Raw genomic sequence first — 64,674 nt, forward strand, 5'->3', positions numbered from 1 at the left:
TGCCCGCCCTGTCTTTTGCTTCTGTTCTTCGTATTAACCAATGCAAATTCCCCGAATTTGATACTTGGACTTCATTTACATCTCCCCGAGTTACCGTCGTGGCCCTTGCATCGTCATTTTTGCAAGTCCGTCGTCTGACTCGAACCCCGCCTTCGTCACAATATTATCGTCCTTTACTGTGCTTGTCACGTTATTTCCTTACTATTCCCATCTTTTCAGACGCGTCATCGTATTATCAAACCGCCGTCTTCATCTCATAGAAACGCTTTCTTTGCCATTCGATCGTGATCATACTATTAATCAGCAGTTATGGCACCATTATCACGTCATCGTTGTTATTGGGTTGTCGTCGCTGTCACTGCCAAGCATTCGTTGTCATACCGTCGTGGGGTGGCCGTTCCATCATCTACAATCCAGCTTCGTCATACGATTCTTGTCATACCTTCGTCATCACACAGTCAGTTGTCGTCCCGCCATACTATCGTCATACCATCGGCATTATCTCGTAAAGTCATCATACCGTCATACCGTCGGTGTAACCGAGTCGCTGTCGTGCAGTAACCATCGTGCCGTTATGGCCATGACCCATTCGTGCATGCGAATGTCAAATTAAACTCGGTCGATTCTTGAGTCGCCGCATATAGCCGAAGCAATGGAAATCATTAAAAAAAAATATGGCCGATCCCATTTTCTATAGGAATCGTAGAGCACGAAAGTGAAACATGTCTTCACAGAAGCTGTTACATATTATTTGTATACTTGAAGAATTAAGCTGTAAGTAGCGACCAGCGGCACCCTACCCCTGCACAGGCATCCTCAACAATTGCCACACAAGCGAAAGTTATCGAGCAATTCGCGACCGGGAGGTGGTGGTGGCAACAACTTTATTGACATTCTGCTCAGTTATGTTCTGGCAGGCCCGAGTGCTAGGATGGCCCCTCACGAGGAGCGACCCTTTCGGCCCAGGCAACGAGGGCTTTTTGTACTTTTTCATCCGGCGTTCTGAGCAGCTCTTCCCACGTCCGTTGTGAGGGAGCTGGCAGGAGCAGACATCCCCCGGACACACTGAGTTGCACGCGCTGGAGCACTGCGAAAATCCGCCATAAACCACAGGCGTTCGCAAACCGTAGAAGCGAAACTGAGCGCGTCCTTAGTAAACCGCTTCGTGAATTTACGGAGAGCTGCAGCGAAAGGCGCACGATTTGTGGGTCGCAACGATGTTGCAGGTTTGCTTAGAGCGGGGCGTCCTGTTCGCGAACGGCGTCCTGCTGCCGGGTCGCTTCGGGCGGAGGCACGAGCACTTTGTTCCGTTTCCGCGGTGTCTTGGCCAGCCAGTTCGATTGCGACGCGCTCAGCTTCAGGTGTTCGAGCGGAAGAGTTCGCGGCGTACGCCACGAACGCGCGAAGAAGTTCTGCTTGACGCTGGCGTGTCTCTCGCCGGACCAAAGCGAGATTCGCCCGTCCTAATCGTTGCCTTTCTGCGCCGCCTAGCGCCGAAGTTTTCTAAGTTGGTGCCATCGGCAGCGAAGCCGTAGGTGGCGTTTCAGCACTGATGATGAATGTTCAAGCTGCACTCAGTAGCCGACAAGCTGTCACAGGCTAATCGGACGCGGAAGACAAACCATACATGCAATCTGCGTCGTCACTTAAGGTGAAGTTCTCCACCGCCTACACCAGGCTACAACATGCGTTGGAGCCTCTGCTGCGCTGAGACTACCGAAGCGCTGACTGTAGGCGCTGATTAGTGTTCTGATGCAGTTACAGGAAGTTGACTGTGGACACCGGCACAAAACACTTTCATGTTAAAAAAGGTTTACCAAGCGGTATGGTGTGGCACTGTATTTCTCCAATGCTAATCGCATCGACCTCGACAGCCATCGTGAGTTAGGTTCTGTTGGAATTCTCTTGGCTTCCGATTGAGACAAGAATGTTCTGGTAAAGTTTATTTCCTTCTCCCACTACAGATGATCTCTACACAAAGAAAAATTACATTCTTATTTGCTAAATATTTCTATTGGAGAAGGCCTATATAACGGTGGCTCTTGTTTCAAGTTACATGTCCTGGAACTTAGAGCATTTTTTTCTTCAAAGTACAACGACACTTTCCCAGTGACACATACCTAGTTATCAAGATAGCGTAATAGATGTTCATTGATTAACGGCAAATTCCTACTGGCACATACCCCGCCATCCAAGTTGGCATCAAAATTGTTTATGCAGCACCGCCACAGGCCGATATGCACAGATTAAGTGCTCCAACTCAGCCTCACGAATTTTCTTCGAACAGTGATACCTATCAGGTCCTGTATCTACTGTAACTAATGTCGGCAAGAAACTGGTTCTTTGAAGAGCGGCACGTATCTAGGGTGTCCCAGCTATCTTTAGTCAAGCAGTTCAACAATAACAAAAACATTTAGGAAACATTGTGCAAGATACGATATTAAGATCGGCAGTATTCAGCACACATAGATAGAAGCATGCATAGAAGCCTACGTAGATGCTTGGCCCCCGGAACTTGCGCGAAGCATCCTAAAAATTCTAACGCGATAAACGTTTCAATGACAGCTAACCTATAACGAAATGGCACCAATTGTTTTGAGACTCTGTAAGGTCACACATATTTGACACGACCAATCGCTTGAATATACTGATATTTCGATGAAACAATGGGCTTAGAGTTTCAGTCACACATGCCTTTCTTCCATTAGCTATGTTGTCCTATTCAAAAGAACATATCAAGTGGCGCGTATTTTTTGTGGAGGACCATCAAGTATCGGATGGTATGCAGATTCTAAATAAAGTTTTTCTTCGTAGTCGTTCAGAGCATATCATAGGACGTTTAAAAACATAGGATGTTTACAACATAGTATGTTGTAAACATGTGTAAGAGTAAATAGTGATCAAAGAATATTGCTGGCAATTTTTAAAGTACGTTAGTTTAACACAAAACTATTGTCTTCGTCAAAAAAATAGTTCTTTTGCAAAGAATCCTTTAATTGGAGCAGAGATCCGTATCTCCATATGAAACGAGTGTTGTAAATGTCAAGTTCAAGTTAAGCTTTCGAAGGATATCCTGTAGAAATAGCTTCCTAGAACTTGAAAAATAAAAACATTTTCCAAAGAAAGGTTTTCGCGATTCACAGGCATTGCAAAAAGTTTTATGCACATGTCGAATCCTATGGAAGTGGCAAATTTGACAACAAATGGATGAAAAATTAATTGAATTTTCTTATTTTGTGGAGGAGAAAGAAATTACGAGCGAAATGGGGGAGAGGGATTGAAAAAGAGTAAAATTACGTGGTAACCTTTGTTCTCATCAGTGCGATCAGCGCGAACATTGTCACGAATTTCTTTTCTGTACTTTTCTGTACATCACTTACAGCTTCATCCTATTCACCAGCTATAAAGGCGTTTTTAATATTAGTTTTTCGACAGTTGAATGTTCTAAAACTATGATGGGTACCTGGTCATTGTGGATTACATTTAAAGGATAAAGTAGATTCATTAGCGAGAACATCCCTGACTGGACCGATAATATTGACTCTTCCGGTTATGGTGCCCATAACAGCAATTATATAGCAAAATAATAAATCAGTAGAGACTCACTGACCTATAATTTCCGTAGAAAATCCAGTGGTGTCCATCAAGACAATCAGAAACTGCGATCACCAGACTACGCTGCTGTGTACCCGCCCCATGTCCCCCTCCACAATAAAGTTTTCCACACCATTTCGGTGCGTCAGTCCTAGAATCTTAGCCACATGGACGCATTTGAGGCCGTTTGTGGAATAATACAATCAATTAACGGAATAAGTTTTTTTAATGTCTGTACATTTTTTTTATAATTACGATTTCTTTCATCGATTAAGTAATACTTCGAAGCATAAAGTAGAAGTTCACGTACACAAATCTTGGCCAATCCTCCAGTGTGGGTACGAGCCACAGTGTGAGGCCATCATCATCACATGACGGCTGAAGAGGAAGGTCAAGGACCTTCGATCCTCTTCCAGTAAATAGCATGCCCCTTACTATTACCAATTATAAGTCATTGTTTCGTTCCCCCCACCAAAGAATGGAAACTTGGCACCAAAATTTGAGAGTCTGTTTAACGTCTATTTCACATAAACACTTATTCCTTAATACTGTCGTGAAGCACTTTGTGCAGTAAGCGTTCGCGACTAGAACGATAGACCAGCGAGAGGTAGTACAGCCGATCGAGCACCGATACAAGGTTTGTCTCTCTCGTCGTCGTTCTCTCTCTGATAGCCACAGCCCCACTGCTCCTTAGTTTACAGTACATCAGTTTCATTTCTGTGCCAGGTGTTCCTTTGCTTTACTTATTTTCCTTTCCTTTAACTTTTGAATCTTCTTGTTCTCGTAATACGCACTGATCTCGACAATTGGAGGATATCAGTGGTAGTAACGTCCAATTCAAAGCTTAGTACCGATATGAGATCAGCAGCATCTTTAACTGCAATCATCAGTGTAAAGGAAGATGAGGTGAGGCGTCTCGTGGAGGGGCCGGCACGCGCATTCGGCCGTTGTTCCGGCTCCGTGAAGCCACGTAAGTCCAGTGCTCCTCATTTTGCACCACCTTGTTTGTAGGCAGCGGGCCCATTTATGCCTTCTGTCATAGTGACGGTAGAGCACAGAAGGTGCTAGGGATAACGTATGGCTGACGCAGAGAAGGCTTACGTAGGTTTCGCGATTGTCTGGCGCGTCGAGTCCCCATTAATGAGAACAAAGTGACTCCGAGGGAAGACATTAACTGTTCTTAATGTCATAGATTGCTGCCAAGTACCACTGACGCCTCAGTTTTATGGAGAGAATGGAATGCAGTTGTCAAAGAATACTGCATATTATCGGAACAGAATTGGAACCGCGATTGGGAAAGCCCTGAACTGGATCCGAACGTTGTTGTGCACTTAATTTGTAAGTGCTAAATGTAGTAGGGCGTCACCGAAACGCGTCCGGCGTCCGGCGAAGCGCTAAAGAAAATAACTATTTCTTTCACTGACGACCAACCAAGAACAGACGCTTTGAACTGAGCAGGCATCGGTTCTAATCGCTTTTCAATTATGTCAGTGCGTCGGGATACGAAATCGGCAAACGCGTTGAGGAAAACATTCAGGTGCTGTTGAGCAGCGACGACACGTTTTCTAGTGTCTGTTCCATAAAGCCTGTGAAATATAAAGATCCCAATAAAAAAGAATTCTGGCGCGCCCAATCTTACGATAATTGTTGACCTTAATGTGATTAGCATTGAAGCAATGTAGGCACAAACAGTATCACCACCGATGGAACGCGTCACATAGGAGCCGCGTATTCAGCTAAGCTCTTCTGTCTCGCGCGTTCCTCTGGACACGGTGCTCCCTTTAACGGTGCTACCCCGATGGCTGCTCTAGCCGCGTGTCCGAATTGGTATTCAGCGAAAATTGTCCTGACATCTATGGCACCGGTTCGACTCGACCCGGCACCGAAACGAATTTAAATGAGTTTTTATTTTTAAAAATGTATATATCAGTGAGGAGCGATGCCCACACAGTGGCATTTAGCCAGTGGCTTATGTAACTGGCCCATAAGGAGGTTCACTGAAGAGAGACACATACCCTATGCTACCTATACGGTGACACAAGTTGGCCCGACTGTTGATTTAGAATACTGACCGTAGCCCATATGATTCCTCGGTGAGCGTGTATACAGACGGATCGGTCTCGCCGTATGCGTCTGGTGCGGCTTTCGTCGTGCCTGCGCATCAATTCATTCGACGGTTTCGTCTGCATAACAAGACGACTACAACATCTACGGAACTAGTGGCAATCAGAGAGGCCGTTCAATATATTTCGCGACAGCTTCCTCAAATATGGACAGTCTTCAGTGACGTAAAATCGGCTCTTCAACTACTTAGACTGGTGTTGAAAGAAAGCGCTTATAGAGTGTTGGCTCTTCAAACTGCCGAGTCCAAGAAAACGGCCACCACATCACATTTCAGTGGATTCCCAGTCACTGTGGTATACAGGGAAACGAACTGGCCGACGCCGAAGCGAAGAAAGCACTCGAAGAACGAGAGTCACTGCTTTCAATTCCTTTTTTCAAGAGCGGACGCCAACTGTCTCCTTTCCAGTGTCATCCGAAAATTGACAGCAAAGCACTGGGAAAATCCGGATAATCGCCACAGACGACTCCAGAGATTGGACCCTACCATGAATTTTAGGCTACCACCGAAAATTCAACGAAACTGTGCCAGTCTTCTGCACAGACTAAGGCTGGGGGTAGCGTTTACGCGTGGATACGTGCACCTCATGCGACGCACCGAGTCTCTACACTGTGAGGTGTGCAATGTGACTGAAACTATAGGTCATGTGCTTTTGACTGCCCTAAGTACGTGGAAGAGCGTGAAAGGTTGGACCTTACGCGTCTCGACAGCACACCATTGTCGGAGGACATTATTTTAGGCCCTTGGCCAGATGCTCAATCGAGTTTCAAGGCCATCCAGGCATTACTGAACTTTTAAAAAATTACGGGCCTGGATTGCAGACTTTGAGCATGCCAAATTGCTTGCCCTATGTTCTACATCTTCCTTCTATCGTCATCGTCACCCATCATGCACCTCTTTCTTCCCTCTTTCTTTCCCTCTTCCCCTTCCCCCAATGCCGAGTAGCTGGCTAGAGGAATATACCTCAGGCCGACATCTCAGCATTTCGTATCATTAAACTTCTCTCTCTCTGACCGCAGCCCGATGCTCTGCTTATTTCACCATCCACTACCATGACCCAAGTTGGCGGGAAAGGATAGGCATGGACACATTCACACACAGATAGAGAGATACCACAAACTGAGTGAAGCTCTCCAAAAAATATTCTAAAGACATCAAAACTGTCTAGCTTATTTTTCCGCTTGTGAGCAACTTTCTTGGCCACACGTTTCGGGCGTGCCTATTTTCCGGGCAAGGTATTTTCTGTTGTGAGAACAGTGATGGCCGCACGCTCTCACCTATAGCAAACTAGGTATAAAGATCGGCTTAAGCCCGGTAACAAAGGGACGCTGTCTTCGCCTCGTCTTCGTGGTTTGGTGTTCCCCACTCTTTCTACGCCGGATATGTTTGTGGATATAAAGAATGGATTCACCATCCCGACCCTGCGAAAGTGGATGTCCAGCGAAGCTGTCACCACTGCTAAGGCGGGTACGCAATGGATCATTGCATTAGAGTAATCGTACTAATGGTAACTAACCCCCGTATGCAGAAATGCAACTTAAGTTGAAGCCCATGCTTGACTTGATCAGAGTGACGCCTATCGGGAACGCGCCGAAGGAAATGCAGTGAGCGTCTTTGGGCACGTTAACGCCAGGCGTCATCTAAATCAAGTCAAGCATGTGCTTCGACTTAAGTTGCATTTTTGCATACGGGGGTTAGAGTCATTGGAATGATGGTAACATTGAAAACACACTGCCGCTGGTCGTTGTGGCGTTGCCTCGAACGCAGCAAGCACTCCGATGAACGCACACCGGAACGCATGAAAATGCTTCGGCGTTCCATTGAGCGACGCCCGCGTTGCAAGAGTGCGGAGGCGTCCTTCCCCGCTGGTGACGTCACTGCCCGCCAGGATTTATAAAGGGGTGCGCTGACGATAAACGGGGGTGGGGGCTTGGTTTGCTGGTTGGACTGTTGGCTGTTGTGTTCTTCCGACAGTGCGTCTGCCCCGACGCATTGCCTGCAACGCTACATGGTGTCAGAAGTTTCTGACTAATGTCAGGAAGGTAGCTTCACGCTGTGCTTCTTCGCTGTGGATCTCGCTACAAAGCGTCACGATAACACCACCATGCCTAGTGACGACCCAAGACCGTTTTCCTCCGGAGTGATCACCATCCAGCCACCATCACACTTCAACTTCGAAAGAACGTCCGAATGGCCAACATGGTCGCAAGAATTCGACGACTATCGGGTTGCGTCAGGATTGAACGAGCTCAGCGAGGAAGCTCGAGTGCGGTCTCTGCTTTACGCAATGGACAGACAGGCAAGTACATTTCAAGTGCCCAGTGGAGTTTGCCTCCAGGTCATTATAGCTGGCAGAATCTCGATGCGCAGAGATCGAGAAGGAAGCTCTAGTCCTAACATGGGCAGCGGAGAGCTTTGATGGGTATCTCAGAGGACTCGAGGTAATGTTCCAGACTGATCACAAACTGCTTGTAACGCTGCTGGGCAAGGCACAGCTAGATTTCCTTCCTCCGCGTATTCAGCTCTTCCGGATGAGGCTAATGCGCTACGTGTTCAAAGTTAAGCACGTGCCCGGTAAAAAGCTTGTCTTGGCAGATAACTTTGTCAAGGTCTCCGCTTCGATCGAGCCAGATTGATTATCAAGCAATGTCTGTATCTGAAGTCGATTGTTTTGCCCGACGTTGCGTTGATACCGTGGCTGAAGTTAGCGGATTTGAGAAGGCGAAGCAGGGTCAGGCAGAAGATACCGTCTGCCAAACGTTGGTTCGCTGCTGTCGAAACAGGTAGCCATGATATTGGTCCCTTCAAGTCTATATGCAACCATAGTGGCAATATAGGCCGGAAATCCCAGTTTGTAATGGGATTCTGATGAAAGACATGCGCCTCGTCATACCGCAGTGCCAAAGAGTCCAAGTCTTGAGTCACCTACATGATGGTCTCTAGGGCATCACTAAATGCCAAGGGCGTGCGCGTGACACTGTGCGGTGGCCGGGACTAAGCTCGGAACTAGCAAAGTTAGTAAACAAACTGGAGAGTGCTGTATGTCGCGCGAACAGGTCGCACAACCAATGATCTCGTCAAAAACCCGATGCTTCCTTGGCAGAAAGTCGGCATTCATCTTTGACAAATTAATCTGGGCCTTGTTGATTACCTGTCACGATATCCAGAAGTTGCTCGTCTCGCAGCGGCTACCAGTGACCGCGTAGTAAACCAGCTTAAGAGCATCTTTGCCCGGCATGGTATTCCTGAAATGGTGTTCGCAGATAATAAAACCCACTTTATCTCGTCAGCATTTTACTAATTTTCTCAAGACTATGGGTTCCGACGTGACGTCCAGCCCAAGATATTTACAAGCCAACGGAGAGGTCGAGAGTATAGTTAAGACGATAAAAGGGCTTATTCAGAAATCCTGCGACCAACACCTGGCCTTACCAGCCGAAAGCTGATACAACTTCCCACAGGCCGTAAGCTCGCCAAACACTGATATAAGTTTGCTCCAGCTGGCAAGTGAGCAGACTGCCGGGTCAGATGATGGTAAAGAAAGACAGCTTGTTCCGTTGCCTGCGGATCAACCGAGTGCTTACGTGACACGCTCGGGAAGAAGAGTGATTGTACCGGAAAGATATGGATGCGAGCAGTAAAAAATTTTGTGGCATGGTTAAAGTGTGTTTGTTGCGCGTCCAATGTCGGAAGTGCTCTATTGTGTGACCAATGTGACTGTTCTTTTCTTGGGCCAGTGCACTGATATTGCCGAAGGGCTCCTTAAAAGAAGCGAATATGTGGCATTGCCTCGAACGCAACCAGCGCTCGATGAACGCGCACTGGAACGCGTCAGAGTACTCCGGCGTTCCACTGAGCGACGCCCGCGTTGCAAGACTGCTGCAGCGTCCGAGCTCACTGGTGACGTCAGTGCCCACCAGGATGTATAGCGGCGCACTGACACTAAAAGGGGTGGGGGGGGCAGTTCTTGGTTTGAGGCTTGGACTATTGTCTGTTATGTTATTCCAACACTGCGTCTGCCCCGACACAGTAGCAGCAACGCTACATTCGTATTGCCGTTTCTTTTTCATTTTCCCGCTCGTATTTCCGCACGTATTCACGACCATTCCGCAAGTCGGATAAGGCACACCTAACCGACGCACTGCCTATGTAAGCCCTGTGCCTCTGACAGCCGTGGAGCGTAGGGTGTTTTGACGTTTTGTTTTCCTTTTATTGCGGCAGCAATAATATGGACCCTCCAGTCACAATTCCGTCGTCGCCGTCACCCCGAGGCACTGTATAAAGACCAAGCGCGATAAAATCGTCACCGCGCGCCGTATTGCGGGTGATACCGTGGGAGGGTGAGCGGGCGATCCCGGCTCAATCTCGCGCTCGCAAAGAACGAAAGCGGGGAGGAAGCGCGCCGTCTTCGGTCGTGCGCAAGGCTCCTTGCTGAGGGGTGGGCGTTCTGCTCCGGAGGGCCGTGCGTTCCTTGCTCGGGCCCCTGAATATTGAAAGTCGGTTGTGAAGGGTACAGCGTCCGCCGTGCGCTGTTTTCACGGCTTAGTTAGGGTTGATGCGAGAGGCAGCACGAACGTGAATTAGCTCACTGCTGCTACCACGCTTGCTGATTCCAGCGTTTTGACAGCGAGCTCCCGCGGTTATCGATTGAAATCTGTTCATTGAGATGTGTTCATGCTTGTTAATTTAGTTAGTATGCCTACCTTTACAACATTATATGGCCGATAAAGCTACTATGCTTACTTCGTCTAGCTGTCCACTAATTAGCTATCGCAATCGATGCTTCAACTTCCGGGCAAAACTGCGTCTTTACATGTCTCTCTCTCTCTCTCTCTCTCTCTCTTTGCAGCCAAATTCTGTACGTGAGCTCACCCGGGCAAGTCCGTGCGCAATTGCGAACTCTTGGAGAAAGTTCCAAGCTACTGCTATTTGCTTCGTTTATTCTAATATCACGCATGATTTTTCTGCAGTGTGTGAATTTGTGAACTAATCCATTAAATTTACTATCAGTCAGTATATATTAGGCACGTGAACCACTTGAAAGCTGGAAGTGTCCACCATGCGCTCGAATGTGGCCGCCGAACTACGAGTAAATAGACTGCATTGCATTGTATTGAATCGATAGATCTTGTACTTATTGTTTAGGTGGTTTTCTAACGGTGTAAGTCGTGTGTGATAGTTTGACAGCAGCTGAAGTGATGGTCAGTCGAAGAGAAATGACGAGCACCGCGAACCCACTCAAGGACGTTATCGATATGAGGTATGGGTACACGACCATTCCGCAAGTCGGATAAGGCACACATAACCGACGCACTACCTATGTAAGCCCTGTGCCTCTGACAGCCGTGGAGCGTAGGGTGTTTTGACGTTTTGTTTTCCTTTTATTGCGGCAGCAATAATATGGACCCTCCAGTCACAATTCCGCCGTCGCCGTCACCCCGATGCTCTGTATAAAGTCCAAGCGCGATAAAATCGTCACCGTGCGCCGTATTGCGGGTGATACCGTGGGAGGATGAGCGGGCGATCCCGGCTCAATCTCGCGCTCGCAAAGGAAGAAAGCGGGGAGGAAGCGCGCCGTCTTCGGTCGCGCGCAAGGCTCCTGGCTGAGGGGTGGACGTTCTGCTCCGGAGGGCCGTGCGTTCCTCGCTCGGGCCCCTGAATATTGAAAGTCGGTTGTGAAGGGTACAGCGTCCGCCGTGCGCTGTTTTCACGGCTTAGTTAGGGTTGATGCGAGAGGCCGCACTAAGTTTGAATTAGCTCACTGCTGCTACCGCGCTTGCTGATTCCAGCGTTTTGACAGCGAGCTCCCGCGGTTATCGATTGAAATCTGTTCGTTAAGATGTGTTCATGCTTGTTAATTTAGTTAGCATGCCTTCCTTTACAACTTTATGCGGCCTATAAAGCTACTATGCTTACTTCGTCTAGCTGTTTACTAATTTGCTATCGCAATCGATGCTTCACCTTTCGGGTGAAACTGCGCTTTTACATCTCTCTCTCTATCTCTCTCTCTCTCCCTCTCTCTCTCTCTTTGCAGCCAAATTCTGTACGTGAGTTCGCCCGGGCAATCCGTGCGCAATCGCAAACTCTTGGAGAAAGTTCCCAGGTGCTGCTATTTGCTTCGTTTATTTTAATATCACGCACGATTTTTATGCAGTGTGTGAACTTGTGAACTAATCCATTAAATTTACTATCAATCAGTGTATATTATACGGTTTACGGTAAATAGAACAGGCAGCATCGGAATTCATGCGTTGTATGGAGCCGCTGTTTAGCTCAAGGGAAAGCCACTAGTATGAAAAATATTGTCATATGATAGGAGAATGCGGCAGACAAATTCAGCTTCCCCAGACAACAGGCACGGCGAAATCGACACCACCAGTAGAAAACTTGAAAGTCTCATTTATTAGGCATCTGGTTCCACGTGCCATATACTTAAGTACACATTCTTAAACTAGTTAGGCCCTTTGGGGTGCATATTTGCAACGCAAGAATAATCGCCTTCTGTCGCGTCCGCGTTTCCTTTCTTTAACGTTGTGAACCCGGTACTCACAAGTCGCGAACGGCATGCGCGTTATCAGCATGACAAAGCATTCTCGACAGGAAATTACCGAGCGCAGCGTTTTCAACAAAGGAAACGCAAGCAAGAAAGATAGATGATGAGTATTGTTGCATGGTAAATATATCCCCCCCCCCCCCACCCCCCCACCCAAGGATGTCCGTTTGTTTAAAAGTATAGACTACCTTAAACCAGATGCTTCAATGAACGCCACTTCGTGTTCCTGAAAGCATCAAGCTCGGGTGGCGACACCTCTCGTGGCAGCACTTGTCTCATAAAACCATAATGCCCTCGCCTATATACTGCTGCAAAATGCAGCTGGTGTAAAGACGGGGAATGTTGACACAAAAAGGCGTCGGTGTTTACTACGTAGATAGGCAATTTTTTTAAGGATACGTTGGCTTATTGCCAGTGCCAAGCCATTCTGTTCTTCGATAACTGCGTCAACCGTTGATACATGCTGGACAAGCAGGTTGAATACACCACCAGAAATACCTTGCAGCATATCGGCAACATTGTCTCAGTGACGTGGGCGTCACAGAGGATGCCTTATTTATGTGTGGCTCGAATTACATCCGCACGTGGCCGCGTAATGCATGTGTACACAGCGTGCGGGTAGCCGCTATGGCCACCAAACAGTTATGTAGCTTTTTATTCAGTTTCCAAATTAATGAGTTATTCTTCGTATGTCTTGAAGTAGAGTTGAGATGGGGCACCTTTACTTTAAACATCGCTTTTGCGAACATGACAGCATCCACCTCATGTTTACGTTGATGGGTCTATGCAGGTGCCCAGCGGCCACGGGAAACGGTGCACGATGGACATCGTGATCAAGATCTTCTACAAAAGCGATGACCACTCGGTGACTGTCAAGTTAATCAGGTAGGGTCCTCAAAATAGCTTCGTCGTGACAAGCACAAAGAATGCTACTTCCGCCAAGATGTTACGTGGGAAAATACAGTCAACAAAAGCACACATAAAGTTGACAGGAAAATACCAATAACTGAATAAAAAGCGACATGTCGGGTCAGCTCAATAATTGTCGCCGTCAATCTTAGAACCGATGGGCCTCTTTCTCAAAAATGGTGTCGGCCCGTTGCAATAATATCGGCTGTATGGAAGTTCAGCTATCTATAAATTTTCGTCAGAGGCCTAGTGATTAATCAAATCGCTGCTAGTTCTTCGAGAATTATAAATAGCGGAATGTGTAAAAAAATAATTTTAGTTTTTGAGAAGAGGTTTTAAAGCCCCATTTGCGTCTTTCCGGTCACGGTCACGCAGTCATCTTGGCGGAGTGGCAGTCGGCGCCAGACATTTTATTTTGTCCCCCCTATTAAGTACGTGTAATCCACAAGACCTTGAAAAGGAGAAAACTATTTCGCTTTTATATCATGACACAACCTTTTCTTTTTATTACAGAGGAGGGGCAAGCCTGGTGTTGCCATTCATGCTATGCCTGCGTAAGATACGTTTTGGAATATGCGTTCCCTTGTGTAGTTCTGTATTTTGAGTGCAGGAAAAAAATGTAACAGTTAAGCTTAATGATAGCAATGTTGTACGCATAGCTGTGAACAAGCGAGGATATGATGTATCAAGGGTACCGGGCTTGGCGGTGGGGTATTACATGTTTAAAAGAAATCTCCACAATCGACAACAAAGGAATAGATATCCATATTCAGATATGTCCAGATATGTGCACACCTGAAAACCGATCTCAAAATAAGGTTTCGTGAAGCGAACATTTCAGGGTCACATTATTCATAGCAAACCATTCAACTGTGGTAACCCTATCCAGTGCAATATGTCTGATGTCGCGTAATTTTACGTTTATCGTTTACCAATGTCACAACAATAATTTCTTGCAATAGCGATGTTCATGCGCTAAACCACTCACAAAGCTACGCCGAAATCGAAACACCGAAACACACGAACAAACAGTGTTGTGTATGACGCAGCGGTGTCCCTCATCAGGATGAAGGCGATGTCAGTTCAACTCTGAGGCTTTACGTGCTAAACCACAACACGATTACGAGGCACGCCGTGGTTCGGTAGCATGGGTTGATTTTGACCACCGTGGGGCTCCTTAACGCGCACCCAAACGACTGGCGCTTTTTCATTTCGCCTCCAACAAAATGCAACCGCTGCTGCCGGGATTTGATCCACGCCTTCGGGCTCAGCAACGCAACCCCAAAGCCACTATGCCACCACGAAGGGTGAAGGTGATGCATGGTGCTTGTTGGGAGAATAATTATGGCGAGCAATGTATTCAGAGATACAAATGTAACAACATTCAGGAATTGCAAATCGCTTTTGCTATATATAGCAGAACATATCCTTTCCGTCAGACTGTTGAAGAATGACCAGATTTCCAGAAGCACGTCTCAAGTAGCCCCGATAGTGGTATATTCCAAATATAGGATATACAAGAAAATCAAAAGAAGCTGTTGGATATCGCCCGCTTTTCCATTAGGTCGTCTCTGTCTGTCAGAGATAGCCACGAGTAGCGATCGTAGGAGAAGGCCTTACGTCGCGATTTGTTATCCTATTGTCCAAAAGAGTGCGGTGTTCAGTCACAGTGCATCAATGTTGAAAATTTTGTTTGTTATTATGCATTTCGAAGGATTAGTGGCACTTACTATGTTGCTCCAAAATAAATTTAGTGATAACTAATATATACAGTCATTAGAACTAACAACTAAACAACTAATACAACTGACACGCCTAATAAAATCAGGAAACCCCTAAAATATTATGCATTACTACATTTACACGATTGTGTGCGTTAGATAAGCCCCAAATCCGACAGTGGGCACACATTTTTGGTGTCGTTATTACAGCTTCATAGCGCTGAAAATAAAGGAGCGTTCACTGGCTCTACATTATCGATCACAATTTTGGGTTCTATGCACAACTCACTCGGGACGAGACAGCAACGAATGAGACGCGAAGCCCGAGAATAGTGGCAAGTAATGCTACACTTTAAGAACGATGTATATGAAAAGACCCAGACACGCGTTCAAGATGAAGCTGTAGGTCGCGAACTCCCAAATGTATACATAGTAGAGGAGAATTCGATTTTCACAGCGACTGCAGCCCTGATTCTGATTAAGTCTGTTGCATTAAAAAAAAATTAGGAAATATTAACCTCTGGAAGCTGATTTAAATTGTAGTCGTATGTTTATTGTAATAATATTGCATCTTGCAAAACCTGAATAACTATACACAGGAACCAATTGACTTGTCAGCCTGTACTTCAGAAAAAAAAAATCAATATCCAATTCTGTAAAGTACCTCTGTTACCAAAATTGACGCCGACAAAATTGAAGTATCGGATATGCCACTTTCCCGTGATAAACACATTTGCGAAATCCTTGCTAACAATAAAATAACTTACGTAAACGGACATAAATATAGGGGCTCTAACAGATGCGTTTACAAAACTGATGTCTGGTTTTGATCTAATGATAAGGATTTAAAAAGTTCGCGCTTCACTGGTATTCTGCAAATTTGCGAAAATTTTCGCATTTTTGTAAAAGGTCTGCGGTCCTTAACCAGAAGTCACCTTGTTAGTGTTGCTAGGATCAAACAGTCTCTCTAATATTCAACGACTTCTATTCTGGTCATCCCAGCGGCTATCGTGAAGGATTTGCGCCGTTATGCATGCATTTTACTATAGCAAAATTTTAGTTAGGCCCGAGCTAAAGCTTCTTCTAAAGTGTTGATAGCAACTGTAGAAATACAGACTCACAACCAGATGCACGACGAATTGGAGTAGAGTAGGGGAGCTTTCGGATCATTATCTTTTTTTAGTTGAGTTTTCCGCAATGTGCCTATGTGTCTCTATGTAAGGGAGAAGTGATCCCTGCTGAAATTAGTTATCCTTAGACAGGCCTTCTTCCTTTGTCATGGCAACTATTTGCAGTCTGGTACGGATTCCACTATAGTTATCAGCATCTTCCTATCTCCGTTCACGCAACCTCTCGTGTGACACTTGTTGCTGCGTTCCCCGCACTACAGAGAACAAAACGCCACCACTTGCGTGCCGTAGCAATGCTGTCTTAATTATGACGAAAAAGCCGCAAACGCGCCCCACGCTTCCCACAACGGTTGCACCTTGGTGTCAACGCACTGATAAAATGTTCATCTTAGAGGTATGCGCGCATGACAGTTCCTGACAGCCGTAAGTGGATTACTATAGCCCAGACTTGAAACATTCCGGAGCAAGCTAACCTATTTGCGCGAAAGACATTTCCTGACAACGTCATGAATGTAGCAGTTGCATCGATGATACTGTTACGGAGCGATCGATACGCTGGTGAACGGGTGGTTCGGCAGAACGATGAAGACGACTATGAGGGCGCTTGTGCGTGGGCGGGATCAACCACCTCTTCTTAGCCCAGCTTTTTCTGTATTCAGTAGATATATCGGTTCGCTTACATCACGCCTCCGTGAAAACATTTCGTGTCTATTCATAGCGGAAATTGTATATTACATAGACAGAATTACGTTTTTCGCCGCCTATTTGAAAGCAGCAATAATGCTGGAATACCAGACGTAAAAATAGATGATTGTCATGTATTAGACGAAGAGAAAGGGAGACGAGGGGCCCGATTTTTTAAGGACACCGTTTCTGTAAGAACTCTGACCCACGTTTGTTAGTCTGAACCGTATGAAGACAACAGATAATGAAGAAATGTAAAGCATAGGGTAAATTATCTGTTTTGGATTAAGTGCAAATATTAGGAGCTCAACACAACTGGCGGAAGAAACAACTTGCCGACGGTGTTATCCGAACCCTCAACTTCCGCATTACGCGCGGGATTCGCAACCAATTGTGCTAAGGCGACGGTGGTAGTTCCCACATCCATGCCTAATTCGTGGGTATTTATGTACAAGGCATAATTCAAGGAGTGCTATCCAGCGACACAGTTTCACTGCGGAACCGAAAATAAACCTTGCGTAAGCGACTTTGTTTCTGCATTGCTTTGAAATCTTTGGCACTGTTTTACTTTTGGTAATTATATTTTACGCTAGTTTATTCAGCAGGTGGGGAAGAGGCGCTAGAACAATATAACAGTCGGTTGTTGCGAAATAGTTTGTTACTTTTGATATTAAAGCTACCGAATAGTAAATTATCGAACGGGAATAAAATATTACACACCAGCTTTTCATATTCCACACTTTGAGTATTCGCCCACCCTATAGTAAATATAGCTAAAGGTTTCTACAACCTGCTGGTAATTCACTATTTTCTTTCAGACGCACAAAAATTAGACCAACATGGCACGTCTAGGTAGACTATTTGCTTCACGTTATATTATATTACATTAAAATATATATGTTCCTAAAATTCGCTTCACTGATATCGCTACAATATAAGTGACATTTTTGTCTCTCTTCAGCGGCGCAGTGCAATAAATATTGGCAACACTATAATGGTTCATAATGTCCAACTGAAAACGAGATCTGTCGATGTAGAAAATATCGTAGAAGCCTTTTATTCTCAGTTTTGTCTCCAATTCAACCATCTATCTCCAAAACCATACCTTGCGAGGTTTCTCGAAGTCTCATCAAGCACACGAAATTGATTGAATCTATGAGTGGTCCCTCGTAATTGTTGTCTTCATACAGCTTCAATTTGAGAATGGTGACCTTGTTCACGCCATGCCTTTTCTCTCATTACCTGCAGTGATAACGGCAGTGGTGTATGGAGGATTCTTCTGGGTCCTCTCGTTCATGGGTTTCCAAGAGACTGGGGTCGCCGCGAACAGCTTCGCTGCCTGGTGGCAGTCCACGTATCCGAATTGACACGTGCCACCAGGTAGCTTGTTCGCGAGGCTCCAGTCGCTTGGTACCGTGGGCCCTAACCGAAGAGACTTCCTCCTGACCCTCTTAGCCGTGTCGGCAGTGGTGTCAGCCATGGGTTGACACCTTGGGATGGCTGCTCGGGTGCTGCCAAACTTCCAAGCACGGCTACTGCCGCGACACAACAACTGGCAGCCAGCAGCCACGAGCAGCCACGCAAGCAGGGCATCACCATGGCCCCTCCCTGCGGAGCCTCTGCGTCACACCAGTGCGTAGCGCTCCACTCGTATCCCTCCCCCCTTCACCTCTCCACTCCTAAAGATATTTCTGGCTACGCCGTTGCATGTCGACTGCTCTGTAAGTGGAGAACAGGGGATAGAAGGAAAGGAGACGAGTACAAAGCAAACCGCGTTTGTCCCCGGAGCTTGATCAGTGATCAGCGGAATTTCATCCTTCTGCTCGGAGTTCCTTTAGAAACACCGTCCGAGAATTTTCCGTTCTGATAGTGGATGATAGTTCAACGTCTGTTAAGTGCGCGCAGAAATGTGCAGTTCTCATACGGGAGTCTCTCTCAGTACAGTCACTGTATATGGAAGCGGTATATTCATGAACACGGATAAAGGTATGATAACCTGTCTTTCTCTACATTTTTTGTGCATAGCTAAGAGTGCTTCGATTCAACCATGCTTATTGACTTGTTTTAATATGACAAGGTTATGAGAGGCATAGTGGTTGTGAGACTCCGGGTTGGCTTATACCCGTGTCACACGGGCAACTCGGATCTCCTTCAAACTTCCTTCCCTTAAAGGACCGCAAGGGAGTTTCACCTCAAAGGAGTTAGCTCCGTGTCACACGGCCTATAAGCAAACTTTTGAAAGCTGCCGCTGGGGCCCATTAGGCGCTGCTCACCTCGTACACAGTCATGAAAGAAACACGTTATATATTGCTAAAAAGTTTTGGTTACTTGTCTCTTCTTGTCAAACGCAGCAGCCATTCCGAGTACACCCGGTTCGAGAGTCGAATGTAGCTGCTCAGCTCAGATATCTTTTTCAGTGCTCAAATACTGTATTATATGCAATGAAAACAGTTATAATTGCTGGACTCGAAATTCAAGCACGCTGGGAACAAGAGTACTCCCTTCAGTTTGCAGCAAAATTCAGTAAGTGAGCCCGCCCGGGCAACTCCGCGCGCAATTGCGAACTCTTGGAGAAAGGTCGAAGCTGCTGCTATTTGCTTCATTTATTTTTATATCACGCACAATATTTCTACAGTGCGTGGATTTGTGAACTAATCCATTAAATTTACTATTAATCAGTGGATATCATACGGTTTACGGTAAATAGAACAGGCAGCATCGGAATTCATGCGTTTGTATGGAGCCGCACTTTAGCTCAAGGGAAAGCCACCAGCCTGAAAAATATTGTCATATGATAGGAGAATGCGGAAGACAAATTCAGCTTCCCCAGAACACGGGCACGGTGCAATCGACATCACCAGTGGAAAACTTAAAAGGTTAATATATAAAGCATCCGGTTCCACGTACCATATACTTAAGTATACATCTTTAAACAAGTTACGCCATTACGTGTGTATATTTGCCACACAACAATAATCGTCATCTGTCTTATCCGCGTTTCCTTTCTTTAACGCTGCGAACCCGGTACTTATGTCATGAACGGAATGCGCGTTATCAGCATGACAGAGCATTCTCGAGAGGAAATTACCGAGCGCAACGTTTTCAGTAAAAGAAATGCAAGCAAGACATATGATGACTACTGTTGCATGGCAAATATACCTCACTCCCCATCAAAGGAGGTACGTTTGTTTAAGAGTATAGAGTGCCTTCAACCGGATGCTTCAATGAAAGCTACTTTGTCTTCCTGAAAGCATCAAGCTCGGGTGGACACCTCTCGTGGCAGCACTTGTGTCATAACACCATTATGTTGTCGCGTATACTGCTGCAAGATGCAGCTGGTGTAAAGACGGGGAATGTTGCCACAAAAAGGGGTTTACTACGTAGATAGACAATTTTTTGAAGGATACGTCGGCTTTTTGCTAAGACCAAGCGGTCCTGTTCTTCGATAACTGCGTCAACCGTTGATACATCCTGGACAAGCAGGATGAATACACCACCAGAAATACCTTGCAGCATATCGGCAACATTGTCTGAGTGACGTGCACATGGGCGTCATAGAGGATGTCTTATTTATGTGTGGCTCGAATTACATCCGCACACGACCGCGTAATGCATGTGTACGCAGCGTGCGGGTAGCCGCTACGGTCACTGAACAGTTATGTTGCTTTTGATTCAGTTTCCCAACTAATGAGTTAGTCTTCGTATATCTTGAAGTGGAGTATGTCTTGATGTGGCACCTTTATTTTAAACATTGCTTTTGCGAACATGACAACATCCACCTGATGTTTACGTTGATGGGTCTGCGCAGGACCCACCGGCCCCCACCCCTGAAGATGGACGTTACCATCAAGTATGTCAACGGCGATGACAACAGTACCACCATCAAAATTCTCAGGTAGGATCCGCAAAGTATCTTCGTCGGGACAAGCACAAAGAATGCCACTTCCACCAAGATGTTGCGTGGGAAGATACAGACAACCGAAGCACACATAAAGTATAGACAGACAAATACTAATAGCTGAATAAAAAGCGACATGTCGCTTCAGCTCAGGAATTGTCGCCGTCAATCCTAGAACCGATGGGCCTCTTTCTCAAAAATGGTGTCGGGCCGTGGCAATATTACCGGCTGTATGGAAGTTCAGCTATCTATAAATTTTCATCAAAGGCAGAGCCATTATTCAAATTACTGATAGTTCTTTGAGAATTATTAAAAGGGGAATGTCTAAAATAAAATAATTTTAGTTTCTAAGAAGAGCTTTTAAAGCCCCGTTTGCGTCTTTGCGGGCGGTCAGGGTCACGCAGTGATCTTGGCGGAGTGGCAGTCGGCGCCAGACATATTATTTAGTGTCACCTAATAAGTACGTGTAGGCCACAAGACCTTGAAAAGGAGAAAAATATTTCGCTTTTCTTTCATGACACAACTTTTCTCTTTCTTACAGGGGTGGAGGGAGCCTGGTGGGGTCAATATTACTGTCTTTGGGTAAGATACATTTTGGAATATGCGTTCCTTTGTGTAGTTCTGCATTGTGAGTGCAAAAAAAGACTGGACCAGTTAAGCCTAATGATAGCAATGTTGTACGCATAGCTGTGAACAAGCGAGGATATGGTGTTTCAAGGGTACCGGTCTTGGCGGCAGGGTATCACATGTTTAAAAAAATCTTCACAATCGACAGCAAAGGAGTAGATATCCATATTCAAACATGTACAGATATGTGCACACCTGAAAATCGATCTGAAATGAAGGTTTCATGAAGCGAACATTTCAGGGTCACATAATTAATTGCGAACCATTCAATTGTGGTAATTGTATACAGTGCAACATGCGTGAGGTCATGTAATCTTTACGTTTATCTTTTACAAATGTCACAGCAATAATTTCATGCAATAGCAATGTTCGTGCGCTAAACCACTCGCAAAGCTACGCCGAGATCGAAACACCGAATCACACGAACAAACAGTGTTGTGTATGACGCAGCGGTGTCCCTCATCAGGATTAAGGCGATGTCAGTTCAACTCTGAGGCTCTACGTGCTAAATCACATCACGATTACGAGGCACGCCGTGGTTCGGTAGCATGGGTTGATTTTGACCACCGTGGGGCTCCTTAACGTGCACCCAAATGACTGGCGCTTTTACATTTCGCCTCCAACAAAATGCAACCGCTGCTGCCGGGATTTGATCCACGCCGTCGGGCGCAGCAACGCAACCTCAAAGCCACTATGCCACCACGAAGGGTGAAGGTGATGCATGGTGCTTGTTGGGAGAATAATTATGGCGAGCAATGTGTTCAGAGATAGAAATGTAAAAAAAATTCAGGAATTCCAAATCGCTTTTGCTATATATAGCAGAACATATCCTTTCCTGCAGACTGTTGAAGAATGACCAGATTTCCAGAAGCACGTCTCAAGTAGCCCAGATAGTGGTATATTCCAAATATAGGATATACAAGAAAGTCAAAAGAAGCTGTTGCATATCGCGCGCTTTTCCATTAGGTCATCTCTGTCTGTCAGAGATAGCCACGAGTAGCGATCGTAGGAGAAGGCCTTACGTCGCGATTTGTTATCCTATTGTCCAAAAGAGTGCGGTGTTCAGTCACAGTGCATCAATGTTGAACATTTTGCTTGTTATTGTGAATGTCGAAGGATTCGGCGGCACTTACGATGTTGCTCCAAAATAAATTTAGTAATAACTAATAAATACAGTGATTAGAACTAACAACTAAACAACTAATACAACTAATCGTTCTACAACTAAACTAATACAACAATACAACTAAACGAATCGTTGCACACAATTGTTTAGTAGAGACCTAAATACTCCGTTAAAACCCTGTTCCTGAAAAGAGCTGATTAACTAAGTCGAAACCTGTTTCAGAAGCGCAGTTGAAGAGTTGTCGAAAGAAAAGAAAAATGAGTGGGACAGTGAAGATTTGAGCAACGTGTTCAATCTCCGGTAATTCTCTAGTCGCCGACTGATTTCTTTTGTCTTGTGCTGTTGTGGACTTGTATGTGCTGGAAATAATATACAAAATGTACCATCTGCACAAAACATCAGATAACAAATGACTGCTATTTTGCGACTGGCATCATGTAAACGCTACTCTGCTTTCACAATAACTTCTTCAGTATTATATACGATGCTAAGACACAAGTGCCTCCCCTACCACCAGGTTAGAACTAACAACTAAACAACTAATACAACTAACACACCTAATAAAATCAGAAAATCCCTTCAATATTATGGGTACTAGATTTACAGGAATGTGAGCGTTGGATAAGCATCAAATCAGAGAGTGTGTACACAATTTTGGTGTCATTATTACAGCTTCATAGGGCTGAAAAATAAAGGTGCGTTCACTGGCTCTACATTATCGATCACAATTTTGGGTATATGCACAACTCACTCGGGACGAGACAGCAACGAATGAGACGCGAAGCCCGAGAAAAGTGGCAAGTAATGATACACTTTCAGAACGATGTATATGAAAAGACCCAGACACGCGTTCAAGATGAAGCTGTAGGTCGCCAACTCCCAAATGTATACATAGTAGCGGAGAATTCTATTTTCACAGCGACTGCATCCCTGATTCTGATTAAGTCTGTTGCATTAAAAAAAATTAGGAAATAGTAACCTCTGGCAGCTGATTTAAATTGTAGTCGTATGTTTATTGCAATAATATTGCATCTTGCAAAACCTGAATAACTATACACAGGAACCAGTTGACTTGTCAGCCTGTACTTCAGAAATAAAAATCGATATCCAATTCTGTAAAGTACCTCTGTTACCAAAATTGACGGCGACAAAATTGAAGTATCGAATATGCCACTTTCCCGTGATAAACACATTTGCGAAATCCTTGCTAACAATAAAATAACTTACGTAAAGGGACATAAATATAGGGGCTCTAACAGATGCGTTTACAAAACTGATGTCTGGTTTTGATCTAATGGTAAGGATTTAAAAAGTTCGCGCTTCACTGGTATTCTGCAAATTTGCGAAAATTTTCGCATTTTTGTAAAAGGTCTGCGGTCCTTAACCAAAAGTCGCCTTGCTAGAGTTGCTAGGATCAAACAGTCTCTCTAATATTCAACGACTTATATTCTGGTCATTCTAGCGGCTATCGTGAAGGAGTTGCGCCGTTATGCATGCATTTTACTATAGCAAAATTTTAGTTGGGCCCGAGCTAAAGCTTCTTCTAAAGTGTTGATAGCAACTGTAGAAATACAGACTCACAACCATATGCACGACGAATTGTAGTAGAGTAAGGGAGCTTTCGGATCATTATCTTTTTTTAGTTGAGTTTTACGTAATGTGCCTATGTGTCTCTATATAAGGGAGAAGTGATCCCTGCTGAAATGAGTTATCCTTAGACAGGCCTTCTTCCTTTGTCATGGCAACTATTTGCAGTCTGGTATGGATTCCACTATAGTTATCAGCATCTTCCTATCTCCATCCACGCAACCTCTGGTGTGGTGCTTGCTGCTGCGTTCCCGACACTACAGAGAACAAAACACAACCACTTGCATGCCGTAGCAATGCTGTCTTAATTATGACGAAAAAGCCGCTAACGCGCTCCACGCTTCCCACAACGGATGAACCTTGGTTGCAACGCAATGATAAAATGTTCATCTTAGAGGTATGCGCGCATGACAGTTCCTGACTGCCGCAAGTGGATTACTATAGCCCAGATTTGAAAAATCCCGGAGCAAGCTAACCTATTTGCGCGAAAGACGTTTCCTGACAACGTCATGAATGTAGCAGTTGCGTCGATGATACTGTTACGGAGCGATCGATACGCTGGTGAACGGGTGGTTCGGCAGAACGATGAAGACGACTATGAGGACGCTTGCGCGTGTGCCGGATCAAGCACTTCTTCTTAGCCCAGCTTTTTCTGTATTCAGTAGATATATCGGTTCGCTTACATCTCGCCTCCGTGAAAACATTTCATGTCTATTCATAGCGGAAATTGTATATTACATAGACAGAATTACGTTTTTCGCCGCCTATTTGAAAGCAGCAATAATGCTGGAATACCAGACGTAAAAATAGATGATTGTCATGTATTACACGAAGAGAAAGGGAGACGAGGGGCCCGATTTTTTAAGGACACCGTTTCTGTAAGAACTCTGACCCACGTTTGTTAGTCTGGACCCTATGAAAATAACAGATAACGAAGAAAAGTAAAGCATAGGGTAAATTATCTGTCTTTGATTAAGTGCAAATATTAGAAGCTCAACACAAGTGGTCGAAGAAACAACTTGCTGACGGTGTTATCCGAACCTAAAACTTCCACATTACGCGCGGAATGCACAACCAATTGCGCTAAGGCGACGGCAGTAGTTCCCACATGCATGCCTAATTCGTGGGTATTTATGTACAAGGTCATAGTCAAGGAGTGCTAACCAGCGACACACTTTCACTGCGGAACCGAAAATAAAGCTTGCGTAAGCGATTTTGTTTCTGCATTGCTTTTAAATCTTTGTCACTGTTTTAATTTTGGTAATTATTATTATTTATTAATATAATATTATTATTATTAATATAATATTAGTAATATTATTATTAATTATTATTTGGTAATATTAGAAGCTCAACACAAGTGGTCGAAGAAACAACTTGCTGACGGTGTTATCCGAACCTAAAACTTCCACATTACGCGCGGAATGCACAACCAATTGCGCTAAGGCGACGGCAGTAGTTCCCACATGCATGCCTAATTCGTGGGTATTTATGTACAAGGTCATAGTCAAGGAGTGCTAACCAGCGACACACTTTCACTGCGGAACCGAAAATAAAGCTTGCGTAAGCGATTTTGTTTCTGCATTGCTTTTAAATCTTTGTCACTGTTTTAATTTTGGTAATTATATTTTACGCTAGTTTATTCAGCAGGTGGGGAAGAGGCGCTAGAACAATAAAACAGTTGGTTGTTGCGAAATAGTTTGTTACTTTTGATATTAAAAGCTACGGAATAGTAAATTATCGAACGACAATAAAATATTACACTCCAGCTTTTCATATTCCACACTTTCATTATTCGCCCACCCTATAGTAAATATAGCTAAAGGTTTCTACAACCTGCTAGTAATTAACTACCATATTTTCCAGTGTATTAGACGCGGTTTTTTTCCAAAAATCTTGCTGGTGCGTCCTATACAAGGGTGCGTCTTATATGCGAATTTTTCGTTTTTTTTTGCGGGTTCAGAAATTACTCAGGTTCATGCTCAAGCTTTTTTCACCGAAAAAATATCACTACCAATGATGCGGTAGTAGCACGGTTAATACTTCAATACGGGGACCGCCGTGCGCAACTTTTTTTAGGTGAACTTTATCATGAAACGGCGGGGATTACGACTTCCAGAATCGCAAACACGCGGTCGTTTCGGAGGCGCAAGCAAAAGTAATGTGAAATTCCCAAAGATGGCGACAGTCGCGCTTCTCGACATTGTCAAGACAAGCCAAGCCGGCGTTCTTTTTTAGTCATTCTTTGCAACTTCGCAACCGTGTACGTATTACGTCTGTGTTGGTGAATTCGGCGTGTGTTTTCCACTACCTACACCTGTCGTGCTCGGTCTTACTACAGTATGCCACCGAAGTTGCGCAAGAGCTACACCGCAAAGTTCAAATTATCTGCGGTCGAGTATGCTACCGAAAACGGAAATCGGGCTGCGGGCCGCCATTTCGACGTCACCGAGAAGATGATTCGCACGTGGCGACAGTCGTCCGCCAAACTGCAGGCGATGAAGAGCGGAAAGAAGGCTGACCGCGGGAAGAAGGCGCGGTGGCCTGAACTTGAAGACCGGCTCCTCAAGTGGGCTCTTGAACAAGGGGCTCAAGGTAGGGCTCTGTCAACCGTGCAGTTGCGCTTGAAAGCACGCACTTTGGCGAGTGAAATTGGTGCCGCTGATTTTGTTGGTGGGCCGTCATGGTGCTATAGATTTATGCAGCGTAATGCCTTGTCAATAAGAGCGCGAACGACAATGTCTCAACAACTACCAGACGATTTCGGAGAGAAAGTGGAGAAGTTCCATGAATTTGTGAAGAAGGAAGTCGAAAAGAATAACATCATCGACAGCCACATCGTAAACATGGACGAAGTGCCTCTAACATTTGACATCCCTATGTCAAAAAGTGTCGCTCAGGAAGGTGATAAGACTGTCACAGTACGAACAACTGGGCACGAAAAGTCTCACTTCACTGTCGTACTTGCGTGCTGTGCTGACGGAACAAAGCTGCCGCCGATGATAATTTTTAAAAGGAAAACGATGCCAAAAGAAAGCTTTCCGCCTGGTGTTATTGTCACAACTAACCAGAAAGGCTGGATGGATGAGCAAATGATGGGAGTTTGGCTCGAAAAGTGCTTTTCGAAGCGCCCGGATGGATTTTTTCACTCCAGGAAAGGCCTTCTGGTTATGGATAGCATGCGGGCGCACATTACTGACTTGACACTGAGGCAAATCAAGGCGAAGAACTGTACCCCTACAATAATACCCGGTGGTTTGACGAAGGTTCTACAGCCTTTGGATATTTCCGTCAACCGCAGCTTTAAAGCTATTTTGCGACGTATTTGGGAGGCGTGGATGACGGAAGGCGAGCACAGCTACACCGCAACTGGACGCATGAGGCGCGCTTCTTACAGCGAAGTTGCGAAGTGGGTCCATGAGGCCTGGAGTGCTGTTAGAGTGGCAACCATAACTGCAGGGTTCCGGAAGGCTGGCCTGCTAGCTTCATCGCCAACCGAGCACGACGACAATCAGACCAGCGGTTCGGAGTATGAAGAGAATGCTTCAGCCGCGTTGCCTCCAGAAATGGGCGAGCTTTTTGAGAGCGCATCCGAAGATGAAGACTTCGATGGTTTTAAGTAAAAATAAAATGTTGTTATGGACATATGGGAGAGTTCTTTCGTCGTATTTTTCTTTCTTTTTTGCTAAAACGTGGGCGGGTATGGCGTGACTGTTGCCTTTTGCGATCACTTAGCGTTGCTTAAGAACTTCTCACAGGCCGCCGCGGTGGCTCAGTGGTTATGGTGCTCGACTGCTGACCCAAACGACGCGGGTTCAATCCCGGCCGCGGCGGCTAGAATTTCTTTGAAGGAGAAATTCTTGAGGCCCGTGTATTGTGCGATGTCAGTGCCCGTTAAAGAACCTCAGGTGGTCGAAATTTCCGGGGCTTTTCACTACGGCGTCTCTCATAGCCTGAGTCGCTTTGGGACGTTAAACCCCATAAACCAAGAACTTCTCACAGATAGGTAGGTAGGATAACTTTATTTAGCTATACGGAGCTTTTATGCGATCAGATGAGTCCACCCATGGTTCATTTCGCGATGGTCGATCAAGCGTGTTTAATTAACCCTGACTAGCCTAAGTGGGTAAATTTGGGTGCGTCTTATACACGGGTGCGTCTTATATACCAACTTTTTCAATAAGAGCCTTCATATATGGCGAGTGCGTCTTATACAAGGGTGCGTCTTATACACCGGAAAATACGGTATTTTCTTTCAGACGCACAAAAATTAGACCAACATGACACGTCTAGGTAGACTATTTGCTTCACGTTATATTATATTAGATTAAAATATCTATGTTCCTAAAATGCGCTTCACTGATATCGCTACAATATAAGTGACATTTTTGTCTCTCTTCAGCGCCACAGTGCAATAAATATTGGCAACACTATAATGGTTCATAATGTCCAACTGAAAACGAGATCTGTCGATGTAGAAAATATCGTAAGAGCCTTTTATTCGCAGTTTTGTCTCCAATTCAACCATCTATCTCCAAAACCATACCTTGCGAGGTTTCTCGAAGTCTCATCAAGCACACGAAATTGATTGAATCTATGAGTGGTCCCTCGTAATTGTTGTCTTCATACAGCTTCAATTTGAGAATGGTGACCTTGTTCACACCATGCCTTTTCTCTCATTACCTGCAGTGATAACGGCAGTGGTGTATGGAGGATTCTTTTGGGTCCTCTCGTTCATGGGTTTCCAAGAGACTGGGGTCGCCGCGAACAGCTTCGCTGCCTGGTGGCAGTCCACTTATCCGAATGGACACGTGCCACCAGGCAGCTTGTTCGCGAGGCTCCAGTCGCTTGGTACCGTGGGCCCTAACCGAAGAGACTTCCTGCTGACCCTCTTAGCCTTGTCGGCAGTGGTGTCAGCCATGGGCTGACACCTTGGGATGGCTGCTCGGGTGCTGCCAAACATCCAGGCACGGCTGCTGCCGCGACACAACAACTGGCAGCCAGCAGCCACGAGCAGCCATGCAAGCAGGGCATCACCATGGCCCCTCCCTGCGGAGCCTCTGCGTCACACCAGTGCGTAGCGCTCCACTCGTATCCCTCCCCCCTTCACCTCTCCACTCCTAAAGATATTTCTGGCTACGCCGTTGCATGTCGACTGCTCTGTAAGTGGAGAACAGGGGATAGAAGGAAAGGAGACGAGTACAAAGCAAACCGCGTTTGTCCCAGGAGCTTGATCAGTGATCAGCGGAATTTCATCCTTCTGCTCGGAGTTCCTTTAGAAACACCGTCCGAGAATTTTCCGTTCTGATAGTGGATGATAGTTCAACGTCTGTTAAGTGCGCGCAGAAATGTGCAGTTCTCATACGGGAGTCTCTCTCAGTACAGTCACTGTATATGGAAGCGGTATATTCATGAACACGGATAAAGGTATGATAACCTGTCTTTCTCTACATTTTTTGTGCATAGCTAAGAGTGCTTCGATTCAACCATGCTTATTGACTTGTTTTAATATGACAAGGTTATGAGAGGCATAGTGGTTGTGAGACTCCGGGTTGGCTTATACCCGTGTCACACGGGCAACTCGGATCTCCTTCAAACTTCCTTCCCTTAAAGGACCGCAAGGGAGTTTCACCTCAAAGGAGTTAGCTCCGTGTCACACGGCCTATAAGCAAACTTTTGAAAGCTGCCGCTGGGGCCCATTAGGCGCTGCTCACCTCGTACACAGTCATGAAAGAAACACGTTATATATTGCTAAAAAGTTTTGGTTACTTGTCTCTTCTTGTCAAACGCAGCAGCCATTCCGAGTACACCCGGTTCGAGAGTCGAATGTAGCTGCTCAGCTCAGATATCTTTTTCAGTGCTCAAATACTGTATTATATGCAATGAAAACAGTTATAATTGCTGGACTCGAAATTCAAGCACGCTGGGAACAAGAGTACTCCCTTCAGTTTGCAGCAAAATTCAGTAAGTGAGCCCGCCCGGGCAACTCCGCGCGCAATTGCGAACTCTTGGAGAAAGGTCGAAGCTGCTGCTATTTGCTTCATTTATTTTTATATCACGCACAATATTTCTACAGTGCGTGAATTTGTGAACTAATCCATTAAATTTACTATTAATCAGTGGATATCATACGGTTTACGGTAAATAGAACAGGCAGCATCGGAATTCATGCGTTTGTATGGAGCCGCACTTTAGCTCAAGGGAAAGCCACCAGCCTGAAAAATATTGTCATATGATAGGAGAATGCGGAAGACAAATTCAGCTTCCCCAGAACACGGGCACGGTGCAATCGACATCACCAGTGGAAAACTTAAAAGGTTAATATATAAAGCATCCGGTTCCACGTACCATATACTTAAGTATACATCTTTAAACAAGTTACGCCATTACGTGTGTATATTTTCCACACAACAATAATCGTCATCTGTCTTGTCCGCGTTTCCTTTCTTTAACGCTGCGAAACCGGTACTTATGTCATGAACGGAATGCGCGTTATCAGCATGACAGAGCATTCTCGAGAGGAAATTACCGAGCGCAACGTTTTCAATAAAAGAAATGCAAGCAAGACATATGATGACTACTGTTGCATGGCAAATATACCTCGCTCCCCATCAAAGGGTGTACGTTTGTTTAAGAGTATAGAGTGCCTTAAACCGGATGCTTCAATGAAAGCTACTTTGTCTTCCTGAAAGCATCACGCTCGGGTGGACACCTCTCGTGGCAGCACTTGTGTCATAAAACCATTATGTTGTCGCGTATACTGCTGCAAGATGCAGCTGGTGTAAAGACGGGGAATGTTGCCACAAAAAGGGGTTTACTACGTAGATAGACAATTTTTTGAAGGATACGTCGGCTTTTTGCCAGGGCCAAGCGGTCCAGTTCTTCGATAACTGCGTCAACCGTTGATACATGCTGGACAAGCAGGTTGAATACACCACCACAAATACCTTGCAGCATATCGGCAACATTGTCTGAGTGACGTGCACGTGGACGTCATAGAGGATGTCTTATTTCTGTGTGGCTCGAATTACATCCGCACACGACCGCGTAATGCATGTGTACGCAGCGTGCGGGTAGCCGCTACGGTCACTGAACAGTTATGTAGCTTTTGATTCAGTTTCCCAACTAATGAGTTAATCTTCGTATATCTTGAAGTGGAGTATGTCTTGATGTGGCACCTTTATTTTAAACATTGCTTTTGCGAACATGACAACATCCACCTGATGTTTACGTTGATGGGTCTGCGCAGGACCCACCGGCCCCCACCCCTGAAGATGGACGTTACCATCAAGTAAGTCAACGGCGATGACAACAGTACCACCATCAAAATTCTCAGGTAGGATCCGCAAAGTATCTTCGTCGGGACAAGCACAAAGAATGCTACTTCCGCCAAGATGTTGCGTGGGAAGATACGGACAACCGAAGCATACATAAAGTAGACAGACAAATACCAATAGCTGAATAAAAAGCGACATGTCGCGTCAGCTCAGGAATTGTCGCCGTCAATCCTGGAACCGATTGGCCTCTTTCTCAAAAATGGTGTCGGGCCGTGGCAATATTACCGGCTGTATGGAAGTTCAGCTATCTATAAATTTTCATCAAAGGCAGAGCCATTATTCAAATTACTGATAGTTCTTTGAGAATTATTAAAAGAGGAATGTCTAAAATAAAATAATTTTAGTTTCTAAGAAGAGCTTTTAAAGCCCCGTTTGCGTCTTTGCGGGCGGTGAGGGTCACGCAGTGATCTTGGCGGAGTGGCAGTCGGCGCCAGACATATTATTTAGTGTCACCTAATAAGTACGTGTAGGCCACAAGACCTTGAAAAGGAGAAAAATATTTCGCTTTTCTTTCATGACACAACTTTTCTCTTTCTTACAGGGGTGGAGGGAGCCTGGTGGGGTCAATATTACTGTCTTTGGGTAAGATACATTTTGGAATATGCGTTCCTTTGTGTAGTTCTGCATTGTGAGTGCAAAAAAAGACTGGACCAGTTAAGCCTAATGATAGCAATGTTGTACGCATAGCTGTGAACAAGCGAGGATATGGTGTTTCAAGGGTACCGGTCTTGGCGGCAGGGTATCACATGTTTAAAAAAATCTTCACAATCGACAGCAAAGGAGTAGATATCCATATTCAAATATGTACAGATATGTGCACACCTGAAAATCGATCTGAAATGAAGGTTTCATGAAGCGAACATTTCAGGGTCACATAATTAATTGCGAACCATTCAATTGTGGTAATTGTATACAGTGCAACATGCGTGAGGTCATGTAATCTTTACGTTTATCTTTTAGAAATGTCACAGCAATAATTTCATGCAATAGCAATGTTCGTGCGCTAAACCACTCGCAAAGCTACGCCGAGATCGAAACACCGAATCACACGAACAAACAGTGTTGTGTATGACGCAGCGGTGTCCCTCATCAGGATTAAGGCGATGTCAGTTCAACTCTGAGGCTCTACGTGCTAAACCACAACACGATTACGAGGCACGCCGTGGATCGGTAGCATGGGTCGATTTTGACCACCGTGGGGCTCCTTAACGTGCACCCAAACGACTGGCGCTTTTGCATTTCGCCTCCAACAAAATGCAACCGCTGCTGCCGGGGTTTGATCCACGTGGTGTGGCTCAGGAACGCAACGTCTAAGCCACTATGCCACCACGAAGGGTGAAGGTGATGCATGGTGCTTGTTGGGAGAATAATTATGGCGAGCAATGTGTTCAGAGATAGAAATGTAAAAAAAATTCAGGAATTCCAAATCGTTTTTGCTATATATAGCAGAACATATCCTTTCCTGCAGACTGTTGAAGAATGACCAGATTTCCAGAAGCACGTCTCAAGTAGCCCAGATAGTGGTATATTCCAAATATAGGATATACAAGAAAGTCAAAAGAAGCTGTTGCATATCGCGCGCTTTTCCATTAGGTCATCTCTGTCTGTCAGAGATAGCCACGAGTAGCGATCGTAGGAGAAGGCCTTACGTCGCGATTTGTTATCCTATTGTCCAAAAGTGTGCGGTGTTCAGTCACAGTGCATCAATGTTGAACATTTTGCTTGTTATTGTGAATGTCGAAGGATTCGGCGGCACTTACGATGTTGCTCCAAAATAAATTTAGTAATAACTAATAAATACAGTGATTAGAACTAACAACTAAACAACTAATACAACTAACACACCTAATAAAATCAGAAAATCCCTTCAATATTATGGGTACTAGATTTACAGGAGTGTGAGCGTTGGATAAGCATCAAATCAGAGAGTGTGTACACAATTTTGGTGTCATTATTACAGCTTTATAGGGCTGAAAAATAAAGGTGCGTTCACTGGCTCTACATTATCGATCACAATTTTGGGTTCGATGCACAACTCATTCGGGACGAGACAGCAACGAATGAGACGCGAAGCCCGAGAAAAGTGGCAAGTAATGTTACACTTTCAGAACGATGTATATGAAAAGACCCAGACACGCGTTCAAGATGAAGCTGTAGGTCGCGAACTCCCAAATGTATACATAGTAGAGGAGAATTCGATTTTCACAGCTACTGCATCCCTGATTCTGATTAAGTCTGTTGCATTAAAAAAAAATTAGGAAATAGTAACCTCTGGCAGCTGATTTAAATTGTAGTCGTATGTTTATTGCAATAATATTGCATCTTGCAAAACCTGAATAACTATACACAGGAACCAATTGACTTGTCAGCCTGTACTTCAGAAATAAAAATCGATATCCAATTCTGTAAAGTACCTCTGTTACCAAAATTGACGGCGACAAAATTGAAGTATCGAATATGCCACTTTCCCGTGATAAACACATTTGCGAAATCCTTGCTAACAATAAAATAACTTACGTAAACGGACATAAATATAGGGGCTCTAACAGATGCGTTTACAAAACTGATGTCTGGTTTTGATCTAATGGTAAGGATTTAAAAAGTTCGCGCTTCACTGGTATTCTGCAAATTTGCGAAAATTTTCGCATTTTTGTAAAAGGTCTGCGGTCCTTAACCAGAAGTCACATTGTTAGAGTTGCTAGGATCAAACAGTCTCTCTAATATTCAACGACTTCTATTCTGGTCATCCCAGCGGCTATCGCGAAGGAGTTTCGCCGTAATGCGTGCATTTTACTACAGGAAAATTTTAGTTGGGCCCGAGCTAAAGCTTCTTCTAAAGTGTTGGTAGAAACTGTAGAAATACAGACTCACAACCATATGCACGACGAATTGTAGTAGAGTAAGGGAGCTTTCGGATCATTATCTTTATTTAGTTGAGTTTTCCGTAATGTGCCTATGTGTCTCTATGTAAGGGAGAAGTGATCCCTGCTGAAATGAGTTGTCCTTAGACAGGCCTTCTTCCTTTGTCATGGCAACTATTTGCAGTCTGGTACGGATTCCACTATAGTTATCAGCATCTTCCTATCTCCGTTCACGCAACCTCTCGTGTGACACTTGTTGCTGCGTTCCCCGCACTACAGGGAACAAAACGCAACCACTTGCGTGCCGTAGCAATGCTGTCTTAATTATGACGAAAAAGCCGCAAATGCACCCCACGCTTCCCACAACGGTTGCACCTTGGTTGCAAAGCACTGATAAAATGTTCATCTTAGAGGTATGCGCGCATGACAGTCCCTGACAGCCGTAAGTGGATTACTATAGCCCAGATTTGAAAAATCCCGGAGCAAGCTAACCTATTTGCGCGAAAGACATTTCCTGACAACGTCATGAATGTAGCAGTTGCATCGATAATACTGTTGCGGAGCGATCGATATGCTGGTGAACGGGTGGTTCGGCAGAACGATGAAGACGACTATGAGGACGCTTGCGCGTGGGCTGGATCTGCCACCTATTCTTAGCGCAGCTTTTTCTGTATTCTGTAGATATATCGGTTCGCTTACATCTCGCCTCCGTGAAAACATTTCATGTCTATTCATAACGGAAATTGTATATTACATAGACAGAATTACGTTTTTCGCCGCCTATTTGAAAGCAGCAATAATGCTGGAATACCAGACGGAAAAATAGCTGATTGTCGTGTATTAGACGAAGGGAAAGGGAGACGAGGGGCCCGATTTTTTAAGGACACTGTTTCTGAAAAGAATGCTCACCCACATTTGTTAGTCTGAACCGTATGAAGACAACAGATAATGAAGAAATGTAAAGCATAGGGTAAATTATCTGTTTTTGATTAAGTGCAAATATTAGGAGCTCAACACAAGTGGCGGAAGAAACAGCTTGCTGACGGTGTTATCCGAACCCACAACTTCCGCATTACGCGCGGGATTCGCAACCAATTGTGCTAAGGCGACGATGGTAGTTCCCACATCCATGCCTAATTCGTGGGTATTTATGTACAAGGTCTAATTCAAGGAGTGCTAACCAGCGACACACTTTCACTGCAGAACCGAAAATAAAGCTTGCGTAAGCGATTTTGTTTCTGCATTGCTTTGAAATCTTTGTCTCTGTTTTACTTTTGGTAATTATATATTACGCTGGTTTATTGAGCAGCTGGGGAGGAGGCGCCAGGCTAACAGTCGGTTGTTGCGAAATAGTTTGTTAGTTTTGATATTACAAACTACCGAATAGATAATTCTCGAATGCGAATAAAATATTACACACCAACTATTCGTATTCCACACTTTGAGTATTCGCCCACCCTATAGTAAATATAGCTAAAGGCTTCTACATGCCGCTAGTAATTCACTATTTTCTTTCAGATGCACGAAAATTTGTCCAACATGACACGTCTAGGTAGACTATTCGCTTCACGTTATGTTATTTTAGATTAAAATATCTATGTTCCTAAAATGCATTTGACTGTTATCGCTACAATATAAGTGACATTTTTGTCTCTTCAGCGACATAGTGCAATAAATATCGGCAACACTATAATGGTTCATAATGTTCGACTGAAAACGAGATCTGTCGATCTAGAAAATATCGTGAGAGCCTTTTATTCCCCGTTTTGTCTCCAAATAAACCATCTATCTGCAAAAACATACCTCGCGAGGTTTCTAGAAGGGTCATCAAGCACACGAGATTCATTGAATATATTATGAGTAGCCCCTCGTAATTGCTGTTTTCATACAGCTTCAGTTTGAGAATACTGCTCACGCCATGCCATATCTGCAGTGCTGTCGGGGCTCCTCGGCTTTGTGTTCATGCGGTGCATTCGGGCCATCGGTTTCGATCAACAAGGCATCCGGAATGGCAGCTGGGCAGCATGGTGGCAGAGCGGCGCCGGCCCCATCATGCCAGGCAGCACCTTCGCGGTGCTGCAAAGCCTGGGCATGACGGGCCTTAACATCGGCCACTTGCTCTCCGGGGCAATGCTTCTGCTCACCTTTATGCCGTCCATAGGCTGAGTTCCGGAAGTGGCTGCTTCACGTGCCACCAACCATCGCGGCACGGCTGCTGCTGGCATAGGCGAGAACCAGCAGGCAGAAGCGGCCACGCAAGAAGAACACGACGATGGCCCGGTAAGAGCAAGCGGCGTAGGAGGCAAGGGCGGAAACTCCTCTGCTTATGTCGCTAGTTTGCTTTCCTGTTCTTGCGCTCCCAATCGCTCACGTGGGTACTTGAAGCAGCACGCTACGATCTTCTCATTCATTCTGGCAGCTTTAATATATTCCATATGCGAAAACGTGCCACCTTTACGGAAATATTAGTGTTCGACAAAAAACAACTTTATTAGAATTTTAGTGGGCACCTTGCTGTTGTACGAAATCTACAACCAACGAATTTCGCCTTGAAGCCGTAATCTGCACCTAGCGACAAGTGTCGTCTCCATTCGCGATGTTGGAACGTAGGACTTCAACATCAGTGGATGAACTGATATGGCCCTTCAAGCATTCGATCGCGAAGTTCGTCAACGTCCGACAATCACTGTCCGCTGCGGTCATAGCCGCGTTGGCACATCCGTTAAAAACAGTCTGGCGTAAAAAAAAGAAAAGAAAAAGAGACAGAGACAGACACTCCGAACAATGTACCGTATAACAGCTGTAAGCAACTAACACGGAGCCGTCACCGGCGGGCCCAGTTTTTCTTAGAAATCGAGGTGCATCCAAGACATGGAGGCCGCAAGCGGCGGACACCTCTGATTCAACGCCATTAGCTGATAGCAGGCGTCTCCCTCCGCTTCGAGCCCCGTGTTTTACGACCCTAGCTGTGTACCGTTGCCTGTGTCGTTGAGAGACTAAAACTCGTTTCAAGCAGAAAGGTTGTGTTTCTGTTACTTCCCCACAAGTTCGTGAGGCCCCCTTCCTGCGTGCAAGCTGCATGGGGTGACTGGACGCTTGTGCCTCATTTTGCGTCGCGTTTTTCTGGTCCACAGAGGCATATTCGCGGGCCCGCTGTCGACCAGAGCTAGTTCTCTGACCAAGTGCGTGGTTAGACAGCCGAGTTCGCGGTCGAGAACATTTTACGCGCCTTTCCTCTAAGTAAGCAGCTTAAGCGCACTAAAAGTACTGAGCGGTTAGGTAGAAGGGCGTATGATTCAACACAGGCTCCGCGCTTAATACACAAGTCCGATCCAGTGGTCACCCAGTTATCAGGTAATTCAAATGTTCAGCGTTTTGGCATGTGATGCACTAGCGTGGACACCGAACATTTTGTTTCATTCGCCAATCTGCCAAGATAATGGCGATCCGAACTGTAGGACAAGAGCACACGTCGTGACCAATTATTCTGAGCAACACTAACGCGTGAGCTGGAGATTTGAATATGGCGCGATGACATGCAATAAGTAGCTTTCCCGTTGAACAGTCAATGTCATTGTTCGCGCCGCCGCCGTGCTGTCCCGGTATCTATGGCGCATGCGCGTGGCGTGCCTGTATGGTTAGAAGGCCTCGAGAGGCGCTCGCAGTGCATTTGGTTGCAACAGCGACGAAGCCGAGTGTACGCACCGTCACGCTCTGCCCTATATCGGCTCTGCCGGAACCATTGCAGCGCTCTGGCTTCTGCTGCTGGCATGAGTGTCGTGTGGTACGGCATCGTGGTGCATACACACGGGTCCGAGCGCCGTTGCTGCCGTGCAGCAGCAGCAGCTGCATCGCGTGTTGCGTCGTGCCACCTAATTCGCGCATTGTTGCAACGTCCACCGTGTCAGAATGTCCACCGTCCGGACGCGAGTTCAACCGAATGCATAATGGTGGCACTGGTCTAGAGATATTCAGGCTGTTCTTTATTTTTCCCCTAACTAGCGGATAATTTAGGTTTAAATAATCAACTTCTTAAAGCATAGGCTTCAGACGCCAAGTGTGATAGGGAATAGGCAGCTTGAGAAACCTCTAAATAAGCTGTTTCCAACATGGTATATCTCACGTGGTCATTTCTTCCGCGTTTCAAAGAAAGCCCGCGATATATATATATATATAAATACATAGTGAGGGGGCGATGGCGCACTGTAATTGTGCTGCTTTCAACAGCGGGATGGATGAAAAGGTCGGCTGCAGCGAGACTGGCCCGTGACAGGGCGTTATGTCTGGTGTAGATATGTGGGCGTGCTGCTTTTATCGCATGACAGCGCAAATACGTGCTGCTGGTCGAGCGGTGCCTATGCGATAAAGCGTCTAAGGAGACGAAAGAGAAGAACATAGCTTTGTTTTTATATTCTTGAAATGGGCAAGAGCTGGTAGCCTGCCGATGGAGTGCAACGGGGCTAGGTGGGGAGGCGGCGTTAGGGCCGGAATAATATTGCAGCAACCTTCAATCCAAAATGCGGCGTGTGAATATAATGCGTTTTAGAAGAGGTCATCATTTGCTGCATTGCATATTTGGCATCTCATAGGCACATTTTCCGAGGCGTTCTTGATCGTGGTATCAGGGATGGAGTTGCAGACTTTTTTTTTTAGGTTCTGTGATGTTGTAGTTGCCCAGAGAAAGAAATCGAGGGGAGTTAAATCTGGGCTCCGTGCCGGCCGAGAAATGAGCCCATGCGGTCCCATCCGCTGCTGCGGGAATACTTCATGCAGCCATTTGCAAGCTTCGCTGCTGCCGTGCGCGGGAGCGCCATGATGCTGATACAAAATATTTTTGATCCTAGCCAATGGAACTTAGCAAAGAAAATCCTCAAGCATCCCATCAAGGATGTCTTTGGCGTATGTTTCGCTTGTAAGCATGTTATCAAAAAACAGGGGGCCAATGATTGTGCCACCGTAAACTCCACACTACACATTAACCGACCACTGATATTGGTAATGTGTCTTGAAAACCCAGTGAGGGTTTTCGTCGCTCCAATAGTGAGCCTTGTGGATGTCCACATGGGCATTGCGTGAGAAGGTTGCGTCATCGGTCCATAGTATTTTGCTGGAAAAGCCTGGGTCCTCTTCCGTCTTGATTATATTCCAGTTTCAAAGTGCTTTCGATTTTGGAAATCACGGGGCTCCAACATTCAGTGCAGCTGCACGTGGTGTGGATGAAGCTGACTTTTCTCAAGTACTCTCCACACTGAAGAATTTGACACTGCAGCTTCAGCACCCGCACTACAAACACTTGCATGTGGGTCTGAAGAAAAACTTTCACAGGATTTCTGTCTCCGCGTCCTTGCCAAGGATTGAAGATTTATGTTGTTTCTTCGTAAAAGTCCTAATTTGTCTTAGCGTTTCATATGCAAGCACAATTGTCATCGAGCTCGGACAATTTCTTGGATGCCAGCGTTGAAATAGCTCAACTGCACGCCTTGTACGTCCACTTGACACACCTATAGCCAAAATCATATCCGCGCTTTCCTTATTGGAGTAAGCCATATCTGCTGCTCAACGTTGGTCAAAGCCAAATAGCGTTGTTGTGGAGAACACGCAGAGATACGGGCGCCTGAGGTGCAGCGGACATATTGCAGTTCGCTGGAATTGCTTCAAACGAGGTACATAAGGTATGATCTAGGTCCGGTGAACTGGAACCGCCTACGGGTGCAGTGTCTCAGGGACTTACGCGCCGGTCATAGTGCACAAATGTGAAGCCAGGCGCGGCTACCCGTTACTGGGACCACGAAGTGATCTGCACGTGCGGGGTGCGAGATCGGAAAAATAACGTCGGGCAGACAGTAAGAGGAGAGCAGACGGGGCCAGTACGAAAGGTCACCATCTGGAAAAGACATACGTAATCTTCCTTGAATACAGCCATGGTTTTTTTACGATTAGTTTCGTCCTCGTGTGATTTATCCGCTATTATTCAAGCCCTGAGGTTTAAAGTTGTAGCACCATCGTTCAATTCCAAAACTACTACAATGTCATTTTTGTACAAAGGCAAAACGGCAGCAATCAGCATCGCCTTCCACCGTTCCCACGCACTTCGCCCTTTGCTTCTTTCAAGCAGAATCAAAATCCTGCTTTCGTCTTTACTTTTTCGTGGCCTTAGATGCTTTGTACGTATAGATTCGGAAACATTTGGCCAACAGCATGCATTTGTACCACCATGAGATAAGAGCCGCATGCCCAGATACCTACAGGAGGGATAACGCCCTGTTGTGCGCCAGTCTCGCCTCAGCCGACCTTGTTCGTCCATCGTACGCTTGAGAGCAGCACAATAACAGCGCACAAGTGCCCCTTCTCACTGTATTTTGTCTTTCTCGGGCTTTCTTTGGAACGCAGAAGAAAGGGCCACGTGGGATATAACGTGTTGGAAACAATTTATTGAGAGCTTTCTCAAGGTACTCCTAATCTTGTATCCCACCCTTGGGGTCTACAGCCAAAGCCTAAAAAGTTGATTAATTAAACATAAGTAATACGTTAACCAAGAGGAAAATAAAAAATAGCCCATGTAACTCTAGGCCAGTGCCAACATTATGCATTCGGGCCAACTCGGGTCGGGATTTCCTTGCATTTGCACAGCTTTGGCTCATGTTATGTGGGACAACCTTTATACAGTAAAGGAGGGAGATTGAAAGGTTAGAAGAAATAGCTGGTGGTTCATTCCAATATTACAAAAAAAAATGTCTTTATAAATCTAAGAAACTAAACCTCATTTATGATTGAGAATAAGCTGATTATGTAAGCTAGGTTGGTAGCTAACCAGACCTACTTAGTCAAGACAAGCATGGGCTGGTTCTTGTAGCAATACTTTTCCCATGGAAGAAAGAAACAAAATAGGAGGCCTTGACGTCACATTTATGAAGTGACTAGGGCAAGAGTGGACACGGGAGACTAAAAAGGCGACAACGAGAAGCGCTTGGCCTTGTCGCCTTTTTAGTGTCCGCTGTCCACACTTGCGCCAGTCACTTCAGCATGGAATACCAACTAGCCCGGTCTCACGCCCAACATTTTTGAGCCGGAAATGCAGCCATCTTGGTGTGCCATCTCCCTTTGCACCTCCAATCCGCTCGCCGGGAAAGTTACGCACGTGCTTTGGTCTTGCATTGGTACGAGCTGCCAGAAGTGTGTGCTGCAGAGCGCATCAGAACAAAGCCTATGAAACTTCTGTAACAGCTTTAGTAAAGCAGACGCGATCCTGTGCTCTTCCGTGGCATGTTGAAGATGATGACGAATATCTGAACCGTGGTTACTCGATTACGCCTGTTGCTGACTGACATTTGCACTCACAGAGTGCAAATGAAGTGGAGCATGTCTTGATGTGGCACCTTTATTTTAAACATTGCTTTTGCGAACATGACAACATCCACCTAATGTTTACGTTGATGGGTCTGCGCAGGACCCACCGGCGCCCTCCCCTGAAAATGGCGTTCACAATAAAATTTTTCATCAGTGGAAATGACAACAGCATCAGCATCAAAATTCTCAGGTAGGGTCCGCAAAGTAGCTTCGTCGTGACAAGCACAAAGAATGCTGCTTCCGCCAAGATGTTGCGTGGGAAGATACAGACAACCGAAGCATACATAAAGTAGACAGACAAATACCAATAGCTGAATAAAAAGCGACATGTCGCTTCAGCTCAGGAATTGTCGCCGTCAATCCTAGAACCGATTGGCCTCTTTCTCAAAAGTGGTGTCGGCCCGTGGCAATATTACCAGCTGTATGGAAGTTCAGCTATTTATAAATTTTCACCAGAGCCAAAGCGAATAATAAAATTACTGCTAGTTTTTCGAGAATTATAAGAAGAATGTCTCAAATAAAAATAATTTATTTTTTGAGAAGAGCTTTTAAAGCCCCGTTTGCGTCTTGCCGGGATGTCAGGGTCACGCAGTGATCTTGGCGGAGTGACAGTCGGCCACATACATTTTATTTAGTGTCACCTAATAAGTACGTGTAATCCACAAGACCTGAAAAAAATGTTTTGCTTTTCTATCATGACACAACCTTTTCTCTTTTTTACAGGGTAGGGGCCAGCCTGGTGTAGCCCTCATTTTTAGCCCTCGGTAAGGTATATTTTGGAATATGCATTCCCTTGTGTAGTTATGTATTGTGAGTGCAAGAACTTTGGTCTCTTGCAGTTCTGACTCAACCAAAATAGCCTGAGGAGGTACTGAAGACACAAGAAACGGAGTTGGGACAAATTTCGTTAAGTGTAGAGCAGGTGGAAAAGCCGCAACCGTTGGAACAGCTTGAACTTCTGGCATGAAATTAAATATAAAGACGTTGCTCTGTACTTCCTGCTCCAGTAATCGACCTTTTAGGGCGAAATTAACGAAAATAGAATTTCGAAAGAATGCTTTCTCTGGACTGATCTGATGATTCACATTAGGGTCACTCTAAAGAAGCAAGGACGCTTCTTCAGAAGCGAGCCGCTCTGTTGATTCAACGCGGTTTGCGGCGGTAAAACGGTAACACAGCGTAGAAAGCCAAGAAGATAGTAGTCAGTGTTTCCTGGTGCGTGCTGTTCTTGCTTGAAGTCTGTCCCATTTTTCTGCGTCGTTTTACTGTCACGAAACACATTTTCTGAGTTGTTAGAAGCTGCCCCGCACGCTTATGTCACGTAACAGGATAACACTTAGCAAGTGTTGAGGCTGGTAAACACTTGGACGAGGAGAACGGTGAAAAATAACAAAATAGCTCTTTTCCTTCCCTAACCCACGTTTAAAAACATCCAGCTAACAATCCGAAACGTAATCACAATTGCCTGAGATCTGAAAAAGAAATACGGAAGAGTGAAGCGTCAGCCAAACCGTTCATATGTTCTCGCGCATGCGCATATGACACCCCCCACCTCCGGACCTCATCAAGGGCACAGTAGTGTTCTGTCTCTCTCTCTCTCCCATCATACCTTTCCCTATTTCTGCACGACGTCATTAAAATTCACGCAGTGTCACGACGCCACGTTAATGTGAATGATGCCAGGTCAGATGCTTCGAGATCAACTTTAATATAACAATGTGTTGCGCCGCCAAGCTATGTGAGTGGTGGCGCTGGCTAGCACTATCATGGTTAGGTCTAGTAGTGAAACGTAACTATCCGAGAAAGTGGGCGGGAAAACGGCGCCTTGGGAGCTCAATCAGTAAGAGCATCGCACGTGTAATGCAAAGACGTGGAATCGTTCCGCACCTGCGGCACGTCATTTTTTCATGCAGTTTCATCTCCAGTTATTTATCATTTTGTTTAATTCTGGTCGTAAGTACAAAAAATTTACAGTATGCTGTATGGCGTCTTTGATTGTTAGCTTCTTATGATATGAAACACCCGGTATATATATATATATAGTTATATATAATATACCGGGTGTTTCAGCGAACACTTTCAATTTTTTTTAACATGTTGCCTGATATAACTGAGTGTGTTGAATACCTGCCGCGGCGGCCGCATTCCGATGGCGGAGAAATTAAAGACGCTTCACACTGCGCATTAACTGTCCGTTAAAAAAAGTCACGTGGTCAAAATTACACCTGAGTTCCCGCTATACGGCGTGCCAGGTTATCAGACGGTGTTTCTGGGACGTAAAGCTGCAGAATTTGAGCTGACCTAATTCGTTGTAGGCTAAACAAAGATTCTTTGGTATTCTTCGGTGTACTGTGTTTTCAACGTTTCCTTCATGTGCTCGTCCGCTGGAGCCAAAAATTTTCGTCTACGTTATAGTTACAAGTCGCCCAACATACAGCAGCTTTAAAGATTCTCCGACGAGGTCGCAAAATCGCACTTGGAGTTCGCCTTTGACATCGCAACTCCTGGGGCGTGACAGTGGGTTAATGCGTACAGGGTTATTGAAAGACTACACGCTTATTGCAAATGCACATGCGCTAGCTTTCTCTGCCTAAAGTACGAAAAAGATTGAGCATTTAGGTTACCGCGCTCGGTAGATAAAGCGTCCGAGCGAGCCGTCTTGAATGCGAAGGGGTTCTCAAGGAGTCGGCGCACGACTGCATAGGAAACAACGTAAGAGAATTCGCAGGCGTATGTAAGAGCAAGAGGCGATGCCGTTTTGACTGACGCGTTTAATTATTTGGCTCCTATCTTCGGTGTGTGTTCGTTCTTTATTTACAGCTCACCTCACCAGGCGGCGTGCGCGCTCGCCCTATACGGGCAGTTCTGCCATATTTCAACCGCACTAGTGGGAGTGGAGGAACCTTCACGACGCTGAGGAAGAAAGGCGAATCGTGACTCGTTTTCGAGTGCCACCTGCTCGCGTAATGTTGAAACATCTGAGAAGCGCCGAATAAGCAGGCACTAGTCAACTGAGAAGCAGACGCGTCGCTGGAGGTTCGATAGGTCGGCGATTGCGCATTTGGAACATCGCCTGGCGTTTGGGCGCGTAAACAGAGTGGATTTCGACGGAGACGAGCAACTGACAGATACAACTTGTTCTATTAGAACCGTGGTGCACTGTGCATAAGCTAGCGAAGTGCCCAGCATTAGTATCCTGCACGTTCGCACGTGACGGATGCTTTCAAATGGCCGCGAGACCCTGCTGCATGTCACGTCGGCCGTAGCTGGCCGAGGCAGTGCCCGAATGTGTGTTGGCCTGTCACGATCCCCTTGTCGAGCCATTGTCCTGCCTTATCGAATTTTTATCGAATCGTAGTTAATTCGCTGTCGAAACGTTGGCAGTCAGGGGCCCAGTCCGAAAAAAACTTTTTCGTAAGAACTTTTTCTGATTAGTCGCTGATGATATGCCACTCTCAGCATTTGCTGTTTCTAATTCTTACGAACTTTAATATAGCGTAAGAACCTTTTGGGACTACAATCCCAGTTGTCCAACAATTTTTCACGCAGACAGTTTTGAGACACAGTGCGCGAGTATGACGCATCAGTTGGCTTCCAGGACACCAAATCCGTGAAGCGAACGATCGCCGGTGTATTGGATCATCGGCTTTCGTGATTGGCCAAAAACGCTAGCGCCGGCGTATGACGAGCCGTTGGCATAATTGCGAACAGCCTCGCGAATTCGACTCTGGACCGACTGATTCCAGCTAATTACGTCATTCAGGAGCCACTGAGGAGCCAATGAAAATCTACAGACAGCTACTACTGCCAGGATGCACGGTTTTATAGTGAGAACTGTTTGCCACTGGCACTCGATCAAAAGAAAGGCGCGCATTAAGAACCGCCCTCGATCGCTCGAGTGAAAAGCTACGCGCGAATGATGATCGCGCCCCGTGTTCGAGGCCCGAAACTACCGCATTTTCTCATATGTAAGCACCTCCGCCCTTCCCCATTCTAAGAAGCCATTGCAGAAAGCACAAGCTCGACATTAAAAATTAAAAGAATTGTGGACTTTTAATATAAGAACGACAGGAACAACGCCTTGTCGCTGCTGTTCTACGCTCTGCCGTTAATTATGAACGAATACTAACTTGTCCGGTTTACCCCTCTTCCGAACATCGCGCAATAGTTTATTCAGTCTCTTCTAATTTCGTGGTTTATTGGCTTTTTGTTACTCTCAATAGAACGTCTTTTGAGATGGAATTGAATATCGTGCACAACTTTTGCAGAAGTGTAGCTGTCAGTGGCACTTGTCCCTGTCAGATGCAAGTGCCGCGAGGTGCCGCTAGAAGGTCGGAGCGGTCACGCAAGCTCCGTGAAGAACAAAGACGGGGACGGGTGCACGAGCACGGCGGCAGAGGCGCGAGCTCGCAGTGTTCTAACCAGGCGGGCAGCAGTTCCGAGCTCCTGGAGGGAACTAGGCGAGAGTAACCTGCCAGGCGAGATGTCCGTGGCAAGGTGCGGATGATCGCGGAGCCGAGCGTGGACGAGGACGTCCGAGGAACCAGCAGGGCTCCTGTTGCCTGTGCTCGAGACGCTGGCTGATCCGAGGGCCGCCGGTCCCTGGGCTGCCGCACCTGAGCTGTGCCGGGCAGCGTTGCAGTCTGGCACAGATACTGACACTGCCATTACGCTGGTTATCAACTCTCTCTGTGTGTGTGTATATATATATATATATATATATATATATATATATATATATATATATATATATATATATATAGAAGGTTGCTTTGATTTTTACCAAATGACTCTGTCTTTCTTCCGCATCACTGCGCACTAGCAAAAGTGGCGAATAGTCTTAAACACTCCACTCCACTTCCCTCTATATATTTCCAGAAGATGCGAGCCCCCTCCTTTAGAAAAAAAAAAGCAAGCTGACGTTGCGTGCGTATAAAAACACACCCATTTGCTGATACTTCCTTTTTACGTGAACTTCAGACGACCGAGTTGTGATGCTCGAGTCGTGATGAGGTATTTTTAGCACTGCGGCATCGGTCAAACGAGAAATATCGGCATAGCGGCAGGACGAGGGCAATATCTTAAATGTCAGCACTAACCGTTAATCAAACCACACTTGAGCTCACGGAACGTAAATTAGTGCGGTGATGGTTTGAAGTAATTCACCTATCATTGAACATAGTTTTCCTTCCGTTAGACATGAACTAGAACTGTTTAGGCATATGAGTTCACTAAAGATACCTCGAATTTCGTTACAGTGTTTTATTCGAGTAAATGGAATGGTTAACCTGTCTTGTATGTTTCCGCTCTTTACTTTATTACGTACAAATGTCACGTGGAAAGGTCGGTGGTGCGAATGTGCCTCGCATGCTCGCAGAACAAAAGATGTGCGTACTGAATAAAGACTTTGACTCTCGGCTGCCATTATTGCAAAACGCGGGTAAAGTAATTACGCCTGTCGCCGAGACGATACATGCAGCAACCAAGTTGGGGGCGTGGAAAGGCCATTGACCTGCAGGAACATGCAAGATAAACGTTACAAAGGAGTTTAGCTGTGATTCCATTGGAACAGACCACAAGTTGAAGAAAATAAGCAGACGTGCTGGACTGCGCAAGCTATCCCTTACGAATATATCACCCCTTGGAGGTTGGTCCTGACGAGACTGTTCTTTAGATACAGCAGGCGAGGGGGAGAAGGTCTTGGATATTATATGCCAAAACTGCGCATTACAAAGGAAAAGTGAACATGAGGCAGTAACCGCAGCAACGCATATAATGTCTGCGCACAAGGCGCGGTATGCGAAACTGCGCTTTTATGTTGGCCGTGTTTTTGTCGGTGAGCCCGAACACTGCATCAATGAACGTCTCAGAAAATACGCAAATAAAAATACACGTAATTGCAGGCGGACATCTGACAAATTGCCACGAAAACCACTGCCTTCCAAGTTTTCGTAACAAGGTTGCCGTTACCACGTGACTTCGACCACAGTGTACTCGTCTGGCTGTGGAGGCTGAAATGAAATGAAATAATCTCCCCTTGATGTGCTTAAACGAAAAAAAGAAGCGCATTTTTCTCGAATGTGTACGCACGTTAGTTGGTCTAAAAGCACGTGTGTTGGAGAATAGGTGGGCTCACATCTGGCTCACAACTGTTTGGTTCACGAATCTAATGTTGTTTTACAATGTTTTATCATAGGCTTTCTCGCTATTTGGGTTCCCTTTAAAGCAATGGCGCTTCTCCATACATCGCGGTTCGTATGTTTGTTGACGTTTATAGCAGACTTGGGACTCTAGATGCCACTAGTTGCCTGTAGAAGTCAATTAGGAAAGTAGATAAAAATGTCCGCTGGTTGGTTTCAAATCCTGGCTCCCCAGCAAAGCAGGAAGAAAAAGAAATCAAGGAAAAAAAGTCAGAAAGCGCAGGCACTCGTTTTTTGTCTATTCAGTACGATAAACAACAATTTTTGTCTGGTGTAGAAAATTTCAGAGGGCTTCACAAATGTTCCTGTGGTCATTGCCATTGCTACCCAGTACGGTAGCATCACAGGAAATGGTTACTGGAGTAGCCGAATTCAAGCCAAGGATTCGGAAGGGTTCTGGTAAAAATCTTTTCCTTTGAACATTGAACGAGCAACATGCTAAAGAGAAATTGCATTGAGAAGTTTCATTGCATGAAGAACGCATAGATGATAACTTGGGGCAGAGCCCAAGAAAAAAAAAAGCAAGGATAACAGAAGGGAACGAAGACAAAGCGCTTCTGTTGTCCGTGTTTTTTTTTTCGCTTTTCCTCAAGTTATGCAGTACCAACTAGCCCACCAGTGATATAGCCAGACCATACCTCATCACCAGAACATAGGTGATGTAGCCAGACCAGACCTGCAAAAGTAAACGTTCAGGTAGGGAGGGGTGACTCGGCACCGTAGTCTGGTAATCGTTAATTAGAGTTTTATCGCGGAGTCCCGTTTGTTGTCCCAAGGGAAATTGAGACGCGGGAAATCAGATGCGGACAACAATTATTTAGCGAAGTTATTTGTAGAGCAGCAAATTTTGTGAAAAGCACCACAGCGACAAAAGCCGACGTTGGTAAAATGGGAATTAGAGGACCATTGTGGGACGCTGCTGCGAGTGCATCTGCATATTCATTGAAGACTAAACCTTTGTGGCCTGGTACCCGCAGTAAATGAAGAAGGCGCAAATGACTTGGGAGGAGAGGATATATACTGTTCTCAAATACTTTGATGAATTGGGCGCGTTTAGTGAAGAGCAGACAGAAAGACAATCGGTTAAAAGTATGGTTGACAGCGCTTGTGTTCGATCCCCTCTTCACTCGTCCTCGTTTCTTTGCTCGCGCAGCAGGCAGCTGTCGCTTATGTAGCGGTAAATACGGTGGTTCGCTAATGACGACGCGCCAACAAGCAGATGTCGACGTCGACGTCCTCTGCGAGAGAAAGGCGCAAGGCGCTCGACACACGGTCTCTCTCTCGCTTTGCCGTCGTCTCTAGTCACGCGAAATCGGAAGCCCGCGCTGGACCGCAAGCAGATGGCTTACTTTTTTGTGTGTGCGTATTTAGGTGATGCTCGCGATTGCTCCCGGCAATATAAGAGGCGCATGGTTAGAAAATATGAAGTCATTTAGCTTTCAGAATGAATGAACACTCCGAACGAAGTAGCACCTCAGACTGTGACGGCCCCGGTATGCTCGTTTAAGGCGCTCTACTGAAGGACTGGAAAAAGAAAAAGCAAGTCCCAAATGATTAGGAATTCGTATAGGTAACCACCCTACGTGTCATTTAATATATTGCGCAGCAGTTAAGTATACCCGACAGCGCGTATAAAGTGGCATAGCAACGTGGCAAGATGGGGAGAGTGGAAATAGAAGGCATGGGGCGCGTCGCTTGTTTTTGAGGCCTTCGCTTGAGCAGTGCAGGAAAGCTTCAAGATCACTTAACAAGCTGTGCCTGTATGTGCTTCAGGATCAGTTAATGCCGCGAACATAAAGAGTGGGAACGAATAAGGTAGGTACCTGCTCGCTACACCTCGTTCAATCGTGTGAGATGACGTCGCACATCGAGATGCTATCGCATGCCTAAAAAAGGAGAGAGAGAAAGAAAAAAAAAGAGTAATTGTTAGCGACAAGACCGGACACCCGTAGAAGCGCTTGCGCGTTTCTTAGAGCGACAGTATAGTTACGGGCTCGTCACCCCCCCACCACCATTCGAAATAGCTTTGTAGTTGATTTCCGTCGGTGTCAGAGAGCGGGTCCTGTGAACGTGCCTTATGAGATAAGCACCAACGGGGACAAATGCACACGTTGCCGGTATCGCTTTTCACGTAGTGTTAGACTCCGCGTACGTGCCTCCTCCTTTTCCTCGATTTAAAACGGCGCCTTACACCCTGTTACGTTCCTCATACCACACGCTTCTGACCTGGTTCCCAGTATTGGACATGCCACATTGTCAAGGAGCAACAATAGCGAACAACTGCATGGACCGGCGCCAGAGGAAGTGGAGAAGCAAACCTACACTAGCCGCTGCAACAAGATGAATGTCGTGACGCCCGCCAAAAGGAACGGCAGTTCGGCTCGTTCACCAGGAGAACGTTGATGTTCGTGCCCGTAACTACGAGACCAAGTGGTTTCGCCGACAAGACACCGCGGAGTGTGGACGTGGAAACGGAGACATCCTGGAGAGACCGCAGTGCGTCAGTGCGAGTGCGAAGGTCAGTGAATTCGCGCCGCCAACATTAACGCTTACCGACCGGTTCATGCCTACTCGGAGTAAGAATGCAGGTCCCTGGACGATGCCTTTGGCACTGTGTGCAACGCGTGTGGCCTTCTGTGATTGCACAGCGTCATGAAGATTCTGTGGGGCCGGCTCTGCGTCTGAACTGTGGGCTTATGAACCACAAAGTGGCCGCCCCAGTGTCTCATGTGCATGCCTTTCTCGATGTGCGTCACGGACAGCAAAGCGTGCGTATGTTCCAATGAACTTTTTTTTTTGCCACAGCTTGGTTGCTGCAATGGCTTCACGAGCTTCACATAGCTTAATCGCAAGGTCATAGCGAGGTTCACCACAAGCTTATTACAGGATGCGTAATGATACTTAAGAATTCCGCAACGTATCGCTGCGCATGCGTGGATGATGAGGGGGCTCTTATTGCAACAGCAGCTGCAAACACGTTTTGCGGCACCCATCCGTCCTTTTTTGTTATCTTGTCGACATGCCATTTTCGAGTCGTGTTCGTTATTTTGTCGCCATTTACGTCAGGCCACCTCAATTTCAGCTCCACTGTCGCCACATGGCGATGAAGAAGAAGAAAAAAAAAAACACCTCGGCACTCATGTTCACAAAAAAAGGTTTTACGCTGTAGAGTTGTTCATAAGAGTAAATTCCAGTCAATCATATAGTGTTGTTGTTGTCGTTAAAAAAAATTATGGGGTTTTACGTGCCAAAACCACTTCCTGATTATGAGGCACGCCGTAGTGGAGGACTCCGGAAATTTCGACCACCTGGGGTTCTTTAGCGTGCACCTAAATCTAAGCACACGGGTGTTTTCGCATTTCGCCCCCATCGAAATGCGGCCGCCGCGGCCGGGATTCGATCCCGCGACCTCGTGCTCAGCAGCCCAACACCATAGCCACTGAGCAACCACGGCGGGTTGTTGTTGTTGTTTACACGCATTTATTGACATTCTTGCCCTTAAAGGGCTGCGGTGAATTGGTTCAGGAAGTGGCAAGGATGAAAAGGTAAGGAAAATAATGATAGGGGAGACTTGATTGTGCACATCACGGGGTAATTAAGAAGCGGGACATACTATTAGCAGAGGAGGCCGATTAAGGGCAAAGACCACTTACGAAGAAAAATCTATGGTATTGAGTGCCTGGTGCTCTTCGTGTCGGTTATTCAGAGTGAGGCTTTCGTCGAAGCACTTCCCTATACTCAATTGCGTGCTCGCCCCACTCACACCACTTGAGAGAACTTCCAGGTGCTCAGATGGTTACTTTTAGTGGCTTAGCCAGAAATTTCGCTCGGGATGTTTCGCATTTTTGACTCTACAAAGTGGGTATGCTGTCTATAAACAAAAGTAAAGATGGCGGGCGACACATGGAAACACAAGGCCGGATCAAAATTTGTATGAACTGAGTAAAGTGCCTCAGGCAGGCCTGACTGACTTTTGGATAGTGGGACCTATATTTGTCTAAGGTGGCCTTGGCATCACTGACGTGTTAGCCTTAACAGGTTAGTCGAGTGACGTCACGTGGTGTCGCTGTTGGTGGTGGTTTGACGTTACTCTAGTTTACTGTTAAAACTAACACGCCAAAGATGACGAGGTCGCTCTTGACAAATATAGGTCGACCTATCGAGACGTCGGCTAGCCTGCCCGAAGCACTTTACCCTTGTTTAAACATGTTCTTATCCCAATATATACAAAGAACTTAAATCTACTTCTTTGGATCTACATTGTGGTCCGTAATGTTGCTGTGGTGTTTTGATTATTAGACAAAAGCGCTAGAAAACACTCGAATGACGATTTAGTAACTAAACCGCATGCTATTGGTACTGATTGAACGCAACATTATTCTCTGGATAGCATGCTACTTAGCTTCAAGGCAACAATACGTGGCTGTTAATGACTGCATATCTAAGGCACTAGATGAGCACTCAGGAGCTCCACAAGGGTCGGTGCTTGGTCCACTCTTGTTTTCGGTTTACATAAATGATATCTGTATATCAGTGGAACCACGTAAGAAGATCCGCCTTTTTGCGGACGGTTGTGTTGCTTATACCAGGATAAATTGACACTCTGATCAAGTCAGACTAAATGCTGCATTGCCTTAAATCAGTCCGTCGTTAAATCAGTGCTTTCAATCAGTGCTAAATGGCGCTTCAAGCCGAATCCTTCAGAAACAGCGAGCATAAGATTTAGGAACAAAAGAGACCCTTTAGAACTTGCTTACACCATTAAAAATGCTTACGTTAAAAAAAAAACTCGCAAAGTGAAGTTTTTGGGTGTCACACTCACATTAAGATGGGAGCCCCATGTAGATAATCTTCGCAGTAACGCACACAAAAAGTTGGCATCTTCAAAACTAGGACTGCGGCATGCGTCACCCCCTGCAAAGTTAACACCATACAAACCTCTCATCAGGGCAAAATTTGTATATGCGGATCTGATCTGCAGAACGTATCAACAATATTTAATTACAAAAATAGAAATAGTGCAGAACTTAGTCTTGTTTATCTTTTATGACTACGCGTCTCGAGTGTATCTGTCCTTCGCGATAGGGCAAAAGAAATCTGGATCATCGTAGAATGGTGTCCAGATTAACATTTATCTATCAGCTTTACCATGGTCACATTAAAATACTGCGTGAATGTCATATGCCCGAGCCGTCCATGCGCTTTGATCACACACAACACAACAAAACAGTTAGGCAACCATTTAGCCCCCTTAGCATACGTCAGTATTCCCTGTTTCCTTATGCTATATCATTATGAAATAAATTACCACAAGAACTATTTAACGCGAATACAACCACATTCGTTCGTTCATCTCGTGAATAATGTTTCTTTTTGTAAATATTGCACTACACGCAATGAAGGAAATTCGTCAATTCTCGTGTGTGTTCTATATTGATATTTGGTAAAATGCTGAATGCAGTGAACTGTTGTGTGTGCATGGTATATCACTACTTTGTTTTTGAGTTGTGAACTAAGACTATTGTTTTTGCTTCATACTTATTGTTGACAATTATACATTTCGTATGTCGATGTCCGAGAATTCTTCTGTATTTTGCTATTTCTCTCTTTCTAGTCCTACTTAATACTATTGATGTAACCATTCCTGCTTGGGCCCGAATAGAGCATGCGCTATTTATAAATAAATAAATAAATAAATAATAGGAGTATTAGACTATGCTACATTAATGAATTACTCTTCTCGGGCAGGGAAGCGGTCGTTCACACAGGGACAGCTGTTTTGAGGAGCCTAAAGAGACGCAAGAACTAAAATACACTCACGAATACCGCAGTAGCTTACTATAAGTAATTGCCATTGTCAATTGTCATCATCTACTGGGCTTCGGTCTTGGGCACAGCATTGCACTCTGAAGGAACCTAGCAAGTTTCGTAAAGTTTTCTTCCGCCAAAACGGCTCACATACGAGACATGTATTCTTCAACATCTTCGCCTCACATCGAGTACGAGACACTGACGTCACACTGAGCCGCCGATGCCCGAGCGTGTCAGTGCCTAGATTTCGGTGCGAAATTCAGAAAATGAGAAAGTTTGGCGTTCTTTGGTTGCCCAGTAATAACCAACTTTTTCCCGCCAAAAGAAACGGAACTTGAGTTTCGAAAGAATGCTTTGCCGCATTTATAAAATTGATCTATGTTGCCTTTTGATGCTCCTCTAAAGTCACAATCTTTCTGTTTATCTCTCTACAATCTAAGTTGTGCAAGTGTGTTCTGCCTATAGAAATTTTATGAGAATTGTGCAAGACCTTAACGACAGTATACGGGACGCGTACGGTGGCTTCGAAAATTTGTCACTTGGCAAACACTGTACCTTGCAAAATTGTAAGTGACTTTATTGCCCACGATTAACTTACCTCTACTCACATCCAACCTATCTTTTGTTTCAGGGCAACGTAAGAAAAAGAAAATGTTGGGTGCGACCTTGTCCGTCTTACTCCTCACGGCGGTTTGCTCGGAAGCTGGTTCAGGTTTGTTCCAAGTGCTCGTCGTTGTCGTTAGTTACGACAATGTTACGTTACGTTAGAAATGAGCGCTGCACGTAGTTTTTTTATTACTTCACGGTCCCGCGGCGTGTGCCATGCGAGGGGTGAACGAGTGCTTGAAATTCCAACGTTACTTCCAATGATGTGCGGTAACCGAACTTTCAGAACTCTAGAAGCGCGCTTCCTTACAACGGATTCACAGGCGTACTTCAAGAGGTGTCCAAAGTCTCCCAAACTGTTTTCTTCTTCTCCCCGGGAAAGCGGTACGTTTGGTACAATTTCATAAGCAGCATTGCTCGAAATTAGATTGCGATTTTGCACGGTCATCGATATGTTCAATCGGTGATATGTCAAGATCATCAAGGTCACCGGTAGTGAACACGAACGCGAACAGTACAGCTGTCGAAGACTAATTATCGATTAGCTGCACAGGCCGGGACTACATACAGGGTGTCCGAGCTAAATTCAGCCACAGTATAAAAGATATGCGAGTGCCACGTAGCTGGACAGAACCAAGCGAGTGGTTGCCGACGCTTGGAGATACTCAAATTATTTTCTCATTCCACCTAATTAGATAATCGTCTCATTTACTAATTAATCAACTTCTAAAACATCATGATTAGATTAAAAGTGTCAATGAGAAAATTGGAGAGCGACATGAAAGACTACCGATACAGCTCTGTGTTGCCCAATGCGCGCAACATAAAAGTGTTTTTCCGAGCGTGAAAGAAGCCAGCAGATGCAATCAAAATTGTCACGTGACTGGCCGCTCGAGGCACTTAGCGTGCATTTTCGGGCTTCTTTCACGCTCGGAAAAACACTTTTATGCAGCACGAATTTGGACAGCACAAACCTGGATCGGAAAGCAGCGACCAAGCCGGTAGCGTCCGGAGCACCGCGGATGGCTGTTTGCAACGAGGTTCTGTCTGTGACAGGAAACTATTGCGTCCATACCGACCAGTCCCCAGTATGGCGTAGTGCGGTGTGGTGGGGTGCTCCAATGCGAACGTGCACTACACACATATTAGTATTGTGACTAGCATCATCTCCAACCAATCTGCTTTGCCGGTAGCCATTTAATGCTTACATCTGCTCTCGATTACAGGAGAGCCAGCATTTCTTTCCTCCTGTGTAAATAACAGGACAGATGCAGCTTATATTATAACTGGCATTTAGAGAAAGAAACGGCGTTGGAGAGGTCACGTAATGTGCAGAATGTCTGTCAGAGCAACAGAATTTGTGCCATGGGGAGGAAGACGTGTTTGAGAACGGCAGGTCATTGGGTTGTTTGATGAGATTAGAAAATCAGCTACAACCGGACAGAGTCAGATGACGCGAAACGGGGGTAATTGGAGATCGCTTGGCGATGCCTTAGCCCCACAGTACATACTGAGCTGGACGGTAATGATGGTGATGATGACCATGTGGCTGCCCTCATCTGTGCCTTGACTTTCGCAGGGCAGCACCTCATTCAGCACAAAGCAAGGTACAGCTTGTTGCAAGTGAGTTTCTTCTGCCTTCCTTCGCTGCCGTGCCAGTGCCCGTGCCAGTACGGCCTCGAGTATCCCAGCAGCTGCGGCATCTGTGTTTGCCGTGAGTACAAGCTACAATTTCGACTAAATTAGTAGCATACCTTCTGTTGGGCACACCAATGTCACGCACCCTATAATGATAGGCAATGAGGATAGGCTCTTGAGTGAGAGAAGTTCAGTGAGGCAACTGTGGCGAATCGGAAACAGTACCGACGGTAGATGATGGTACTATTCGCAATAAATCCGTCACAAACTTGTTTGTGCATGGTCAGCTTCACGTTTGGTTATAATTTTTGGTTGGCGCATGTCGCTCGGAAGGGGCTTGTTTTCACAGGAAAGACAGTCATTCAAGCGCGCGCTTGAATGACTGAACACACACGCTTGAACACACACACACACACACACACACACACACACACACACACACACACACACACACACACACACACACACACACACACACACACACACACACACACACACACACACACACACACACACACACACACACACACACACACACACACACACACACACACACACACACACACACACACACACACACACACACACACACACACACACACACACACACACACACACACACACACACACACACACACACACACACACACACACACACACACACACACACACACACACACACACACACACACACACACACACACACACACACACACACACACACACACACACACACACACACACACACACACACACACACACACACACACACACACACACACACACACACACACACACACACACACACACACACACACACACACACACACACACACACACACACACACACACACACACACACACACACACACACACACACACACACACACACACACACACACACACACACACACACACACACACACACACACACACACACACACACACACACACACACACACACACACACACACACACACACACACACACACACACACACACACACACACACACACACACACACACACACACACACACACACACACACACACACACACACACACACACACACACACACACACACACACACACACACACACACACACACACACACACACACACACACACACACACACACACACACACACACACACACACACACACACACACACACACACACACACACACACACACACACACACACACACACACACACACACACACACACACACACACACACACACACACACACACACACACACACACACACACACACACACACACACACACACACACACACACACACACACACACACACACACACACACACACACACACACACACACACACACACACACACACACACACACACACACACACACACACACACACACACACACACACACACACACACACACACACACACACACACACACACACACACACACACACACACACACACACACACACACACACACACACACACACACACACACACACACACACACACACACACACACACACACACACACACACACACACACACACACACACACACACACACGCACACACACGCACACACACACACACACACATAAGCTTTGCGACTGACTTTGCAATGTGCAAACTCGGAATTAATCGTGGATCCGAGGCTTCAAAAGGGTTCGGCCCAATGCCAATGCCTGTCCCTCGCTGTCTTTGTGGTTCGTTTGCTCGCGCAGTTAAACAATGTTCGCTAGTAACTGCGAGTCTTGCGATATAGGTTACATGGTGCTGAGGCCTTAGGTATGACAAAGACAGCACAGCTTTCCACGAAGAAAGGGTAGCAGAGTGTATAGGGTAGCTCAGGGTATAGCAATGTGGTTTACCGGGTCGGGGCAAGCCCAGGAAGACTGTTACAGGGTCGCGTAGGTGACGAGAATAATGTTACATGGGATCGTACTGTACAAAGAGATCTACATACTGCCAGGGTGGGCACACATCTCGCCTACGACATACATGATTATTTTACTGTATCGGGTACTTATTATTTAACCCTGTACGTATATCATCGAGGCTGTTTAGATGCTTCCGTCCATAACCATGTATCCTTTGGTCCGCAGCACCATGTGGGGGGTGCCTGTCAGCATGCTACTTCAAGGTGCGACCAGGAGAGCTGTGTCCACGGTGCGCGCCAACCGAATATTGCTTCAGTCAACACCGAAATGTGCTAGTGGGGCCAACGCAACCGGTAAATCCAGAGGAGTCGGAGAAGAAGAAAGGGACGCAAAAACCCAAGAAAAAAAAAAATCCAAAGGTGTCGAAGAAGCCGAAAGGGCCGCAAAAACGCAAGAAAACAGAAAATCCAAAGAAGTCGGAGAAGGAGAAAGGGACGCAAAAACCCAAGACAACAGAAAACGCCAATGGTCCAGAAAAGGAGAAAGAGACGGAAGAATCTACGAAGCCAGAGGAGTCGTAGGCATCTTGAGGACGACGCGTCTTGGAGTTACAGCTATCACGGGCCCATTATTTTCACGACGAATAAACGCATACACGACAAAGAAAATTGGATGGGCAATACGTGTACTGATGGCGGCGTCAATCTGCCATGTCCGAATAGTTTCTCTTCGGAGAAGACGTTTTAACAGCTTTCTTCTCGGCGGGAAAGAAACGATAGTGCCTCTAAAAGCGCAGCGAACCAAAATGTGCTTAGGTAGTGCTGTCGTGAGGTTGCTGCCGCATCATGCGGAAAGCGGTGTTCCAATATGTAGAGCGGCAAATCCTACGTTTGCCTATAGTTTTAAGTTGGAGAGATAACTTTCACACAAAAATTATTTGGGGCCGCAACATTCACATGAGGACGTATTACCAGCGAAGCTATTTAGGCTGCACACATGGACTGCGTAGATTACGAAACCATACGTTTTGCTCATACGGCCGCACTGCACTACGCCGACACAAGCGCCGTTGCGGTCACCGCTCCGCCCATGTATCTGCCGCAACCGCTGCTGCAGCCGCGCCGGCTCCTGCGACGCGCGTGACGTTGTAACTACAGAAGAGCAGGCCACGCGCATATAGGCGCCGTCGCAATGCTCTTTCCCCTGGTTTCCCAAATGGTCGCCCGGGCGCAGACTTTCGCGCATTCCTGTCCACGATACGGACGCAAGCCATCCAGGGAACCCTTTGGGAACGAACCCGGGGGATGCATAAGGGGGGCCAGAGGTAAACAGCTTCTCTGTAAAAAGGCAAGCGTCAAGGAAAGTGGTTGCATCTAGACTCCCAATCCTGAGAAGTCTTTTCTTATTCTGTTTTAGTTGCTTTCTTTCTTTTACGGCGACAACCGTCACGAGTGAAACATTAAGAGTGAAGGGAGCATCTTATGTGGGTTTTAGGAAGTTCTCGAGATCGCTTTCTTCTGCAACTCTTTCTTTCTTCTTAGTGGCGGTGACGTAAGTGGACTTCGCAGCTCTATTTTGCTTCAGTCTTTCAGATGTGGCCGTATCGATGGGAAGAACAGAGAAGCGCGCCGAAACTGGGGGGGGGGGGGAGGGGGGGACACGGCACGTGCACATCGAGGTGCGGAAAACATGCACTATAGAGATGAACGCAAGCGCGCCTGCTGAACCCTCTTACTACATCAATCAATCGATCAGTCAAACATGTATTAAGATACGGATGCAGCTTTTTTTAAATTGAATACGCTATAGATTGAATGCACTGACGTCATCCTAGACGACGTGTTTGTGAAACGACACGGTGAGTAGAGTGAGCGTCCGTTGGCGTCTCGCGCGGGGTAATACACCCCAATATAGCCAGTAAGGTAGGGGCTTCTCCTGAGCTCTTCCGTCTTTCATAGAAGCAGGTTACCCACGGTTGTGAATATGGTACACTGACGTCACCCTAGGCGCCATATTGGAGAACCATCAGGGTGAAAGGTTGTCTACGTGACGTCACGTACGTGCAAGCTAAACACACACGACACCGAAAGTATAGTGTACTAGAAAGGCGTAGTGCGTTCAGGGGCGCGGCACGCGCCATGCATTGCCGTCAGGCAGAAAGTGTGGAAAGGTCCGGCACATGGATGCCAGCCCATGCAACAGCAGCGCCGCCGCCAAAATTCGCGGCACAGGCTTTCCCGTCGCTCGCTGCTGCTGCCGCCAGTTGTGCTGGTTGTGCGCCTCTAGCCTGTGCGTCAAACTTTTCGTTGTTGGCGATATTCTTTAGTCTGTGTAGTTCAAGCGACCCATTCGTCTAAAATAAAGGCTTGCCTTTCCCTGAGGTGCGCCAGCTTGAATTATGCAGAGCGGATGCCGCCACAATATAAATATATGAATGCAATGTAAAATATTTTATTGCCTATAATTACCCAACGTTGACATAACTCATATAAGTGAAAGTTGTTAATAATTCTTTTACTAATTATGCCTGATCTAAATAATCTATAATGAAGTAATGAATTAATCAGGACGGAGTATGTTATTGCTTAGCATTGCTAATAATACCTAAATAATTGAGTAATTAGGGAAATAATCCTTCTGTTATTAATTAATTTTACTATCTCCAGTAGAGTGTTCACCCTGGGACTTTTAGAAGTTACCGTCTGTTTACAGAATGAGTGATATATTGCACATGAAGAAGAAGGTGTTCAATGATAATTTTTTTAATGTGTGACACGTAATTGTAAGAATAGCATGCGTGCTTCCACAGCTGATTTTCTGCCGCCTAACGACGTATATAAGCAACAACGCTGACTATTCTATCACATTCGATTTCATACTGCAGGATTTTATGTAACGAGTTAGCTCACTCTGCTTTTCAATATGTTCAGCCTCTCTTAGACTTCCTAGCACACTACTCAACCTCATAGCATGCGAGCACCTTGAACAATAAAAAAATAAAGCTACAAACAGTTACGAGCGGCACCGATGCAACGAGCCGTTGTTGCAGACCGTGTCGGGGGAAACACGGCGGCTTCCATACATCCCACGCTGACGTGGCGCCACCTGATGAAGTCTGCAAAAGGAGCCTCAAGCGCGGGTCTTTACTGAACACAATAGCCCCTTCTAGTACACTGTTCCGAAAGCTTTCAACATTGACGCCATCTTACCGACATCAACAAATAAAGAAGAAGAAAAAGCCCTGTTAGAGGGAAGCGAGGACGTACTGTAGAATTAGGAAGCCGCATGTGACGCGAACGAAAAATAAATAAATAAAGAAATGCTCGTAAAAGCGTGCACGAGAAATGACGGGGGAAGAAAACCAGGTTACGCGCCTAAACGAAGGCAATAATGCATGCTAACCCGGGACAGAGCCGGAGCCCGGGCATTCGGAACCGAAGCGCTCCCATTATTCGTCCTTCCGTCGAAGATGGAGTAATCGGCTTGCACGCCCGGCCCCCATGCCCGCAACGCTCTCGCTCCGTGTATCTCCCTATCTCCCGCTGCCGTCTCTTCCCGTCGACGAGCAATGCGAAATCGGGTTTTCCCATGCTGTTTTCCTTCACGCTGCCAGATGCGGCTTGCGTTGCCGCCCGAAACACTAACTCTACTGCTTTTGTACCTTCCACTTAATCCATCGTGCACGTACGTTCTACCGAGAATGATGTAAAAAACAAAAGAATCAGATAGAGAATGCGTTATAGGGAGCTGGGGAAACAAAGCCGGCGGAGCGGGGAATGAAGTGGTCGGCCACTGGTGCTTTATTCCAGTTTGCCGCAGCGCCGACGAAGAGCAAACAACGCGGGAGGGACCGCAGTGCCAAGTCTGATTAAACATACCGTGTGTTTGCTTAGATCAGTTCGCTAACGCGCGCGTTTGCCTTTGCTTGGAAAACACCCGTAGCGTCGCATGTGCCGTAGGTACTTATATATAAGCGGCCTCCATTGATGCTGCTTGGTGCAAGACCCTACAGGAGCAAATAGAAAGAAGAGTAAACAAAGGTTTGAGTAGTTCCGAGCAACGTTTATCAGTGACACATCTGACAGAGAAGTGACATTGGGCCGTGAACGAAAGAGGTAACACCTGCCAGAATGGCTTAACTTCCTTCCCCGAATGTAGGATTCATGCGTAGCTCCTCATGTGCTCTCAGGCTGCTCTCTCTTTCTCCTTTGGTTTAATTTCTTCACGTGCATTTATTTTATCTTCAAGTGCGTCGCGCTCACTTTTCGAAGACAATGTCTTCTTTGCTGACTTCACATATGTTTGGTGCATCTAGGATCTGGGTATCTTGTAACCACTTCGACAAAAAAACCACCCTTCGCGCAACTCCAAAGCGTCATAGCGACTCGTAAAAAAGTGTCAAAATCTACTTCACAACGAGACGAGATGCGAGAATACGTCACATATCACGTGAAATTAACGACATGGGCGTAATTAACACCAATAAAGTTGATAAATAGGCATATTGCAGCATAGGATGTATAGTGTCCGGGAGTGGCCCAACTGGCCTCTTGATGAAAAAAGATGGCATCAACCTGGTGTTGATGCTAAAGAAGGCAAGGCCGACGTAATTGAGCGTAAATACGGTAATACGTAAATGCGCCTAATAAACATGTAAAAGTGACAGAATGAGACATATAATCGACATTTAATCAACAAGTCGTTTGAACCACCATATACGTCGACCTTGCCTTCTTAAGCGTGGACACTTGGTTGATCCTTTCCTTTCTTCTCTGCCTTCTTTTTTCGCTATGTCTCCGTAACATATTCGCACGTTTGTGTCGGAATATATCTGCCAGCGCGAACATACAGGCACATACGCACGCAAGAACCGAGTAGCGCCGTAGACTAGAAAACACAGCAATATCTGTGACAACCCGTGGCGACGTTTCTTCAACGACTGGTGTCATCGGTTGAGCTCCAGAAATCGTGGTAAAGGAATGGTGTTGAAGCAAAAGGTAGGAAGAAGAAAAATGAAAATTAGATTCATCGGATTCACGAGCGAGTGAGGCACGCCGTAGTGAGGGATTCCGGATTAATTTCGACCGTCTGGGGTTCTTGCACCTAGATCTGAGTAAACAAGCGTTTTGCACTTCGTCTCACTCTAAACGCGGCAACCGTTGTTAGGATCCAACCCAAGACCTTGAGCTGCACTTGTCGCATACTGGTGCGCATATTTCGGCTTACACTGTATCTGCGGACCCAGCGCAAACCGAAATTTGTGTGCCAGTGTGCGACATGCGCAGTTTCTCGCACGACCGCACTGGAGCGGCAGGCAGGCGGTGTGGCGCGCGGCTAGAGCGTAAATCGGCCTTCAGAACAGAGGCGAGAGCTTGCATGGACAAGGAACGCGTGGATTGCACAGGCTTCTGAGAGCGAGAGCGAGAATGACGTGGCGTCGCGGTGACACCCTCTCCACTAACCCAACACTAGGGGCGCTATCACGGCAGAAGGTGTCACATTTCGCCCGCTCTGCTCCTTCGAGCCAATGGGAATTTAGGTGCCGTTTTGCTGCTACAGACGTTGGACGTAGGCCTTTTCACCCATTGAGTCATTTGAGGTTCTCGTATCAATATGTATCACAGTAGTCAGCTTCGCATAAATAAGAAGGACTAAAGAGCCCCAGATAATAACGAAGGTAGATCAAATTAAGGATCGAGCTAAAGCATGTATAAAATATTTCAAAATATTTTTATTTGTTCGGGACATTTCCCAACATTTTTGAGTGCTCGGAAATTTTCGGAAACATTCGGGATTGCGCCACTGCAACCGACACGTGACGAGCGCAGGGTTTCTTGACTTTTATGCCAGATGGAGACACGCAGGTGACACTCCTAAGATTAGATATAGTTCTGCACCCTTGCACGAGTGCTTATGCTTTTATAAGAAATTCTTATATAGAAATGAATAGATAATAAATGGGTTTAGCAGAAGCATCAATGGAGGGGGTGGGAGAGTTGTTTCTAGAACGTGCGCGCATTTTCAAGTTGTCCTGCAAGACAAAGTTGATCTCTCTGTTTCTCCTCTTCCGGCTGACTCGCCAAGAAGCAGGGCAGTCTGAAGCTTCCGCACCTCGTGGAGTCTACGACAGCAACAACAGCCTAGGCCTCCCCACAAATGAAAGAGTAGCGCAGCGCCACTATTTCCTCTAGCGGTAATTGTGAGAAACCTTGTGCTGTGCCCAGTCCTATTACCAAAGAGTTCTGAAGTAAAAAATTGAGAGTATTCACGATACGGTGCAGCTGAAACAGAAGCGGTATTAGTCGCGAGCAGATGACCTCGCGTTAGATGACCTTGTTATTTTCTTTTTTTTTGCTCCTCTCGGCCTTTTTGGAGTCTACCGAACACTGACGCAAAAAATTGGAGAGGCTGAAGATCTCCTCCGGTCCAATTTTCGTCATTCTCCTGTCGCAGCATTTTCCTTGTGACGAGGGTTTCTAAGCAGATTTTAACAAGCGGATATTGCAGGAGGGGGGTCTCGGACGTTCAATTAGAACAGAACCGCCTTCGTACCCAAATAACAGAGAAGATCGCAGAGTTCCGGCGCTTTTGATCTCGCATACCATCAATGAACACTTATCAAACGGTAGGCAAAGGGGCTGTACTTCGTGGACGGAGAAGAGCCCTTGCTTGGAGCCCCTATTCCAAATTACTTGGCAAAGTTCGATGTACGAAAGCTCAGCGCCCGTATTCAGCATTAAGCCACAGTATTTCCGAAAGTGATGAAGAGATATTAAACGAATGAATGAAAGCAGCAGAGGCCCTCTTAGTCTGCACGTAATGCAGGATCTGGGGAAGTACCTATGTGAGTAATATACACATTTATTTGATTTGTGTTTTGCTACAGAGGTAATATAATAAGCCAGCTAGTACAAATACTGTTCGAAAAGGAGAGAACTGATTGGACTGACGAAAGCTCCGGCTAGCAAGTATAAGTTGCAGGCTCTTTTCAGTACCTTGTCTAGTCGACGGGCCATGAAGATAGTTGGCATTTGGCTGCTTCTGAT

At 45.8% G+C, this 64,674-nt stretch overlaps 1 protein-coding gene and 2 long non-coding RNA genes across 11 annotated transcripts in view; 2 read left to right on the forward strand and 1 right to left on the reverse strand.

Moving 5' to 3' along the window:
- The window catches only part of LOC139055614 (uncharacterized), a 13,043-nt gene extending 9,414 nt beyond the window's left edge, over positions 1 to 3,629 (reverse strand). The window contains exon 1 of the long non-coding RNA XR_011511882.1: positions 3,611 to 3,629. This is a non-coding gene — a long non-coding RNA (uncharacterized lncRNA). The remainder of the gene's footprint in view (positions 1 to 3,610) is intronic.
- Positions 3,630 to 7,646: 4,017 nt separating this feature from the next.
- On the forward strand, positions 7,647 to 46,184 carry LOC135910628 (uncharacterized). 9 transcript variants are annotated; one of them, XM_070534423.1, is made up of 14 exons: positions 7,647 to 8,015; positions 11,751 to 11,819; positions 13,060 to 13,154; positions 13,692 to 13,732; positions 17,962 to 18,345; positions 20,522 to 20,608; positions 21,153 to 21,193; positions 28,641 to 29,024; positions 31,201 to 31,287; positions 31,830 to 31,870; positions 36,083 to 36,429; positions 41,597 to 41,686; positions 42,220 to 42,260; positions 42,336 to 42,551. In XM_070534423.1, the coding sequence occupies exons 1-5, from the start codon at positions 7,821 to 7,823 to the stop codon at positions 18,078 to 18,080; spliced, it is 519 nt and encodes a 172-aa protein (XP_070390524.1). In that variant the 5' UTR covers positions 7,647 to 7,820; the 3' UTR covers positions 18,081 to 18,345; positions 20,522 to 20,608; positions 21,153 to 21,193; positions 28,641 to 29,024; positions 31,201 to 31,287; positions 31,830 to 31,870; positions 36,083 to 36,429; positions 41,597 to 41,686; positions 42,220 to 42,260; positions 42,336 to 42,551. The 9 variants fall into 8 exon arrangements, with proteins under 9 accessions (XP_070390524.1, XP_065298708.1, XP_065298709.1 ...); XM_065442637.2 differs by having other exon boundaries at positions 31,201 to 31,242; XM_065442638.2 differs by lacking the exon at positions 41,597 to 41,686 and having other exon boundaries at positions 31,201 to 31,242.
- Positions 46,185 to 49,340: 3,156 nt separating this feature from the next.
- On the forward strand, positions 49,341 to 58,296 carry LOC135910613 (uncharacterized). Its single transcript, XR_010567098.2, has 4 exons — positions 49,341 to 49,511; positions 54,139 to 54,219; positions 55,693 to 55,827; positions 57,854 to 58,296. It is a non-coding gene; the product is annotated as an uncharacterized lncRNA (long non-coding RNA).
- Positions 58,297 to 64,674: the final 6,378 nt, after the last annotated feature.

The sequence above is a fragment of the Dermacentor albipictus genome, chromosome 2, assembly GCF_038994185.2.
Source record: "Dermacentor albipictus isolate Rhodes 1998 colony chromosome 2, USDA_Dalb.pri_finalv2, whole genome shotgun sequence".
Classification (NCBI taxonomy): Eukaryota; Metazoa; Arthropoda; class Arachnida; order Ixodida; family Ixodidae; genus Dermacentor; species Dermacentor albipictus.

Excerpts from the sequence above, each read along its gene's own strand:
- LOC135910628 (XM_070534420.1), top strand. The coding sequence starts at position 7,821 with ATGCCTAGTGACGACCCAAGACCGTTTTCCTCCGGAGTGATCACCATC. Across the intron at positions 11,820-13,059 it reads CTCTTGGAGAAAGTTCCCAG|GTGCCCAGCGGCCACGGGAA; the intron begins GTGCTGCTATTT and ends GGGTCTATGCAG. Across the intron at positions 13,155-13,691 it reads GTGACTGTCAAGTTAATCAG|AGGAGGGGCAAGCCTGGTGT; the intron begins GTAGGGTCCTCA and ends TTTTTATTACAG.